We start from the raw sequence: 71,754 nt of genomic DNA, 5'->3' as shown, positions 1-71,754 counted from the left end.
ATCTCTTTAGACAAAATTTCACGTGTAAACGCCGGACACAAGGCCACTGAATCCAGAAGAAATGGTAAGAATTAAGGGTCATCTCCTAAAGCTCTTTGTAGTTTAATTTTTAATAAACATTTCTGTATCTAGATCCTAGTGATAAATATTCCCGCAACCAGTCACAAGGTCATGATCTTCCAAGTTATGAAAAAATAATTCCTTTTGACAGCTTAAGTGATGGTATTTTCTACTTAGAATATCGATGTGAAAGCACTTCACTAATAATATATTTATATTACATTCTTGTTTTAGTTTCAGAGAAATGTAATCTTCACCAAACTTCTCGTATCACTCCAAAATATTGTGAGCAGAGTACTTCCAAGATCTTTCAACGTGGACATTCATCAAGGAAGTTTGATCGCAGAGGCTCTCCAAGAACTTCCGATCGTGGAGACTCTCCAAGGACTTCAAATCGCGGAGGCTCTCCAAGGACTTCAAATCGTGGAGGCTCTCCAAGGACTTCAAATCGCGGAGGCTCTCCAAGGACTTCAAATCGCGGAGGCTCTCCAAGGACTTCAAATCGCGGAGGCTCTCCAAGGACTTCCGATCGCGGAGGCTCTCCAAGGACTTCCGATCGCGGAGGCTCTCCAAGGACTTCCGATCGCGGAGGCTCTCCAAGGACTTCAAATCGCGGAGGCTCTCCAAGGACTTCAAATCGCGGAGGCTCTCCAAGGACTTCAAATCGCGGAGGCTCTCCAAGGACTTCAAATCGCGGAGGCTCTCCAAGGACTTCAAATCGCGGAGGCTCTCCAGGGACTTCAAATCGCGGAGGCTCTCCAGGGACTTCAAATCGCGGAGGCTCTCCAGGGACTTCAAATCGCGGAGGCTCTCCAGGGACTTCAAATCGCGGAGGCTCTCCAGGGACTTCAAATCGCGGAGGCTCTCCAGGGACTTCAAATCGCGGAGGCTCTCCAGGGACTTCAAATCGCGGAGGCTCTCCAGGGACTTCCGATCGCGGAGGCTCTCCAGGGACTTCAAATCGCGGAGGCTCTCCAAGGACTTCCGATCGCGGAGGCTCTCCAAGGACTTCCGATCGCGGAGGCTCTCCAAGGACTTCCGATCGCGGAGGCTCTCCAGGGACTTCAAATCGCGGAGGCTCTCCAAGGACTTCCGATCGCGGAGCCTCTCCAAGGACTTCCGATCGCGGAGGCTCTCCAAGGACTTCCGATCGCGGAGGCTCTCCAAGGACTTCCGATCGCGGAGGCTCTCCAAGGACTTCCGATCGCGGAGGCTCTCCAAGGACTTCCGATCGCGGAGGCTCTCCAGGGACTTCAAATCGCGGAGGCTCTCCGAGGACTTCAAATCGCGGAGGCTCTCCGAGGACTTCAAATCGCGGAGGCTCTCCGAGGACTTCAAATCGCGGAGGCTCTCCGAGGACTTCCGATCGCGGAGGCTCTCCGAGGACTTCCGATCGCGGAGGCTCTCCAAGGACTTCCGAATATCCAAGGACTTCAAATCTCGGAAATTTTGCAAGGATTTCCGATCACGGAGGCTCTGCAAGGACTTCCGACCGCGGAAATTTTGCAAGGATTTCTGATCGTGGAAATTTTCAAAGGACTTCCGATCGCGGAAATTTTGCAAGGATTTCTGATCGTGGAAATTTTCATAGGACTTCCGATCGTGGAAATTTTCATAGGACTTCCGATCGCGGAAATTTTGCAAGGATTTCTGATCGTGGAAATTTTGCAAGGATTTCTGATAATGGAGGCTCATCAAGAACTTCTGATAGTCAATACCCACACTCTCCAAGGATTTCTGATCGCAGTTTACTAGAACGCGGACATGGCTGTTCAGAAAAGTCTGAACATAGACGATATCAAGAAAGAGCTCTACAAGAACAATTCCCTGAAGTATCTGGACGGAAACAGAACCCAGAAGTATCTCGACGTAGAGCGTCTACGAAAAAATCTGAACGTAGGTCCCCAGAAATATCTAGCTGTAGACAGTCCCCAGGAATGTCTCGACAAGGACAATCCCCTAAAACTTATGAACATAGATACTCGCTGAAGGTGGTTCAACCATCAAAAAACAGTAACTCAAAATATAGAGGTAATTTTTTGTGATTGCTGTGGACTGGAGGGAAATTTATGTCTGGTAAAAGTATTGGTAAAAATTGTTATACTTGAATTTTACTGAACTATTTGACTAAGAAAAATGTACAACTATAATTAGATCTAGAGAAATTGTACTTAGAATATTTTACTAATACTTTTTGAAAAGTAATATTATAATATTTCCCACCAGATATCATAACTTTTATGAAATTTCTTTGGCAGGTGAACTTAACGGCTCGAAGGATAATGGTTCAAATGGAATGCTTAATACTTTTAACGAATGTAAGTATTGTATTTTAAAGTACACCCTTATTCACCAAATATTGGCTTTGGTGTTCGTAACACATTTTCTGATTTTAAATCACTTCTATAGCATGGTGCCGTAACGTTAACAGAAATCAGGAAATCAGTAAAGCAAATCAAAGGCATATGCTTTAGATTTTGGAAAGCATTCTAAAGAGCGTGCACAGTAGCAACCAGTCAGTTACCGTATCTGTGGAAGAAACTAATGAGATTCAAGAGATGTTTGGGTTTCCTTTAACGACTGAAGGAGAATTGAATTTATTGGAAGACGCCCTAAGCTCAGTTGAGAATGTTACTAAATTAGTAGGTTGATCTTTTATATATTGTTTTTTAACTATCTTTTAAGTTATTGATTTAGCATGCAGTATACGTTAACACCAATTAATTTTTAATTGTTTTGTATTGAAGAGAGGATACCTAAAACAATTCGGTGGTGTTACTCTTTACGACTGTGTAAAACGAATTTTTGGTCACGTTTTCATCGATGGTTTTGCAAAGGAATACAGCTGGGCGGGAAGAAAAGGAAAACGCGTTTTGATGAATTTACGTCTAATCAAAATAATAATTGGTGAGACAATTTAACCTAATTTCCTTTGGCTAATATTCAGAGAATTAATTATCTGTTTCTTTTACAGAAACGATTCGAAGTTTGAAAAATTTCAGAGAATCAACCCTATCTGAAATAGAAAAGAATGTCAAGTCTTGGTTTGCGCACGCTGCGGACAGAGTGAAATCGAAAGCTGAAACAGCTTCCAAAAGAAATACACCGCGATAGTTGAAAATTCATGTGTTCACTCAATTTAATGAAATCACTTTTTAAATTGCGGTAGACGTTATTCAACTGTTTTATGCTGAATAAAATTAATTCTTAACTTGTGAATTCTCGTGAATTAAATTTTTGCATGAACAAATTAAGCTTTCCAGCAAAGCTTCTTAGAGTATGACGTCATAGTTACGTAAATTTCAAATACCCTTATAATATCTTGAGGATTTTTAATGATATTCCCAGAATATTCCAAAAAACTATATAATTATTCTTACTTCAAACTGATGTTAATAGTACCTACCTGAAATATCCACGAATACGAATGGATATTCCTAGAATATACCCAGTGTCTAATTGGGACTTAATTTAAGCCCATGCAACATACGTGGAATATCCATTCAATATTGCGATTGATCGATCTGGAATGTCTTGAGGACATGGAAAATGAAGACATTTGGTTACCCTTGGAATGTTCCATATTAATCATATTGGGGTTTTGGCATATTATCTGAATATCATAAATCTCCAAGATCTAGATTCTGGGAATGTTCTGGGAATCATTTGTGTTTGCTGGGACGTTATTACGCCTCGTAACAAACGTCTCCGATGTTTTTTATAGGCTATAAGTAGTTAAAAAAACAATGCGTAAACTAACCGTAGACAAAGCTACAGTTACCGCGCTGATTTCTGGTGGCGTCTTACTCCACGGCTGTGCGCCGAAGGAGGTGCGCGTGAAAGCCATGTTGGCATTGGCTGGCCGTTATAGTTACCTTCCCCCGTCTATCTTTGACTCTCCTTTTTATAAGTGCTCACTGATTATACCCACCTTTAGATCTAGGCGTGTATAACCCTTTTTACTTCAAGGTCGGTCCGCTTATGCTTATGCAGGGTGTTTCTCAAAAGTATATCGTAAATTAAATAATCAAAAATGTGGATTAAGAGATATCCGATGTCCATCTTGTTTAGGAAATTTTTTTTCGTAGGTCACAAGCTAGGGCTTGAAAAGCCTTACAGCTCTGATAGCGCAGATAATATGGGATAGCTTACATTATAAATACATTACTAAATATAACATTTTTGGAGTTATAAATTTTTACTATGGCTTTTTCCCAAGCCATGAACCACTTTTCAAACCTATTTTCTTGGAACTGATTTCATCTTTTAAGGCTCTGTCAATTATATACATATATGCTGGACGTAGTCCGTTCTCTCTTTGCGTGGACCGCGGCTTAGGCGGCCCGACAAAGAGGAACCCTTTTGTTGTAATGCTGGTACCCCCTTTTACCTTAAAAGCTAGTACCCTAAAATACACGCCTGGCGCCAGATAAGCCGCAATGCAATGGGTCGGCCATATATCAAACTTGACAGTTTTTATGACCTAATTGCTTCGGTATGTGTGGGGACCCGGTAGGGTCAATACAAAAAAAATGCTCCTGGTTTTTAGAACTTGAAGTCCAAGATGAGCACTGGTGAAAAGAAGACCTCTCTCGACCTCTGACCGAAACGCTCGCGCGCTCGTGATATGGTAGTGGCGTTTAAATAAAAAAATAAAAGTGCGCATAGTGCGGTCACTCCCGCGGTAGCAATACGCCGTCGTTAAAGAATCTGGACCCAAGACTTAAATAAATATAATGGGTCTTGTAATTATGTTATTTTCATTTTATTTCATGACGAGCCTATAATTGCTTTTAGAGTTCTTAAATTCTTAATACATTTTGTTTAACATATGTGCATTACTTACACCTACACCCAATGACGACGACTCTCCCTCTGAACCATTATTAATTCCCCTAGACTCTTTGCTTTTAATTTTAAATGAACCACTGCCCCACGGTAGTTTTATCTACATTAATAAATCAGAGTGGAAAACCGTCTCATAAACATTGTTTTGATTTTTTTCTAAGGTGTAATTTGAATAAATTTAACGAATCAAGGGGAGGCAATTTCAGCAGGGAAGGAGTTCCACAGGGGATGATGCGCCTAAAAAAATAGTGCTTTACTTTTCATGTATTTTAGGTGCAATGTCTGGGAACCCATATCTCTGTAGCTAAGCGTTATAGACCCCATGTTCACTGTTAACACTTCAACTCATTTTGACCCAAGGAACACACCCTTTCATTTATGACATATTTATGGGAAACACCCTGTATATTAAAAACGTTAAAAATGAACTCATGTAGTGTTGACTCGTTAATCCTTGTTAGGTTATGTTTTTAATCATTATGTACTCTATATATTTAGTCACAATGTAATTTTTAGGAAAACAATACCTTTTTAGGGAATTGGCCATTCTTATAATAATTGTTAAATAGAGATCTCATTCGCTCACAGTTATATACCAATCCATTAATTGGTTACAGCAAAGCGGGCGAGCTTTCCACGTTAGGTGTTTGGCCTCACGCCAAGAAGCACCGCTAGGCTGAGGCGTAGCTCACTACACGAAGGAGGCGAGCATTACCTCTAGCGGCGATTCATGGCGTGAGGCGAAACACCTAGCGTGGAGGGCTCGCCCCTGGCCTTGTGTGTTGCCATCCCCTATGGCAATAATGGATTGGTCTATTCAATTCAATTCATTATAATTTTCAGATGTCGTTCAGATGCCCTCTCAGTAGCTGTGCCTCATTCGAAACAAATAGTTTTGGATCGTACTTTAAACATTGCTCTTATCACAAGCATCTCCCATCAGTTACATCGAAAGTATTCATTTGAGGAAATAATTTTACGAAACTAAAATGAATTATGTAGATCCGGTTCAGATATTAATAGGGTACGATAAAGGTGAAAAATGCTCCTATCACTATGTTTCAATAAGTGAAACTTTAACTGCTCTTATATCAAATGAAGAGGTTTTCAAGCTTTTAAAATTTCCCAAACCTTCATATACTCAGGGCAAAAATCCAATTTTAGAAGATGTTGTAGACGGAAAGGTTTTTAAAAACTTCTTTTAAAATGAAGGTAAAACTCTACACTTACTAATATTCCAAGATGCCTTCGAAACTGTCAATCCACTGGGCTCTGCCAAGACATTGCACAAAATAGTGGGAGTTTACTATACGTTAGTAAATATACCGCCTGAATTTCGATCTACTGTAGATCATATGCAACTAGTTCTTTTGTGTAAAGAGTCAAATTTCAAGGTTTTTGGATTTAATCGTTGCTTTAGGAGATTCGTCATGGATCTCAAGATATTAGAGAGAGACGGTTGTTCTATCAGGGGGAAATCTATAAAGTTAGTGTTACTAGTCTACTAGGAGATAATTTAGGTAACCACGAAATTGGAGGTTTTCAAAGGAATTTCTCGAAGGGGTATATTTGCCGTTACTGTCATATAAAAGCGGAGGATATTCCAAAATTAAACTATTTCCTCGGAGAACAGTTGATTCCTACAAAACGGACCTTAAAAATTTAAAAACAAACAAAGAACTAGCTTCTAGTCGAGGAATTCAATTTGACTCCGTTTTTAATGAACTTGAAAACTTCCACGTGTGTAATCCAGGTCTTGCACCATGCTTAGCCCATGACCTCTTCGAAGGTGTCGTGGCGTATGATTTGTATTTGTTTTTGTCCTACTTCATTGGAAACAAAAAATGGTTTTCTTGGAACTTTTACAATTGGCAAATTTTGAAATTTTCTTATTTGGGGAAGGATGTGGGAAACAAACCATGTGTTAAAAAGGCAATACAAAGAAATTGATAGGAGACGCTTCACAGATTTGGTGCCTTTTAAGGCTTTTATCATTAATTTTGAAAGATAAAATTCTGAATTACTCAGATCCTGTTTGGGAGTTATATTTGAAACTTAAAAATATTGTTGAAATTATAACGGCTCCTAAAATTTCCAAAATAGAAGTAATTGCACTAAAGCATATGCTTCTAGAATATAAACATGACTTACTAGAGCAGTTTCCTCAATATACATTAAAGGCTAAGCATCATTTTGTGATAAACCATTATCCGTCCCTAATTTTGCATTTTGGACCACTAATTCGACTATGGACCCTTCGCTTTGAAAGCAAACATTCTGTTTACAAAAAATATGCCCACAACACTAAAAACATTTTGAACATCACCAAAACTTTGTCAGAAAAGCATCAACTTCAACAGGCATATTTTCTGTCAGGTTCACCATTTCCCCCAATTGTCCAGCTTACATCCGGTTTCCAAGAATTACAATCCTATTCTTTTGGTGACGAATTTCGCAGTGAAATTGAAAAGTGGAAATTTAATTCCAAAAATACTGTGTTAACGGATAAGTTGTGTTTTAAAGGCACACTATATGAGAAAGGGAATTTTACGGTTTGTGAATCCAAAGAAGACATAATAGTTTTTGGAGAAATTGTCACCATGATTGTTCACAATAATACAGCTGTATTGGGGCAACTCTCCTAATACTCATCGGTATACGTGCAACACTTGCATGTTAATGAGTTAAGAGAAATGAGAAAAAATATAATAATATCAATTGAGGGCCTTTCTGACTATTATCCGTTATCCTGCTATGAAATCCATGGGCAAAAGACAATTTCTCTGAAACAATCCGTTTTTCACCCACTGCATTAGAAAAACCCCTTTTTTTCAAGACAAATATATATATTTATACTATGACTGAACTGAACTAAAAAATTTAAGTGTCTTTTATCATCGGAAACTAATTTAATCCACACATTTAAAACACGGCATAAAGTGAAAGAATAATACACGTACGAAAAACGCTAAGATTTTTTCCCCCCGTGAGATCAAGTCGCGCCAATTTTAGCTCCGCGCTAAGCCTTGTTTTCGAAAATTAATTTGACGATTATATATATATATATAAACAGTTATATTTCTAATGGATTTTACACTTTAAAGAAATTTTAAACTTTTAAATTTTAAATTAGTTAATAGTGATTATAATAATAGTAATAATAATAAAAAATAAAAAAAATCTAAATGCAGCAAAACATGAACGATAGCAGCCGCTCAAGCGGACGACAATCCGGTACCCCTAATGGATTCACCGGTGTAAAATACTGTCTACCAGACTGCAAGTACGACCGAAAAAAAGAAGAGAGATCAAGTAGGACACCTACGGTAACTTGTGACCATTGTTCCTTAACTTTCCATCTGCCATGTGTCGAAATAAAAGCGGCCGAGGCCAAAAGATTTTTCCTTTGTAAAAGATGTAGAAATAGAGTAAACAACCCTTGCCAATGCAAAGGCTTAGCAAATAAAATTGAAGACTTAGAACAAACTCTTAATACAATTTCGGAAGAACTAAACACCCTTCGTAAGGAAACAAAGGATGATATATCCAACATTATAAAAGAACTTACATTAGTACCGAACTCAGAATCTTTGGCAAATAAATTTGCCTCTTTCCATGACAGCAACAATGCCATGCACACCATTATGGAAGAAAGCATAACGAAAGTAAAACATGACTTAATTGATGAATTAAACAAACTGGAGACAGATCAGCTAGCTATAAAGGAAAACATCGTCATGATTGAAGGATCGCTAAATCGCCAACCGAAGATAATGGATATTGATGTTTTAGAGGCTATTGTCGAACCCCTTACCTTACAGAACTCAAACTACCAAGCTAAAATGCAAAGACCGAACAAGAACGAAGCCGAAGTTTCGGCTAAATTGCTCAACTGCGTTAATAACATATCTGCAAACAGACTTAACAAAGCTAAAAACATCTTGAAGCCAAAAATCCTTCAGGACCGAATCCGTTCCCAAAAGGCGTCGAATCCGTTCCCAAAAGTCGTCAAACCTGTAGCCCAAGCGAAACATCCTTTTAAATCAATTGCGACATCAGGCAGAGGATCAATGCCCCTGGAAAAGCTTACCAACTGCAGGATCAAAACAACCCCAAGCACGAATGATTTTTTCATAGGTGGCTGTAAGAAAACCACTAATGAAACAGACCTGAGCCTATTTCTGACCATGCAGGGCCTAACTATTGTTGGACTAAGACCATCTTATAAATCGCAATCTGAGTCGTCGACTTATCAGTGCTATGTTTTACGAACAACTACCTCTCCCGTAGAAGTCCTAAAACCTAACATTTGGCCCCAAGGCATCTCATGTCATCTACTAGGAACGTCTGACAGGAAACCAAAAACTTGGGGTACGAACACTTCCATGGAAGGACTTGCCCTTTCAATTCGGCCAACTATGAAATACTACATTTCAAACTGTGAAAATTCAGTTTCACTGGATGACATAAAAAATCATTTAGAAGATATTGGAATAACTGTTCCTGTAACAGTAAGTCTTCTGTCGAAACAAGCGAACTGGACGAATAGCTATATTATTGAAACTGAAACTTCGCAAGATAGTATCATATTAGCCCCCGAGAATTGGCCGAGCCCTATAAGAGTCAGGCGTTACGTGGAAAGGGCTCCAAACACTTGCACCAAATGACTTCCCAAACCAAGTTTACTAAGTTTACCTTCAAGTTCTAATACTCATAATTTTATGGGAAAAACCCGTATTAAGGGGCTATACATTGGTCACGTTAATATAAGGAGTCTTAAAATCCATATTACTGATATAGTTAATATATTGTTTAAACATAATATTGATATTTTGACGATCACCGAAACATGGTTATCTGCTCTCATACCAGACCTTCCTCTAGCCATTAACGGATATACTTTAATTAGAAAGGATAGAATTAACAAACGAGGTGGTGGGATTTGTGTCTATTATAAAGATCATTTAACTATAAATATAAAATCTCTTGGATACACACAGCCCAAGAGTTCATCTCTTGAATTTTTATGGTGCTCTCTATACGAAAAAATACAAAACCTACTAATATAGTATGTTGTTATTGTCCGCCAAATCTTGAATATAAAACCACATTCGAAGACTTAGGTACAGTGATCGCACTCATACATGAAGACACCACTCAAGAACTTCTTATTTTGGGCGATTTTAATACTGACTTAACTCAAACGCAGACTCCAAAAACCAAATCACTGAAGGCAACATTAAACACATATAGTCAACTGATCACCGAACCTACACGAATAACTTTAACTAGTGCAACTCTCATCGACCACTTCTATACTTCTCACCCTCAGAACATTAAATATAGTACTGTGATTCCCAATGGTGCATCAGACCATGATTTAATTATGTGCATTCGCAAAAAATCGTGTCCACGACCGCAAAAAATTATAACCAAAATTAGAAATATGAGGCATGTTCGGGTGAATGATTTTATAGTATCCCTTACGACAGACTTAGAGAAGCTAAATATTATTGAAATTAATCAGGCCGTCACTCAGTTAAATGATATATTGATGTACAATTTAGATAGTTTTATGCCACTAAAGCAATGCCGTAAATTTATTAACCAACCACCATGGCTCACTAACGAAATAAAAAATATAATGCACGAACGTGACATTGCAAAAAAGAAATCCCATTTAAACCCTTCAAAACTATTAACGTATCGGAACCTAAGAAATACTGTTAATTTAATGGTTAAAAAATCTAAAAATAGTTTCTTTAAAGATAAGGTTGCCAAATCACCTGATTCAAAAAGCATTTGGAAAAGTTTGAAACCATATATAAAAAGTAAAAATAACACTGTCACATCCCTGTTAGTTAATGACAATATAGTTACAGAAAACAACGATATTGCGAGATTATTTAACGACCATTTTACCAAAAATCAGGCCATTCAAAAAGTTGACCCGTACTGTTTTACTCCTTTCAATCATGAAATATCAGAATTCTGTTTTCAGGAAGTTTCAGAAGATATGATTTTCAATATATTAAAGAAACTCCCAAATAGTAGAGCCATAGGTACAGACGGCATCTCAGTCTGCCTGTTAAAGGGTATAGCAATTCTTATCGCCCCAATTCTAACCAAAATTGTTAATCTATCATTTTCAACTGGAACCTATCCAGAAAAATGGAAAGAAGCTAAGGTGGTACCACTTTATAAATCAGGTGATCATATGGATTTAAATAATTATAGAGGTATCTCTATTCTTCAAACCATGTCAAAAGTTATAGAAAAATGTGCACACCACCAAATTATGAAATTTGCCCTCGATAATAGTCTGTTTAACAACATGCAATCAGGTTTCGTGCCTGGACATTCTACATTAACTGGGACAATAAATTTACATGAACGAATAATTGACGGACTAGAACATGGTAGATACGTAGGCATAGTTTTCATCGATCTTTCTAAAGCTTTTGATTGTGTTGACCACCAAATCCTCCTAAAAACACTTAAAAGTTGCAAACTCAATAGTTCCTCGATTAAATGGTTTAAATCTTACCTCGAGCATCGTAGACAACAAGTGTATCTCAATGGATGTTATTCTAACTTCGAACATATTAGAGCAGGGGTGCCCCAGGGCAGCATATTAGGCCCCTTGTTATTTAATTTATATACCAAAGACAACCACCTAGCGGTGAAAGAATCTGTTTTACTCGAATATGCCGATGATGAGGCTATAATTAATTCTGATGGCGATGTAAAATGCCTAATCTCCAAACTGGAAACAGACATAAATGCGTTGAAAAGGGCACTGCTGACAATTGGCCTTAGAATTAATGTTCAAAAAACAGTCTTCATGATATTTTCTCCATCGCAAAATAAGAAACTGGACGTTGAGAACATTAAATTCTTAGGAGCCACTGATATACAAAGAGTCTCTGTGGTCAAGTACTTGGGCATATATATAGATGAAAACTTAAACTGGGTTAATCACATCGATTACACGTGCAAAAAATTAAAAAAAAGAATTTGGATGCTATACCCCTTATTTTGTGCCCTTGATAAAAAATCCCTTAGCATTCTATATAACGCTTTGCTCCAACCAATCTTTGACTACTTAGACATATTATATGGCACTGCCTCTAAAACTAACTTAAAGCGACTTCAAGTATTACAAAACAGTTGCGCGAAGCGTATTTTACGAAAAGACAAAAGATTCTCGGCTACGGAAGCAAGGTCTGAACTTGGGTGGTTGGATTTGTCCAAAAGACAGGAGTTACATATTTTGAAATTTATGTTTAATATCATTAACGGTGAAGCACCAAATTATATAACTGATATATTTCATAATGCCCTCAATGGCCCTAAAAAACATATAACCAGAGGTAGTGAACATAATCTTTATGTTGAAAATTCCCAAAATAAATTTACACAGAAAAGTATTAAAAGTAGAGGCGTGAAGTTATGGAACTCTTTGCCAGAAGTAATTAAAAAAACAGACACAAGGGCAACTTTTATAAATGGAATGTTAGCCTTCTTGAAAAATGATGCATAATGATTTGAAATTTATATTATTTATTTATATTATTTATTTATATTATATTGGATTATAATTTAAAGGGTTAGAATCAAGTTTTCCCGACTAAAATAAACGGAAAGTGATTACATATAGAAAAATAGGCGTAGAATTATGTGGTATTCATTTTAAGTCCAATTAATGTTTTTAATTAATAAAAATTCCGTTTGTGGTTAAAAAATTAAAATTGTATGATGGACACATGGCAGGCTTGTTTCCTACGTTGTGACATCACAAAGTAGGGCGATGCCATTGGTTGTCGAGAAATAGGGTGATTTTTGAGTATACGGGGGGTTTTACAGTGTTTTTTCTACTGTCGTCTGCTAAGCTGCCGGAAAGGCGAATTTAGGGAACTTTTCAACCTAATTATGTCTAGTAACTCATCTTCGGAATCGGAATTAGAGAATTCTAGTGGTGATAATAGTTCAGATTTATCAGACAGTGTTGAATCAGAACAATCTTATATTATTAATGAATCAAATGAAAACGACGCGTCTTCAGATAGTGAGCATGAGGAGTTTGGCTTACAACCCTATCAATTTGAACCTTTGGCCCATGAACCAGAAGCCCAACTTGTAATGGAAGTTGACGATCCCCGTTTGCACAATACTGATTGGTAATAATATATTTTGAATTTCATTCCCTCATATTCCATTTTTTCGAACCAATGTTTACAAGTTTATTTTACAGGTGCAACTGTGGGTTTTGTTTTATAATGCCAACGGTGGAAGAAAGTTTTTGCTGTCGTGACGAACCCCCAAACCAACGTCTTATTGAAAAAATGGAAGGTTTCAATTGTGTCATTGAAACCGAAACTTTCAACGATTTAATGAACCGTAACATTCTGGACATTTTATTCGATGAGTTCAGTGAGAATAATTTTGTGCCAGCTGAGGATGAAAGAAATGCGTATGATTGATTTTATTATTTATTTATTTTATTATTTACTATCTTTCGAAATAATAAAAAGTTAGGTACACATGCACAAAATTAAAATGGTTTCTCTAATTTTTCAGCACCTATCGATATATAATTTATCGATTATACACTCGATGGATTTATCGAATTTTAGGAAGAAGAGTCCGGCGGCCAATTCCAAGCTGTGCTGTAAATAGAATACGAAGGGAATTTCCATCAGAAAACTATCAAGGTTTTACTGAACCTGGCCCAAGATAGTTCCATAATTTAATGACCAAACTTTTAATGTTCCTCACTGAAGAAAAGTCGCTCTCGTCTGACTCATAAATATTATAAGGTCATTGTGATTTAACACAGCCTGATAAATCTGTACTAGTGTCACCACTAGAATTCTCTATTTCCCATTCTGTACTTATAAAGACAAATAATTCATGGTCACTTGTAAATATATTTTTATTTTACTTATTATTAAACATTTAAATTTTTATAAAATGACTCTTCAAAATTTGTCATTTAATGTAATTCTTCCAATAAAAATTAGGGTGTAATTAATGTGAAAAACGACGCTTGGTTTTAAAAGCCTCAACGGCTTTTTCTTTATCTGGGTGTTCAAATTGTGATGACAGTGGTCTTGGTATCGCAGGTGTACTAATTAAGCTCTCACTCAGGCCTTCTTCATAAGATTTGTTACATTTTGTTAGCAATTTCTTGAATAACTTATCTGCATAATCTAAAGAAATAATATCATGATCGCTTGTTTTACTAAACAACATCTATGTAAAAACTCCTTATTTTTTTTTCGCATTCATTTATGTTATTACCAAAAGTCGATGCTTGCATTATTGGTCTAACGGAATATTCCCCTTTTTTGGCCTTTGGGAAATATATATTCCACCTTAAATTACCATCTTTTGTCGTCGCTTGAATTTTATCAGAGTTTTCGTTGTAGTGGAGAGCAGCTATTAACATTCTTTGGAAATTGACAAGCACAAAATTATTTTGGATGCAATTTAAAACTTGGGGGTACACTAAGTTAGGTTACCTCGCTTCCATTCCCAAATAAGAATAATGGGTGTTTTTTGGTGCAAAGTGGATTAGGACAGAATTGTAAGCTTCAACGCTTGATGTCTGGGTTTCCGGAGATATTTGTGAAATATCTTTTTCAAACAGACAAATTATTTTTTTGAATTTCTCAAAAATAGGCTGTCCTGTTAAATTAGATATAAATGTTTAATAACATATCAGAAATAACTCTTAAAACTAGATAGTACCTGGAATAAGCCATTCTCTTTTTTCCCATCCAAAGAGAGATCTCCGTGAGTGCATTTTGAAAATGGCTTACCATGGCCACTGTGAATATTCGCAACGTGTCGCAAAACTGACATGAACTTAGCTTTAATCAACTTAGCATTTCCCTTGCTAGAGGTTGCGCTCCAGTACATGTGATTCTGCACACTTTTATTCCATTCATCCAAAACAGCGTATTCTTTCGTAGCAGCAGCGTGGATTTTTTTTTTCAGAGCTAAGATTTGATTAAATTTTAGATAAATGGGAAAGTCACCGTGACCAGAATAAGGCTAATCTTTTTCTCAAATGGATAAGGAAAACTAATACGCGCTTACATTTGACCATGTGCCAACAGTCGAAGAGATGTTTAATTTTCGGATGGAATTTTTTAAGATAGCTTCTGATTTGCACATGGCGATCAGTGACAATTGAAGCGATTTTTAAACCAGAATTAATAAGGAACGTTATACCTCGTTTCAACCCTTCAAGCTCCATCGCCACACTATTTTTAACTTCATTGCTCTACATTAAAAAAAATAATTATATATTAAAAAAAACTCTGGATCTGTAATTTCTTACTTGTACGAGAACTAGATGAATAATTTTCTTAATTTGGCTTTCAAAAAATACGTAAGTTCCGTATTTTGCGCTGAAACCTGGGGAATCAGACCTAGCGTCCCCTCCAAGCTTCATCTTTTTCTTTTTTAAAGAATTTAAAATAGTTTTTTGCTCCTCTTGCCAAACCTGATCAAATTGAAGCTAATCAATTAATACTGTTGCATTATAACGAAAATATTTTTATACTTCTCGAATAGACTGAATCAAAAAGCTTTTTTGAACTCGAAAATATGTCGCTTTGCTGATGCTTTGTATACGAGCAAATGTTAGCATTCGCAGCGCCTGCGTAGGATTAAGACCAGAAAACAGGATCGAAGCAGCAATAATAATATTTCCTAGAGGTTTTTGACCTAGCATAGGTTGGCTTTTCCACATATTTGTATGTCCTCTTTGGCATGTAGCTTCTACGGTTACCATCGAGCCATAGGTCGTTGTTTTTACATCACATGGAAGAAGGCATTGGAAGCAGAAATGAAACAACTGAAGCAAGGCACTCTCAAATACTAAAAACTTTCTTTCCGTCATCGCGATTTCGGGGTTCAAGTCGAAATTTCTAACACTGAAAGTAATCAGTTAGACCAATTCTAATGAGTCAAACATTAAAACAAACACGCACTCAGTAATATCCTCCTGAGGTAGCTCGGATGGAGTATAACTAACATCTAAGGGATTAGGGGCTTGCCCTTCATCTTCTTCTTCATCCAAGAAACGCTTAATTTCTTGACTACCGCTAATTTCCTCAGATGTATCAGGGCTTTGCGCATCTGTTTGGCATGCAACTTCTATTCCCATTTGGTCTGTTTGGCAGCCTTTAAGTAAACATAGGTTTTCTTACAATCTTATAATATGATTAAATTAAAAATTTCACAAGGCATACTAGCATTTCTTAATGACGATTTTTTACTTTGAACTTGCACGCAGGCGTCCTTAACAAAACCCATAAGTTTGGGCGGTAAACATTGAACATATTGATCTCTAGTACTTTTAACACTGTCCTGTAAAATAGTATAAAATTCTCACCCTAGTCTAAAAACAATTCAAGAGCCAAAACAACTTTCTTGAAAAAAACAAACTTACCTCAGTTCGACGTTTTTTTGGTGGATTATTCGCCGTAGCTGATATGGAAGAGGATGAACTTGGGTTTGGTAATGTTGTAAAGATTGTCGGAACCGCGTTTTTTTTTAATTTTGTTCTTAATATTAATGAAGAGCTACTCGAAGATTGCAGTTGAGCTGCAACTTCAGGGTTTTGCTCAAAACAATCACTTTCAAAATGAAGTGAGCAAATTAGAGAAGAAGATTTGTAGTCAAAGTTAGGGAGATTAATATTATTAATCCATTTTTCGCGAAGTTTTTCATTTGATGGGAAATTATGAAAAGAGCGCGGTTTCTTATAATCATCCCCGCAACAGTGAGGAACTACACATTTTTTCCAAACATTTTTGGAAGACTTTGGCAAAGGCCTAGTGTCCATATTTACTTTAAAGGTCAATGTCTTAATCAAATGTTTAAAAAAATCTCGCTTGTAATGCTTTGAGACGTTTGGATAGAATATAACTTACATTAAAGATCACAAATCCTTTAAATTGAGTCTTAACACGATAATGTAAAACTAAACACGAGTTACACGACCAATAGCAATAATCAACCTCGGGAAACTGCAGAAATGATAAGTCATGTTGCCCAAAAAAACTACAGAATGAAATCTACTGTTAGAAGAATTCCTCCTACACTTCATGGGTAGAGGCGGTTGGGGGGGTCGCTGAACAATTTCAATTTGGCGGGAAACGGCGTTTTATGATTTTGCCAGTAGTAGGCGCCCACGTCGAAAGTTTAAAAGTTTAAAATTAATTTTAAAATTAGTAACGATATTATAAAATATAATATATATATATTTGGAATCCTCGCTTCAAACTCTACCGGTTTTAATAATTTTTTTTAGGATTGGTTACCATAAATTAACATGAAAATATCCCTTTAATTTGTCGGGACTCTCTTGTAAACCAGATCTATCTGAATGTGAATATCCCTATTAAAGCTTATTATTATTATTATTATTATTATTAAAATTTCTTGACTTGTTAGATGGATGTAATCGAAATCAAAAATAGCGAATTAAATGAGCTTGATGAGTTCACCAAAGAAGCTCTACCCAACTTGACGTTTGATGAAGTGAGAGAAATTTCAGCACTAGTGAAAACCATAGGAGGACATAATGTGTTTGACTTGCAATTTCTAACTGAAAATGATTTGAAATCCTCAACTTTGATGCCGCTTCAAATCCGACGACTTATTGCACATGCGAAAACAGCAGTGGAAAATAATAACGCAAAGAAAGGTAACGCTTAAACTTGAATTTCGATTCAACTGGCAACCGTTTTAAGAAACAAGATTTTGCAAGATTATCACTTTGAAATGGGCTACACGTGCAAAACTGTAGAGGTAGCCTGGCTTTGTACCTGCTACATTTAAGATTTGTTTGACCATCCAGAGATGTAATCTTAATACTATTTTGAAGGGTTAGTTTTGCAAAACCTTAAGCATAAAAAAGGACTTCATCATACTGTGCATTACGTGATACCATTTGCTTAAGTTAAGTAAAAAGCCCGTTGCGATTAATACAACGGGCGCTAGCGTAATGATTCTTCAATTCTTTCCTATTGGACTTGGGTCGACCCTGATATTAAGAGTCCTAACTAAATGAAAACCAAACCCAACGTCTCAACCTATATAACTTTATCTAAACCAAAGCCTATATAATCCCATCTAAACCAAAAATACCCTATATAACCCTATCTAAACCAAAACCTACCCTATATAACCCTATCTAAACCAAAACCTACTCTATATAACCCTATCTAAACCTAAACTTAGCCTTGTCACTGATTGAAAATACAATTTACGTTAAGCCTTTCTTGAATCTTTTTAATTAACACCCGCGCATTAATTAAATATAGTGTGGAGGAATGCCACGCGCTCTTCAAAATTGTTTGTTAACCCTTCTTTTAATTTTAAAATTTCGTGCGCTATTATAACATGAAATAAGGTCATGTGAAAAAAGTGAATACGGCGGGCGGGCCGTCGTGAGGAAGAACAGGGTTTTATATATTAGCTTGTTTGAATATCGATACAGATGCTGAACCAGCTAATCCAGCTGATGCCGGATGTGATGAAAACTTGTGTAGTAGTAGTTTGGACCCAAATCCAGAAAGTACTTCATTGTGCAACCAGCGAAAGTCTCTCGAACCGGTTAATTTACTATTGTTTTTATATAATTTCTTTGACTTAAAGGGATACTCAACATTCTAACAATTATTCTATTAAAACAATAAGAGTCTAGACCTCTACCTAAAATCTTTGAATCGGAATATACAAGCAGTTTGAGAACAATATCCTAACGTTTAATTTTAATTCTTTTAGCTTTTATTCATGATTTTTAATGAACTACTGTAGGTTTGCTTATAAACTTTCCTATCAACCCCTAAGTGTTAAAAATATGTGGTCACTAAAATATGATTGGTGGTTTTGAAGTATCCCTTTCAAAGGTCAAGCCAAAGATTAAAGTGGTATTAGAACTGGATATATTTAACTTCTAGTATGGAGGTATTACAGCATCATGGTCTGATACATTCAAGGTCACCATGGGCCTTTTTTCGAGACAAGTGCAAAATTTCTTAGAAAAAGGTACCAGATTGAACGAAACTATAAGACATTCGGTGGTCCGTCAACTTGTTGAAGCTGCTTTGAAAAAATGTTTAAGACCGTCAAGGAAGGATATGAGGAATTTGGCAGCCAGTTTTGTGAAAAGTTTTCCAGGAAGAATTTTGGATGAAGTCGACGGCGAAATAATTAAAGATAAAAATGGGCATGATGGCTATGGAAGTTTAGTGATCCAGTTATATCACAGATTAGAAAACTTATCCAGGGCTAATGAGAAAATCATGCCTTGCGTTAGAGATGTGGATCCCGCTAAAAAGGGCCGTTTGAGTTTGGATCACAGTGACGAATATAAATTCAAACCTGATATCATAGAAGCTGACAAAGTGTCTTGTGAGAAGCTAAGGATTGAGCTTTTGAAAATGTCTATGGAGGACGATAAATCAGTTGATACTTTTATTAATCTAATTAAGAATACTTTGATTAATCTAATTAAGAAAACTTACGCTTTGCAAAGAATGCGCATTAACAGCGGTATGAGTTTGGATGAATTACAAGTGAAATAGCCTTATCTTTTCGAATTGCGAGGCGCTATGGCGCATATGCAAGAGCTAGTAGGAAAAGACATATTGGAAAACTTCCGCTATTTTTTCGAGAGACGAAATAATAATTTCTGCAACTATTTTGCTAAAAGCAAAAAATCTATGTGTGTGGATATTTTGTCCAAACTAAAGGAGAGCAAGGAAAAGAGCATTGATATAGTGGCAGGGGCGGTAATTCGACTTATCATGGCGCATTTCAACGAAGACGAGACCAAGATATTTCTGACACTTGAGGTAAGATATAAGGCAAAACATGTGACGCCGAAATTTAATTCCTGAATTTTACAGGCTGGAACCGAAAAAAGGGAAATCGAGAAAAAAACTTCCGACTCATCCAGCTCTTATCATTTTTGGTAAAATATTTTTGAATTAACTCTCTAATATCCTTCACCTATTGGTTAAACCATAATAATTAAAGGTTCTATAATTAATGGGCCCGTCATTTTCAATTTAGGTCCGACTATAGGTACTGGCCATGCTTCACAATTCATGGTGAGCGTAGACATGCAGATTGTAAATGATCATTTGGAGGGGAACGAATTTATTTCAGCTTTAGGATATTTTCTTGCTGTTTTTTACATTTTGAACCTGCAATATCCACCATCATGTATCGCAACTATTTTGTTTTTCCAAAGGTATAGACCAAAAGTTCTTATTATTACCATGCACTATACTGAAAACGCAATATGTTTTAGGTATTTGGCTAAAATAAGCACGACCAATACGAAGATAAAAACTCAAATAAATTCCAAACTAACTGGTTTGATGAGCAAAGTTGCCAACGTTGATTGGATGGAATGAGAACTAGTGTTTTCACTTGACGGAAATTTTTATACCTCTTTTACCAATCTTGAGTAAAAAATGTGTACCTATTTTCTATGTAATAAAATTTTTTGCTTTGATATGAATATTTATTACTATTATTATAATATATGGTCCCTAACAATTATTAAAATTTGAAAATAAATTTCCCTCAAGATTTATAAATTTAAGTTTAAGGTGATTTCATTCAAGTGTGTTTGACATAAATTACTTCTCGATTACATTTAGCCAACTATAGGCGTGAATTTCAGTTCTAGCAGATGAGTGGATTTATGTTGAAATATGTAAAATTTTAATTTTACCCTTTTAATTTCATTAACCTTTACGGGCCTTAGTTTAATTCAAAGCCATGGTGCTTATAAATAATAAATTTCGATTTTGATATTTAAGTTGCTTACATAGTAATTATGAAATAGGCACAGCATTATGTAGTATTTTGCACATCCTCTCTATTACATTTGTCAGAACAATTGCTGCAAATTACGCAATAAGCAGAGGTGCATATTTCACAGAAGCATATTGAAAAGCATACGTTACGACCTGTAAAATATTCCGAGGTAGTTCACGAATATTTTACATGAAACATTTTTAATTTGACTCAATAGTTTCCGTTAATATAGCAGAATTATAATTGGTTAGTTTTGCAGGAAATCTCACATTTGCAAACAATCGACCGTAAATTACATGCTAAGTCGTGATGCATATGTCACAGAAGCATATTGTGAGGTAGAGGGGACGACCTGTAAATTCTACAGGGATAGCTCATGGATATATTACAAGAAACATTGCAAAATTGACTCGCTAGTTCCTGTAAATATAGCAGAAGTAGATTTGGTTACTTTAACTTGAAATTACATATTTTGCACACAATTTACTGTAAATTACACGGTAAGCAGTGATGCATATTTCACAGAAGCATATTGTAAGGCAGAGGGGCCGACCAGTAAATTGTACTGGGATAGCTCATGTACAAATTACAAGAAACAAAGTAAAATTTACTGACTAGTTCCTGTAAATATAGCAGAAGTAGATTTGGTTACTTTAACTTGAAATTCCATATTTTAAACACAATTTACTGTAAATTACACGGTAAGCAGTGATGCATATTTCACAGAAGCATATTGTAAGGCAGAGGGGCCGACCTGTAAATTGTACTGGGAGAGCTCATGTACAAATAACAAGAAACAAAGTAAAATTTACTGACTAGTTACTGTAAATATAACAGAAGTAGATTTGGTTACTTTAACTTGATTTTTCATATTTTGCACACAATTTACTATAAATTACACGGTAAGCAGTGATGCTTATTTCACAGAAGCATATTGTGAGGCAGAGGGGACGACCTGTAAATTCTACCGGGAGAGCTCATGGACATATTACAAAAAACTATGTAAAAATTACTCAGTACTTCCTGTAACTATAACGAAAGTAGAACTGGTTAATGTTACTTGAAAACTTGTATTTTGTACATGCTCCCTTCTATATTTACAGGATGTATACCCGTGTTATTAATATGCAATTCTTGTTTTTACAACATAAATACTACTGTTAATTTATTAGGTTTAAAACCCGTTTTTTTATCAGAACGTGGAATGTAGTTTGCAATTACGGAGGTTCATGTTAATTTTTCATAAGGTTCATGGAATCACCAGTTTCCATGAACTTCCTGTAATTTCAACCATTGTTTTTTCTCTCAGTGTACTATTACAATCCAATACAAGCCAAAACGATCATGCCTTTACGTTTCATTAGCGCAAGGCATTTATTCAAAATTGATTAAAATAAAGGTTCATTTTGGAGTGGTAATAGATAAGATGTTTAAAAAAGAATGCTAGTGGTTAGTTTTGAACGCGTAAAACACTCCTTGTTCAAAATTGAATGATTTTGGTTAAATTTGAATTCGTCAATAATGGTTTGTTAGAAATTTACGGTCTCCATCATTTTTGAATGCCGAAAGCTCGCTCATTTTTCTCAGTCAAAACTAAACGATTTAGGAGATTTTTCTAAATTTCGGAAATGTTGGAATGTAGAAAAGGACCCATTGGTTTTCCTGCTTTAAAACGTCTCAAGAAAGGCTGTAGCTCTGTTGTGACCATTTTGAAAAAGGCCCGTTGTGCTTCAAACAATTTGTTTTTCAAGCAATCTTTAACAGTACCCACACTGGTCGTATTTGGCAGTTTTGAAGTTGTTACAAATATTTTTATTGGTGGGAAAAGTTTTTTTGCCATTTCTACGCAAGCGAGAAGACTTTCAGCAAAATCTAATTGGGAATATAGTAATGTCGGTTGCTACAGTAAAATCAGCGCGTTTAGCTGGGCTATATTTAAAAGGATAATATATTCCTCTAAGAACGTTATTGATTTTCCAATTCACCTCTTTATGACGTACCTTATAGGCTCCGTGTACAACGTGTAATCCACAAGAACCAATTTCAATTAGTTTGGGACTGTCAGGAACTTCATTCTTTTGCTCTTTCAGAAGGTTTATAAATTTCCAGTTTACGTTGGATCCATCCATGCTTATTTGTAATATTCTTTCTAATGGCACAACATTTCCCAAAGCTTGTTGAAAGTGGGCGAAAATTTGTTTTGCTGTTTATGTCCCATGAAAACGGATTTCAAAAAGTGGCGAAGGGATTGAAAAAACCATTAGCAGACGGTGTACTGATTTTTGATGAAGTCAATGTAGCACCGAAAGTCACCTGGAACAGCAAAAGCCACAAATTAATTGGTTTAGCCATGTCACCTCATCAACTGGGGACGTTAGATGCTATTTTCGAGCGAACGAGTAGTGAGGAAACAATTCCCAAGGCTGGCTACATGTTGCAGTTCTAGTGGCGTGATCTAACATCAGATTTTGATATCATCGGCCCGTATTTTGCGTCAGAAGGTTCTACCAATAGCCAATTTATTTCAGCCTGCCTCTTTTATGTTCTGAGGGCGTTTCACAATGTTGGATTTAAAGTTTCTGTCATATTGTGCGACGGTGCAAGCAGCTCCAACTTAAGCCTCATGAAACTAACACAAAATTATTCTGGAGCATATGGCGTCAAAATAAACCCCGTGTCTGAGAATATAGATGTTGAAATAAAGCCTTGGTTCAAGAACCCATTTTGCCTGAATTACAACATGTTTTGGGTGATGTGTCCGTCACATGAGGTGAGTTTTGTTTTTCAACATGTTACACCGAATATGCTACATGAATTGTCTGAAATTTCCATTTTATTTCCAGCTTAAAAATTTGATTTACGCCCTTTTTGCGTCTAAGGAAAATGGTAGTCGGTGTTTCAAAAACAATAGTGTAACATTTGGTTGGAAATCTATTATCAAAATGAAGAGAAGACATTCCCCGTTATATTCCCAAGTTGCTTGAATCGTATATTACTAGAGACGCATGGAAGAAATTGAATGTTAAACCGGCAAAAATCATGCACTTAGAGTTTTAAAACTGTAATGAAGTTTAAATATGTAATAATAAGACATTTGTACTTAAAACAGCAAGATGATGTGTTAGCTGAATTAAATGCACATGCAAATCCTGACCATGAGGAACTACCAGGCGATGCCTTAGAAACTATGGAAACGCACAATTACTTAAAGGCTTGCAACTTGTTGTTCGAAAATGGCATGTTGTCGAAATCAAAAGTGACCCTATCATGAAAAACATTGATGATGGCTATTTCAAGATGTGGCTAGTAGATCTCAGAGTGAGTAAACATCTAATTGTTTTTACACTTCAATTAAAGTAAAATGTCACTCATTTCTAGGAAGAGATGCAAAGTTCAATTGCATGTACCCTGGTAAGGAATTTCTGTCGTGGCAAGTATGTTGAAAAACTTGAAATATCTGAATCTGATTGTTTCAATAACTAAATTTGTTGCCGTTAATTAATTTAAGACATGGTGTCTTTTGAGAGTGATAGTGTTTGGATTCAAAGGTCATGTAAACTACTACACAAAGGAATATCCAGGATATTATCTCATGCCAATTAGGCTGAATGGCAGCGCTGTAGAAAGCCTTTTTTCACAGTATAAATTCAACGCAAATGGAAAAATTACAAGTATCAGTTTCGCTTATGCAAGAAAAGCCTTATTACCTTAGGAAGACGTACATGGGCATCATCATTCGGGAAAAGGGTATAGAGATGCGGCGCTGTATGTGAAGCAAAACTTTGCTAAAGACTTGTAAATTTCACTTAATGATTCATACTCCTGATAATTTTACTGAAAAAGAGATTATTAAACTATATGGACAAAATGTTCACTATTTAAAAATTAAACCTACCATGTGGTCTTAAATTTTAATTTTTGAAACATAACAATTTATTGACAGATCAGGTACAATAACTAAATTTGTTATTTCGAATATCACAAACATATTTGGTATTTGGCCACTGTGCATTAAGGAACATTTACGTTGGGAGTAAAATAATAAATTTGAGAAAAATATTTGAATGGTTTCCATTTCACTTTAAGGAATATTAATACTGAAACTAGGTTATTTTTAATGTGTACTTCCTTTGCATTACATTTTCAATTATATTGTTACTGATTGACTAATATTTGGGTTGAGGTATTTGGTTTAGGCGTACAATGTGCGAATTTAAACTTTAACAACTATATTTCATAATCGCGTAAGTGCCTTGGCATGACTCGCCTTCTTTTGTTGGACTTAATTTCAGTTTCTGGGTTATAAGTTGAGATACTATAAACCACTGATTTCACTTTCTTATCTACGGTTGCAGCTGTAGTTTCCTGTTTGGGTGAAACTGTCTTGTTGTCCATTTCGTCACAGTTCTTTTTATCACAGCTCATTCTTTTGTGATCAAAACGATGATGTTTATTATTTGGTTTTTTCAAAATCTTGAAATTGATTGCTTTCTCATCCTTATTGAGATGCTTTAATTTTTTGGATTTTCCTTTGTTTTTCACGACTTCTGGGCTTTCTCTTTTCTTGTTTTTGTTTTTAGCGTTATCATTTCGTTTCAGTCTTTCCGTAGTTTCTTTTGAGTTTTTGTTTTTGAAATTTTCCGCATCGGGTTTTTGGCACAGTTTTCATTTCTCCTTTGCATTTGGTTGACTCAACTCCCAAAATCCCACGTCAAAATCTAAAAATTTCAAACTCTCGCGTCAAAATATAAAAATCCCAAAATCCCACGTCAAAATCTAAAAATCCAAAAATCCCAACCTTAAAATCTGAAAATCCCAAAACCTTCACCCAAAATCCCGAAATCTTCACCTAAAATCCCGAAATCTCACATTAAAATCTAGAAATCCCGAAAGCTTAACGTAAAATCCCGAAATCTCACCCTAAAAAATCTGAAAATCTCCTTTAAAATCTAGAAATCCCGAAATCTTAACGTAAAATCCCGAAATCTCACCCTAAAAAAATCTGAAAATCTCCTTTAAAATCTGTAAATCTTGTTCCAAATCCATAAAGTTCCTTCAAAATCTGAAAATCTCCATGAAAATCCCGAAATCTTAAAATCTTGGACTAAATTTCAAGATTGTCAGAATCTCAAAATCTTGTAATCCCGTACACTAAAATGCTGACCCTATCGATAAGGATAATGACGAAAAGTTTCTAGAACGCAAACTACCACGAAAGAACGCATTCTTCAATGTTCTTACCAATACTCATATTAGGGCGTCGGACTATGAACTAGCTGGATAAGTTTGGGAAACTTTCAATATCAAAAATATGGGCGAGTGTTTATAAATCCTTATTGTTTTTTTTCATCCAAGTATTAATAGCTTTTATATTAGGCGAATACCACGATCTATATGTAACAGCCGACATACTACAACTCGCAGATGTATTAGAATCATTTCGAGACATATGTATGAGTTATTATAAATTGGATAGTGCATACGCATAATCCGGTCCAGGTTTTGCGTGGGAAAGCGCGCTGAACATGACAAAAGTTGAGTTAGACTTACTATTAGACCCCGATATGCATCTCACGATAGAACGCGCAATTCGTGGAGGTGTTTCGGTTATTAGCCACCGCTAATAACAATTACATTCCTGAAACGTATAACAAGGAGAAACCGGATTCATTCATCACATATCTAGGTAATATTTTCATAATTTAAATGGGTTGGTTTTTTATTACCTCTCCGAGTGACGTATGTCACGTGAGAGGTATTACACCGGCCGTGTCTGTCTGTGTGTCTGTCTGTGTGTCTGTGTGTCTGTCTGTCTGTCAGACCCCACGTGACCGCGTTCGCAGTTTACAAATCGGAGCAAACAAATACCCGATTTCCGGAACGCGTTCGCGGTTCACGGAAATTTGGTCATTCATCTACCAACACCAGTCTTTACTAACTGGCTTCTAAGGACCACAATCTGCTAGTCTTTGTCCTTCCCACATGGACACTAGTCTGTACGTGCTTTCTTCCAAGCACCACCAACTTCTGTTCTTCGTCAATTTCACCTTGACTCCAGCTTCTATAAACCACCATCTTCTGTTCTTCGTCAATTCCACATTGACACCAGCTTCTATACACTACCATCTTCTGTTCTTCGTCAATTCCACATTGACATCAGCTTCCATGCACCACCATCTTCTGTTCTTCGTCAATTCCACATTGACATCAGCTTCCATGCACCACCATCTTCTGTTCTTCGTCAATTCCACATTGACACCAGCTTCTATGCACCACCATCTTCTGTTCTTCGTCAATTCCACATTGACACCAGCTTCAATGCACCACCATCTTCAGGTCTTTTGTCCATTCCACATGGACGCCAGTCAGTACATTCTGGCTTCTTTCCCTCCGTCATTGTTTGGTTTCAAGATATACGCGGCGATCGGCTAGGGTTACGAGAAACGTCTAGCCTCCCAATGGCAGGGCTTCCACCATCGGTTCACGCAAATGCGTTTTTATCTATTATTTGGTTTTAAGATATACGCGGCGATCGGCTAGGGTTACGAGAAACGTCTAGCCTCCCAATGGCAGGGCTTCCACCAAAGGTTCACGCGAATGCGTTTTTATCTATTATTATAATGGAATCGAAATGTATATATACCCCAAAATTTGAAAAAAGCGGGCAAGAGGGGTACCCTTCACTTTAAACGTCAATATTAGCAAAGTTTCGAAAGATAATAGGAACAACTTTATTTTAAACGATTTAACTATTTTTAAAGTTATTTACTGGCGATTAAAATAATTAAAAATAATTATATTTATTTAAATATTAAAGATAAACCCAAGTACCGAAGTCGTTAAATCATTGCCTCCTATATCTATCAAGGCCCGTGCATTGCGTTATATTTCGTACATTGTCTCTTATATCTTTTTAGGCCCGTGCATTGCGTTATATTTCCTACATTGCCTCCTGTATCTATCAAGGCCCACGCATTGTGATATATTTCCTTCATTGCCTCCAATATCTATCTAGGCCCGTGCATTGCGATATATTTTTGAGAACAACAACCAAAATGGGAAGCTCCTCTCAGAACCATAATAATTTGTTTTCTCTGTTATATGAAATGAAAATATGGATAATATTTTCGGCAATTCGATTTGAATGGCTCTTTCTGATGTATCATTCTCTCAGCACTGTTCATAATGGACAGGAACGTAGAGATTCGAGACACTTGGAATTACGATAGTGTTTCAAATCCTCTGTAATGAGGGCTTAACGACTTGGAGTGACTGGAAAGATAGATACACATCCTATTTTTTAGTTGTACCATGCGTACCACAATGTTTCCAGGCGTTTATTGAAGGATGCTTGGGTACTTGGTACAGACTGTTACGTCTACCAAGTTTCCTAGCATCCAAGAATAAATAGGATTCATAGAAGCCAGTGTTATGGGCATGTCATGGGTCAAGTCGTTAAATATATCGACGCAGTTAAATAGCTGATGGCATTATTTTATCCACTTTCTCATTGCGTTTCGAGTGGAAGTTCAACTTTGGCACGGACGACAGATGGCGCTCTTAACCTTCTGCTTCTACCCCCAAAAATCGCTGTTGTCTGCTCGTTTTCCCCTTCCGCGCTTTTTCGTTATAAACTTATGATTTAACGAACTGTTAAGATAAAATTTCATATTTCCTTAAACAGATAAGCTTCTACTCCTTTCATCTTACTCCCAGTTAGATTTAACCTTGTTAAAACATAATCAGATGAATTTGAGTTATAATGTCGTAAAATCCTGTGCATACAGTTACCTAGGAGTGATAGAGACATTTTTACCGATGTCTAGAGATGTTAAGCTTAAGCGAAATTGTTTTACGTTTGAATAAAAATACCGCTTCCAGTAGTGGGTTTATAGTACTCCTTGTTTGTGTAAGATTAGTGTAGCTGTAGAGCGTTGTTGCTGTTTAGTTTATACGCCCCCTAGGCCTATTTGTGAAAGACCTTTTTTACGCACTTTTATCATTCTTTATTTGAAAAAAGTGTTGGCAATGTATATTTTTTAAATATGACGGAATTGCTGTTGGTATGATAGCGCCCTATTAGCGAAAAAAACCTTTTTTTAAACAGTTGATTCATTCTTTGATAGAATTTCGAAGGAAGCAGTTAAGTTTTAAATTTGCTATATTAATTTTGTTCGGCAAATAATATAATTAAGCCTTACGTATTACTGAAGGAGATTGATTTTGCCAACCTGTGTGAGTATTTAACTGTTTAATAATTATTTTGGTTAAGTGGGAGCCTAGCTTATGTGTGATTGGGTTGTGGCTTCCATGATTTGGGCACATTTGCTTTTTGTGTGGCGAGGTATGATTCAGCTTTGATATGGACAAATGTTACAAATCATACTGGTAGACTAAGAATGCGGTTGAGGTATAGCGAGAGAGTAGAGTTTCCACAGCAATTGAGAGATATTGAAAAGGCTTGAACAATAGACTATTTTAAAATTCAATTCCTGCACTTGCAAAGAATTAAAAAAAGCGATAGATGCATATATTTAGGTTGTTTAAGGGGTAGTGATAGTCATCTCCACTCGGAGAGGTAATATTTTGGCTTTCCCAACTTGTTTATATTAAGATTGCAACAACTTATATGTTACAGTGAGTGATGAAAGGACGCAATGCCGATGAAAACGTTTCTGTGGAATAACACTGTTACTATTAACGAAATCCTCCAACACCCCGAAAACGATAGGACGGGGATTATTCTCGAGGTCGACTTAGTTTATCCACCAGAACTTCATCACAGTCACAATGACTTACCATTAGCCCCCGTTAAGCGATCAATTGTAAATTCTGAGTTGTCGGAATACTCCAAGTAAAGTGCACCGCGTTATTCCAACAGGGAACGTGGCTTTCGGATTACATAAACTTTAACACAGTAAAACGGAAACTAGATGTGAATGAATTTGAACGTGACTTCTTTTAATTAATGAATAACGCTGTATACGGTAAGAAAATATATTTATTATAATTAATTATTTATTTATTCATTTAATTAATAATGCTTCTCTCTCTCTCTCTCTCTCTCGCTTAAGGTAAAACCATGGAAAATCTCCGCAAACGAATCGAATTTCACCTCGTACAAACTCCAGAGAAGGCGGTGAAAAAAGCAAATTCACCAGCTTTTGAGAAATGCACGATATTCTAGAATGATTTGGTTGGAATTCATATGATGAAGAAAAGTTTAACTTTGGACCGCCCCATTTAATTATTAGACCTTTCAAAGGTTATAAATTCCAGTATGGGGTTATAAGACATCAGTATGGTGACAAGGCTCGTCTTTTGTTCACAGATACCGGTAAGAAAACCAAACCCAACCTCACCTTACTAATGGAATGTATTCTCATCAGATTTTTTTTCTCTCATTACAGACAGCCTTACATATTAGATCCAGACCAAGGACCTTTACGCCGATTTCGCCCATCAAAGCGACAAGTACGATTTCTCAGGATATCCGTCCAATCATCCACTGTACAGCGTTACCAACAAAAAAGTATTGGGTAAGTTCAAAGATGAACTGGATGGAGTGCCAGTCAAAGAATTCTGTGGACTGCAAGCCAAAATGTATTCAATCCTGTCGTTGAATGGTGAAAAAAGACTGCAAAGGGTATTTCTCGACGTGTGGTCAAGAAAAACCGGGACTGTCTCCTCAATAAGCGAATCACCACAGGAACGATGAAAAGAATAGTCAGTAGACGTCGTGCACTTTCCACTATTCAACAAAACAAGATTTTCCTAAATTCGTTTGACGACAAGCGTTTTATTTTGGGAGATGGAATTTCTACTCTGGCTTATGGACATGCTGGCATATTAAACAAGAAGGAAGATTAATTCTCGCGAACCGCGCGCGAATACATTAACTTTAATTTCCTCGAGCCGCGAAGCGCGCCTCTTGAGCCCCGCATCTATGTATATTCATTAAATGTAATTTTCAATAATATTATATATAAATAAAAAACACAACTTATTATGAAAACTGTATTAAAAATTTCATTCGCATAAACTCAATAATCATACAATCATTTAAATTCTTATCTTTAGAAAATTTACAAATAATATCATATAGTTTAATACCTCTAAATCTATTTAAAGCAAAATATGCACAAAATCCCCTACAGGTTTTACTGTTATTACTCTGCAATTGTATTCTAGAGGGCCGGTAGGCCCTTCTAGATAAGAACCCACACCCTCCCGTAATGTTAAATGAAAATTCACAGAATTAGCCTATTTTCCCATAGGAATAACATGGGGTTTTTGGTGCTCCAGCACATCGAATCATTTAAAACCTAAAGCGAAGTTACGTTTCGGAATACCTTTAAATTAACACGTAACTATTCAAGGTGTGCCTTTTTCAAGTTTCATCAAAATTTATTAAAAATGCAAGTACCTCAAAATATTACTCTACAGCTGACGACGCTAATTGCTCTACAGTAGACGACGCTAAATTGCCATTTCACCGCCTTGAAACTTTAACTCTATATTTTTCAATAACTATAACTATAAATTTTTTAAAAACTTCACTGGTGGGTCTAATTTTTGTTCAATTGTGTGTCTCGGTTTAAATTCTTTACTTAAGATACCTTTTTTTAGCCATATCGTAGTATACGATAGGCTCTTAGTTTGGCCCGAGCAGTAGTAGTAATAGTAGTACTTGTGGCCGGAGTTTTCGCTTTCGTTATCGTCAGATTTTAGCTTAAAAGGAACTTTATATTACCACAACCCACCCATTGGGGTAACTGGGCTCGGTTAGAGATTTAATTTTAATTAAAATTTTTTCAGGTCAGACCCGGGAATTGAACCCGGGTCGCTGGCGCAATAAGCAGACATTCTACCAACTGAGCCATAGAGACTTGATAGAAACTCCGAGTTTTTTAATATTTATTTTTATCTCTAAAATGTCGGGGTGATGTGGGGTGGGGTACCTCTTAATCTGTGGGGTCGAATACTTTTGAATTTTTATCTGTGGGGTCGGATACTTATGAATTTGTATGTTTGGGGTTTTTATATTTATTTTCTTTTTTATTTATGTGCTAATTAAATAGATAACGATTTTCCCCGTTACCTACCGCGCTCCTCATGTGTCCTCATGTGTTTCGTTCTCGTTCGGTAGCTATCGTCATCTATGTTATGTTTGACTGGAACGTTTTTGGCGGTTAATTCAAATGTGGGTTTAGATAGAGCTAACATAGTGCTAAATGAGCGTTATGCGTTTGATCATTTTAGCATTGCTAAAGGTAATTCGAGGGGATAATCACTAAAATGCGTAATCACTATAACTAAACTTTCTCTTTCAAAAGTTTCTGGGCATAAGTCCTTGTTAGAAATTTATAATATGCGATAAGTGTGAATCGGCATAAGTCTATGTTGTAAACTCATCGAGGGGATTATCACTAAAAACTATCTGTTCTTCGATTCGACGGAATATTAGAATTACAGCATAAGTAAATTTATACGGTTATAATTTTATCACTGTTTAGAGTAGGGAATCGAGGGGCTATTAACTCTGATTTTATGCACGGTACATCATTTAAGCATTGAAAAAGATAGCGCTATTCACTCATTAGGGTAAGGTATAGAGGGGTTATCCACTCATTAGGGTAGGGTATAGAGGGGCTATTCACTCGTACGATATGGCTACTATTACGAGCCCTTGGGCCGTCTTGTTTATTTATATTTTAGATAATAGTTTCGACCAAGGTTTAAGTTGCCTTTCTTAGGCAGATTAGTGAGTCCATGGATTAACTAACGCAATCCCTTAGTTAATCCATGGTGAGTATAATGCAATGGGTGATTGTAAAAGCTTGAAGGATAGATGGATCAGTGTGGGAAATAAGGATTTTTTTAAAACTGGACCAGTGGCCTAGGTATTTTAATTAAAATAACTGGCCACCCTGCGTGGGCAATATGGCGGTAGCACTGGGCAAATACCAGTTTAAAAACCAAATGGGAGGGGGAGTCAGTGTTCCTCGGAATACTTTGAATTTAACAAGTTACTATTCAAGGTGTGCCTTTTTCAGGTTTCATCAAAGTTAAGTATGTTAATTTAATTAAAAATTAATTACCTCAAAAGATAACTCTACAGCAGACAACTAAATGCTCACAACTCAACAGTAGACGATGCTAAATTGCCATTTCACCGCCTTGAAACTTTAACTTGATATTTTTCAATAACTATAACACTATATTTATTAAAAACTTCACTGGCAGGTCTAATTTTCGTTTTATTATGTGTCTCGGTTGAAATTCTTTACTTAAGATACCTTTTTAATTTATAATTTAGATGTTTGTTTCGACTAAGGCTAAAGTTGCCTAACTTAGGCAGACTAATGAGTGAGTCCATGGATTAACTAACGCTATCCGTTAGTTAATCCATGGTGAGTCAATGCAATGGGTGATTGTAAAAGCTTTGAAGGACAGATTTAAGGGTAACCAGAGTCCAGACATTAATTGAAATATTTTAATTATCCACTTCTTTAGTTTAGCAGACGCCTACCAATGGTGAGTTAATTGTGTTCTAGCCTTTGAACGGAGTAGTCGCAAGTTTATACCTCTCCGCGGAAGAGAACCGTGTTAGTGATATTTTTATTTATTATTATTATTTTTTTACACTCTTAAAAATGGTGAAAAAATCGCGAAACCCGTCGCGAAGATTCCCGAAAAGTGTCGTCTTTGTGATAAAATAATTGCAGCAAAACAAAACTCGATACCGTGCAAGACTTGTCAATTTAAAACGCATATTAAGTGCCTAAAATTGACGGTAGAAGAAGCGAAAAATATCTGCCGCCGTATTCTGCAGGCTTAGCCTTCCGCGCCCACTTGGATTCTCCTCGCTCATTGGTCCGGAGCGAAATTGGATTCTCTCTTCTGAGTGGCGGAAACACTTTCTTCACTATTTTGGATTCTGTGCCGTGATTGGATGTACCTACAATCTAGGAAAGATTGCGGTTCAGTTCAGTTTTGTTTTAGTTGACACTGAACCGTGGGTGTGAACAGTGTAAATTATCGTTAAAGCTCGGTGCAATTTAGGTATATAGCGCCATCTAACTTACTAACCGCACAAGCCTGTTCTATTTCGTCTGCTACATTTATTTGAAATAAGAAGTTAGTACACGTGTCTTTTGAAAGTAATTAAAGGGTTATTTGTGTTCGTCAAATGTGTTTGCCTTAAGGTGGGTAAGACTCTATGAAACAATTAATAACTATGTATATGTTTAATTTCCTGAACCTTTAACTGAATTAAATGAATGATAATACATTTAAGTGACAATAATGTATAGAATAAAAATAAATAATGAAAAAAAAAATTTAAAGCTAAATTCATTGCGAAGAGAATGTCTCAAATCATTGAGCTTGATATATGAAAAGAGATACAGTGGCAAAACGTGCGCCGCTTTTTAGGGTAGATATGACGTAAAATAATAATACTGTGGAAAAAGGTGACAATAAACAAGCTAATTGGCAAACACTAACATTTTGAGGTAAAAACACACAACATTTAGTATTATTTTGGAAAAGGGGAGTGGGAATTTATTCAGTTGATAAACCTTCATAATAACAAAAACGGGCTCACATTTAGCCGCTCGTAACGAAATGAACACCTACTAAGCCTAAAACAGAAATATCAGCGATTTGGTGATGTTTAATTAAATACGCACTTCTAATGATCTTAAAGTTTTCTATTCACCCCATGTATGTTCTTAACCCATTTTACTGAGCTCTACAAGTAAGCGACTCGTTTACCATAATGCGAATATCTTCAGCAATTATTTGTGGCTGTAGGCTGGCCTGTGAACGTATTGCAGTCTTAATCTTAAAGGAATAGCGACGTGATTTAAAAATTATCTCAAATCTAAAGAAAACCTTACTTTTTTGAGAGTTTAAACTCTTCTGATTCCAAAAATATGCTTGATTAATATTTAAATATGAAGGAAAACACAGAAAAAACACTTTGAAAACTTGAAATTTGGGGGGCAAAAGCAAATTTGCGAAGAAGATTTTTGGCGGGTTTTCTCCTTGCTACGTCACTCACGGCATCTCGCGGAAAAGCCAAACGCGCGCGCCCGAGACTCCCGAGTCTACTAATGCCGCGCGAATCTGAATAAAATAGGCTTAACACTTAGGCTGAGACACTTATAGGCGCCACGTGAGCGACATCTAGAGTGAAAGTTTCTCCTTACTACGTCATCAAGCGAAACAAAATTTTAACTAGGCCTTTTCCAAACACTAAACTTTGATTGCAATTTTACAAATTTCTACGAAACCAAATACAAAAGTAAACATATCATAATAAAGTAGATTTTTCAAGGATTTTTTTTAGCATATTAAGTTTGTGGGTGACGAAAATTATGTCACTAACACTTTAACAGGTAAAAGTAGTAGTACAATTCATTTGAAATATAACCATATATTATAGTGGACTATCTGCTTTCAATATGTGTTTTTAATCGCTAATGAATTGTTTGGGTTTGCTGATTTGGTCTTTGTTTGCAATACGTTTTATTGTTATCTTGCAACAATGTTTCGCCCCTTAGGTCGCTTCTCTTCCTGTAATCTGTTAACTATACTATTGTTTGCAGGAACATGTGTTAGTCCTCTAAAACAAAGCTGTAGTAATATATACTTTTACTACATTTCCACTGAGATTTTCTGCTAGAAATGTATACTTGAGTATGTTGTATTCTAACCCTTTATTCATGATTTACACTGAAATTTCAAGAAATATCAAGTTCTTCGAAGAAGGTGCCATTTTCCCAAGATGAAATTGAAACTTTGGTGACCCAGCTCGAGGCCGTTCCTTCACTCGTCTTGAATGAGTATGGCTGTACCCCCGAGCAACGCAGATAGATGTGGAGTCGAATCACTGAACGCGTCAATGCTGTCAAACAACAGCAGCACACGGACGCGGAGGTGAAGAAGAAGTGGTCCAACCTAAAAGGAGTTGTACGTAAGAAGGCGGCAACCATTGCTCAGGAGAGACGTAAAACTGGTGGTGGTACCAATGCATCAGAACCGCTTACCCCAATTGAGGCGAGGATTTCCGCATTGATTCCGAAAGTTTCAATGCAAGGGATCTCTCGAGCCTATGATTTTGGTCGTAACTGGATTGCACAGTCTGATGCAGGTCCATCGTCAGCTCCTCAATATGACCCGTACGTGCTTTTTCTCAGAACATTGTTTATATTATCAAGAGAGAAACAGTTAAAACATTGTTTACACAGGTCTTCTTGCATTGCACCATCAACTCCGGACCCATTGGCGCAAAGGTTTGTGCAACTAAACTTACGATTTGCTTGTAATGTTGTTAACCATATTAAAATGGCGGGATTCCTATTCAATTAGTAATGAGGATTTGGATGCCATTTTGCAACCTTTTCTGGACGACCCCACAAATTTACCATCCTTTTCGACCATCTTTGGTACAATGAACATTATCTTTCTATTCCTTTAATGAAGAGGAATGGTTATTAATAGTAGGCATGTATGTTCTTAGATGCTAACGTTACTGATCCCGAGGATAGCTGCTCCGGTAGTGGCCCTCCAAAATCGGGTATTGCTGCACCAGAGGCAGAAGCAAGCTGCTCCACCAGTGAAGCACCAGAAACTTGTAAGTTTGATTGTAGCCTGTGCTGTACATTGGTGTTATTATCCCCGAACACAATGAAAGCAGTTACAGACATTGGAAATGTTCCTACTCTTTTCTGAAACATATCCAATACCAATGGCTTCTTTTGTTGAAACACTGGTTGTATTGGCTATTATGCACTCCGACCTATTAATAAAATAGGTGCGAGAAAGACAAACCCCAGTTACTTAGAATTGCTTACACGTGACAAGACAGATCGCTATTACCCTATGACTTCATGGTTGGTTTGTTTATAAACTGACTGTACGTATCTTATAGCTGAAACGCGAGCCAGAAAAAGGCCTCTCACGCACAAGGAGGAGATGGCAGCTTCAGCCAAAGCGTGCGCCGAGGCGGCCAAAGGTCAGAGGTTGGCAGCGGAACGTTTAACCGAAGAGACCAAACGTCAGAGGGTTGCGATCGAAGCGTCCAATGACACCCAGCGCCAAATCCTTCATGTACTTGAAGGTATAAACGAAAATTTAGCCTTTAGGCGTGAAACCGATCGGATGAATGCTCAGGCTAGGCTCATAGAAGCCGAAAACATTAGAACATTGCTAAGCCGATATCCAAATCCATCCAACCCTAATAACGAGTCGTAGTTATTTCCTAAGTTTAATTTTTTATAATTTGCATGTTAAAGCCACATGCGTACCTTATTATTTTCCTGTATATAGTTTTTCCATTGCCTTTTTTTGCTTCATGTACATTATTTATTGCCTTATTTAATTTATTTTGTTACTGCATGGTAAGTTCCCGTGCACTTTGGCCTTTAAATTGTTTCATTTCTTTATTTCTTGCATGCTAAATTCCCCGTGCACTTTGGCCTTTAAATTGTTTAATATGTTTATTGAATGAATTTGCTTTATTTCTTGCATGCAAAAAACCCCGTGCACTTTGGCCTTTAAATTGTTTCATTTCTTTATTGAATGAATTTGCTTTATTTATTGCATTCTAAATTCCCCGTGCACTTTGGCCTTTAAATTGTTTCATTTCTTTATTTCTTGCATGCTAAATTCCCCGTGCACTTTGGCCTTTAAATTGTTTAATATGTTTATTGAATGAATTTGCTTTATTAATTGCATTCTAAATTCCCCGTGCACTTTGGCCTTTAAATTGTTTAATATGTTTATTGAATGAATTTGCTTTATTTATTGCATTCTAAATTCCCCGTGCACTTTGGCCTTTAAATTGTTTCATTTCTTTATTTCTTGCATGCTAAATTCCCCGTGCACTTTGGCCTTTAAATTGTTTAATATGTTTATTGCATGAATTTGCTTTATTTATTGCATTCTAAATTCCCCGTGCACTTTGGCCTTTAAATTGTTTAATATGTTTATTGAATGAATTTGCTTTCTTTATGTATTGCATGCTGAATTAGGCATGTTGCAACGGTTTCGACGTAAACTCTGTTTGCAATGTGAATTTACTTTCTTGCCCTAGTGTAAATAGCTTGAGTATTATTGGTACGATATATCCAGCTAAGATGCTACTGATTGGCTTCTTCAGAATATACATTATTGAATATCATTATTGGTTGCATAATTATTGTCCTGGCTTTTCACAGCGTTTGCCCTATTTGCGACAAATTCATTATTTAATTAAACCTTCATTTATTACTTGCTCTATTTGGTATGAATTTATTACGTATTCTTATTTTATTTCAAGTCGTGCATAACATGCGTGGCATTTAACGTTTCTTAATATTTAATTTATTGAGCTTCTGTCCTTTGCGCTATTTAAGGTCATTGTTCACACTTAATATGCATGGTAATATACTGTTTATTTGCTTTAAATTTTTGGGTTGTTGACAAAGCTTGCTTTTTATTTGTTGGCGTGCGTTCTATATTTTCATTGCATTTAATGCTGATTGTTATTTACTTTATGGCATACACTATTTGCAGTACCTTTACGAGTAAGAAAAAGGCGACAGATAATATATTGCGTGCACTCTTTACACGCTCACCACCGTTTACACATCTCTAACTGTTAATTTATTGATAGCTCTTATTCTCCAATACATGGAGCAAGTTATTAATTATGTCTTATCTAAGCGTTTACTTTAAATGTGTGCTGCCTCCACTGCAGTGTAATCGGTACAAACTCATCAATCCTTTCCTAAGAATCTTTGTCGACCCGTATAGTTATGTGAGACTACATGGGTTAAATGTACCCATTGTGGAATGAAGGTGTAACACGTTGCAGGTGAACTGCAACGCAACGGGCACTTAAAAGACAGCAAGGGGAGTTTCACGTGCGTGCGATATTACTTCTTATGTAGGTCCAAATTGAGAATAAAACAGATTTGTGCATGTTACAGGACCAGACAGACAAGACTGTAAACCATGGAAACTGTGCCTGGGCAGATTCTTTTTTCATGGAGATCGACTCAAATCTTGTCATGGGTTGAAGGATGCAATGGTTCATCTAGTAGTTGGTTCCCATCGTCAGTGGTCTTCGAATGACGTAGTTGTATAGGTGTGGTGTCTGGTTGACCTTGCAGCCGCGGTACCCAATAGGCATGAGTGAAATGTAGTGTCGAATTAGATAAGACGCATTCTAGATGAGCGCAAGTTGTGGGCTGTGCTAAGGTCCTAACTCGACCGACTGTTATACGTGCTGATTGTTGAAGACGAAAGTCTAATTACCTTGTTTTTCTATGGCTCAGCCTCTTTTCAGCAGTCTTGTCATAAGCGGAGGTGCTATGCCATGATACAAGACAAAGAGTGCTAGTTGTGTGCTGTGATAAGGTCCTAACTCGAACGACTGTTATACGTGCTGATTGTTGACGACTAAGGTCTAATGACCTTGTTTTTCTATGGCTCAGCCTCTTTTCAGCAGTCTTGTCATAAGCGGAGGTGCTATGCCATGATACAAGACAAAGAGTGCTAGTTGTGTGCTGTGATAAGGTCCTAAATCGAACGACTGTTATACGTGCTGATTGTTGACGACTAAGGTCTAATGACCTGGTTTTTCTATGGCTCAGTCTCTTTTCATCACAGACTTGTCTGGTTCGTCACTCCTACACAAAAATCAGAAAGTTACACTTTTTTACATCCCAATATTATGTACATGTGTCACATGTGCATGGTAATCGGTTACAATATGTCGTTATGTCGATGATCATCAAGTGAACCCCAATATATCTGTTCGTGAATTTGAAGTTTTAAGAAAACAAACTAACGTAACAACTAAATACTTTATTAACAATTAAAAAAAGACCGATTGGATATGTTTGGTTTACAACTGAGGCGATATAATAACAACTGCGCTAATTTTTAGTGCACCTTCCTTATATAGTCAATTTAAAAAATATGTAGTTATCTCTGTATTAAATTTATACATTAAAAAACCATAAAAAAGATTATTGTTCACAACATTCCGCTCGCCTTGATTTATCAATTTTAAGTTAATCTAATGGTAATTTACATAGTTTTACAATGGGTCGTTTAACTTCATCTTTTTCGCTAGTCTTCAATGTTACTACGCGTACGTTCCCATCAGGTCCTGGATGAAGCTTTAATATTCGTCCAAGTTTCCATTTTGTGGGTGGAAGATCGTTGTCTTTAAGTACAACCAGATCGCCAATTTCTAGGTTCTCCCGCACAGTTGTCCATTTAGGTCTTTGTTGCAGCCTTGCAAGGTATTCGTTTCTCCATCGCTTCCAAAAGTGTTGCAGTACTTGCTGGCCAATTTGCCATCGAGACAGCCTATTGGTCTTAATTGAAGTAAGATCTGGCTCAGGAATAGCGGTGAGTGGACCACCAATTAAAAAATGTCCCGGCGTCAATGCTGCTAGGTCATCGGGGTTTGTGCTGAGGCTAGTTAGAGGTCTGGAATTTAGGCATGCTTCAATCTGGCATAGAAGTGTCTGCATCTCTTCGTAGTTCAGGTTAGTACTACCGACGACTCTCCTTAAATGATATTTTACAGACTTGACGCCTGCTTCCCATAAGCCTCCGAAATGAGGAGCGGCAGGTGGATTGAACCGCCAGGTTATCCCTTCGTCCGCCATCCATCTCATGACTGGTTCTTCGCTTGTAGTTTTGATGATGGACTTCATAAATTCCTTCATTTCTCGATCCGCACCGACAAAGTTTGTACCGCAATCGCTAAAGATCTCCTTGCTCTTACCCCGTCTAGCGCTGAAGCGTTTCAAGGCTGCCAGGAAGGCTTGTGACGTCAGATCGCTCACCAACTCAAGATGTATGGCTCTAGTTGTAAAGCAGGCAAATACGGCAACATATGACTTGTACATTTTTTGGCCTCGACCCTTGAGTACCCGTAGTAGGAACGGTCCCGCATAGTCAACACCACATTTAAGTAACGCTCTGGCAGGATTTACTCTCGTAGCGGGAAGATCACCCATCATCTGTGCTGACGTTTTAGCTTGCAGTCGGACACATCGCATGCATCTACGTAAATGATATCTAATTGCGTCTCGAATCCCGAAAATCCAAAATCGTCGTTGAAGGGTTGTCATCAGTAATTGTGCACCACCGTGTAGACTACGCATATGCTCGTCGTTGATCAAGAGATCAGTTAGTTTACTTCGTCGAGGTAGAATGATCGGGTGCTTTTGATCAATTGGCAATGTTGCATGGCGAAGACGTCCTCCAACTCGGAGAAGACCATTGGATGCAATATATGGGTTCAACGAGAGCAGTTTACTTTTACTAGGTAGCGGTTTATTTGCCTTTAATAACATGATGTCAGCTTCAAAATGCTCGTACTGGGTGACACGAATCCAATGGTGAAATGCGATTTCTAGTTCTTCGCTTGACAGAGGGCCGATTCGCCTGGATTCCCTTGGACTACGTGTATTGGTGATGAACCGAAGAATATATGCTGTCACGTGCTTCAACGTTGGCATTGAAGAGAATTTCATTAATATTGAATTGTCCAACTTCAAGTGATTTACAACCACCTTAACAGGTTTTTCTTCAATCTTGCATTCTATTGGTTCCGTGGTAAGTGAGTGCGTATCAACCTCGAGATTCAACAGCCATTCAGGTCCTTGCCACCAGAGTTCATATTCTTTCAGCTCTCGTACTAGTATTCCTCGTGAAGCGCTGTCTGCCGGGTTGAATTCGCCTGGTACATGGTGCCATTTCGCAGTTGGAATTAACTGTTGGATCTCGGAAACTCGATTTGCGACAAATGTTGTCCAGCGTTGGGGTTGTGACATGAGCCAAGCTAGGACCACCTTCGAATCGGTCCATCCATGAATTTCTTTAATTTCTAACTTTAGAGACTCTATAACAAGAATTAGTAGTTTGGCCAGTAGGACTGCACCACAAAGTTCGAGTCTCGGGATTGTAATGGTTTTTAATGGGGCTACTCGAGTTTTTGCTGCCACCAGTCGAACCTTAACTTTTCCATCTGCATTAATCGTTCGAAGATAAACGGCTGCTGCGAAGGCCTTTTCAGATGCATCCGAAAATCCATGTAGGCTGACTTGTTGCCGATCGCTTTGCGATATATAGCGTGGTACTTTGATGGTTTCAATTTCCGGAAGCTCTTCCTTAAATGCATGCCTTTTCTGAATTAGCTCGAGGGATAATTCTTCATCCCAGCCCTTTTTTTCCCGCCACATGTCTTGGATTAGCATCTTGTTTCTAATGGTAACAGGTGCCAGCAATCCCAGTGGGTCGAAGATCCTAGCAACATCCGATAGTATTGTTCGTTTAGTTACGACAACTCGCTCTGGTGGGAACGACACGATGAACCGGAATTGGTCAAGCGCTGGATGCCAATATAGTCCTAGAGTCTTAATCGTCTCATCGCTCTCGATTGCTAACGGTCCTTGTATCTCCTTCAGCTCCACTGGTAGTGTTTCAAGTAGCGCTTGACTGTTAGATGCCCATTTTCGTAGCTCAAATCCTCCGCTTTTACACATATCAAGTAGTTGCGCTTGTAACTCCAGTGCCTCTTTAATTGATTCAGCTCCGGACATCAAGTCATCCATATAGAAGTCTTCGACGAGTACCTTGGCAGCCAATGGAAATCGTTTTGCTTCATCAGTAGCCAGTTGCTCAAGAACCTTAGTCGCTTGGTATGGTGCTGATGCTGTTCCATACGTAACAGTTAGAAGTTGGTATTCTTCAATTGGAATTTCCTTGCTTTCTCTCCAGAAAATTCTTTGATAATCAGCATCGTCCGGGTGAATCCGTATCTGCCGATACATCTTGGCCAGATCGGCTGTTATCGCTATGCATGGTAGTCGAAATCTGATTAGTAAGTTTACCAAATCCTCTTGAAGTCTCGGCCCCACTAAGAGTGCATCATTGAGCGATCTTCCGTTGGACGTTTTTGCTGACGCATCAAATACCACTCTTAGTTTAGTAGTTGTGCTCGCTTCCTTCAGTACACCATGATGTGGTAAGTAGTATTTGGCTTTTGTCTTGTCTGCGGCGGATTGAATTAGTTCCATGTGTCCTAGCGTTAGGTATTCTTGCATGAACTGACGATACTGATTGTATAGTTGTGGGTTTGATTGTAGTCGATGCTCTGTTTGCAGAAAGCGACGCATTGCTATGTTTCTTGAATCCCCAAGTTCAGTCGTATTCCGAAATGGTAATCGTACGATGTATCTTCCGTACTCGTCTCGACTATGAGTGTTCTTAAAATGTTCTTCACATTGTGCTTCGTCTGTTGTCATGAGTTTTCGTCGTGGAAATTCTTCTAGTTCCCATAATTTCTGAATTTGTTCGAGGATTTGACATTGGTTAACCGATATTTCGCTTCCCTTCTCTTCCTTGCCAATTGGTCCAGCTACTGCCCAGCCAAATACTGTGTTGAAGGCGCTCGGTTGACCTCGTGGACCCTTGAACTGACCATCCTGTATGATCTCGACAAACACGTCGGCCCCAAGAAGAATGTCGATATCCCCAGTTTTATAAAACGTAGGGTCTGCTAACTTCAGATTGTTGAGATAAGACCAGTTCTTATAGTGAATGTTGTTGCTTGGGAGCCTCCCGGTAACTCTTCTTAAGACGAAAACTTCAACCTTTAGTTGAACTGGATTTCCGAATCTCGTGTTGATAGATAGTGTCATCGAGCTGTGCGATGAACCAGCTCCACTCAATCCAATTCCGGAGACGGTTATGTTCACTTGTTTTCTTGGCAATCTGAGACCTTGGGCGCATCGTTCCGTTATAAAACTTGCTTCCGAGCCAGAATCCAGTAATGCTCGAATTAGATGAAGGTTGCCATCATAGTCCATGACTTGAACTACTGCGGTTGCTAGTAGTACTCCAACTGTTGTTGTTGTTGTAGATGTCATTGCTTTCCTGGTTTCGGGTTTTGATACTAAATCCTTGTCAATCTTGGATTGCTGGTTGTCATCGTGAAGTAGAGTATTGTGTTTAGCTGGACACTTCCTACACCTGCCCGCCTTGCAGTTGCTTGACCGATGATCAGCCTTCAGGCAATTAAAACACACAGAGTGTTTATGAACCATGTTCCAACGTTCCTTGATCGATGCTGCCAGAAATGTTGTACATTTGAATACCAAGTGCTGTTCGCCGCATATGTAACATTTTTCCCGGTGAGTGTCTACATGGTGAACCTTTCTGACTGGCGTAATCGAAGTGGATCTGGCTTTGATGCTGCTCGTACTTGCTTCCGCTACACTTAGTGCTCTTGCTCTTTGGTCAATGAAGGTAACCAACTCTTCATATTTTGGCCTCTCCACTCCATTCAAGGATAATTCCCAATGTCGTCGACTCTCCTGGTCCAACTTCTCCTTGACGATGTGTAGTAGAATGGCGTCCCAATATTGGACAGGTTCCTTTAAAACTTTCAATGATCTTACGCATTCAGCAGTTGTATCTATGATTCGACGAAGGCCGCTACTTGATTCACTGGTAACGCTTGGTTGGTCAAATAGGCGTTGAATATGAGCGTCAATTATTTCTCGTGTGTTGTTGTATCGTTTTGTCAAAATATCCCATGCTTCAGGATAGTTATCATCGGTTACCGGGATAGAGTGGATCAATAGTAATGCTTCATCTCGGAGCGAAGACTTGAGATATTGAAACTTTTGTCCTGATGATAAGGTTGCATTGTTGTGTACCGTCGCTGTGAAGAGGTCATGAAACGACAGCCATTCCGTATGGCTTCCTCCAAAGACGGGCAATTCCATTTTAGGCAATTTGATGTCGGCGGTCTGTCTGACCGGATTACTTTTAGTTCTTCGATTGAGCATCGATTTGAAGGCAATGGTTGCTGCTTCTAGTCGTTCGATGACTTCATTGAACTCGGCGTCATGCTCGTCCATCTCCTTGTCTGTACAAAGATTACTGATAACTTGATGTATATCTTCGAGATCGCTTGAATGTTTTGCAAGTTTCGAAAGATATAGCTCAATAGCCGCAACCTCGATGTCTTCTTCCTCGTTGGTTGTTAGTATACCCTCGTATCTTGTTGCTTGTCCCTTGATCCATCTGCGTTTCTTCAAGCTCATTTCCAGTGTCATGATGGTTAATGATGTTGCGTTGCACTAGTCGTTATGACGGTATATAAATATATTGGCGGAACGTTTTCTTGGTTTAGTCGTAACTTAAACCACGTTAAAGACGATCCGGCTCGACGGACCAAATAATGTTCGTGAATTTGAAGTTTTAAGAAAACAAACTAACGTAACAACTAAATACTTTATTAACAATTAAAAAAAGACCGATTGGATATGTTTGGTTTACAACTGAGGCGATATAATAACAACTGCGCTAATTTTTAGTGCACCTTCCTTATATAGTCAATTTAAAAAATATGTAGTTATCTCTGTATTAAATTTATACATTAAAAAACCATAAAAAAGATTATTGTTCACAACAATATCATTACTTTGTATGTTTCACATTTATCAGTATCTTTATAATCTAGGCTATAGGTTCTACCCTGTTATTTATCGTCCTTTGGGACACGTCTGAGCAGGGAAATTCACCACGGGAGTCAAAGGGGTTTCGTTAAATGTAACGTGCTTTTGGATAGGATTAGGACATACATTTTCGAGTGTTAAGCTCACAACAAAAGAGGTTGAAAAGTTTTATTCCACTAAAAGTGTACCTGGAACCATTAATGGTCTTCTGCAGTAGGGTTTTTAAGGCCATCTTCAATCAACAGACAATTAGCTTTTCTAAGCATCTAGTATTGATTTATGCATGTTTTATTACTAAGATGTGTATTCAGTTCGAGCTAGTTATATTGTTGTAAGACCAAGTAAACGCTGGATTACAGTTATTGTCAAATTTCCCCCTCCCCCCTGCGACCTCCGTGTGGGCTCCAGGGGATGGTGTCAGAGGCCTTGTCGTGGCGAGGGGGCCCGAGCCTTGGCGCCTTATGCCAGGCCGCGAACTGTCTGACACCAACGCGTGACTAATAGCTGGCATACTACAGCTCAGGCGCCGTGGCCGACGTAGGCCAACGTATAGTTTGGAGTAAAACATATGAATGTCCCAAGTGTTTTAGTAAGTCCCGGCAACGAATAGTTCCAGGTATCTTTTGTATATTCCAATTATTCAATATATCTAGTACAGACGTTTCGTAATCCTATCCTGTCACAAAAATCATATACCCGAATGGGGACATCCTGAGACTTTCGATAACCCCTCAATTACTGATTTAGATGGGTTGTTACACTTCAAAGGCAATGTCTCGCTATGGTACGTAACATGTCTGGCAGAATTGACACGCTGTTGGTTTAACACGATACTAATGAAAAATAAAACAAAGCCCTTACATTCCAGATCAATCAAGGCTTGTCTTGTTCTCCTGCCTGCTTGTAGCAGCTCGTTATCATCATCAGCATCATCATCATCGTCGTCATCATCAACAGGGTTTCTTGCAACGTTTGGATTTGGTACAACTGCAATGGAATAGTTTTCTTTAAATCTCATGTTCCATACAATAATTAAAAATGTGTCTATTGAAGGGATCTTCCTGCAGGATGACCATTGCGAAGCCTTGGAATTATTATCAGACAATAGGGCACGTATAATTAAGTAATAGGAAATAAAAAAAACTAAGTGTTTGAAACCTAGGTGTATGAAGGCCATTGGTAGTGAATTTATTGGAAAATTGATGACTAAAACAAACACTGTCACTCAGTTGAGCATATGGCAACTAAAATAAACGCGATAATTAAACGTCATTTACCGTTTTCTGCAGGCATTGCTTCACCCAACAAGAAGTTGTGAAGGAGACAGCAAGCACTGATGATGTCGTTGACTTTCTCAGGCTTGTAGTACAACACAACTCCAGACGAATCCAAACATCAAAATCGCATTTTCAAAATGCCATTCACCCTTTCTATAACATTGCGACCTAGGTGACAAAAAGGTTTACATCAATGTGTGTGCTCTATATAGCTCCTGCTTTAAACAAAAAGACTTAACAACAAATTGGTGCAATATTGAAGCCTTATATTATAGCCCTATATTATTGATGTAACACTATGTGGATTAATAAACATAAGTTACCTGACATGTGAACGGTCCCCTCGGGGCACCAGGCGAAACCCCGTTGTAATTAGCCTTCCACCCGGGTTGAGGACTACCGGGTGGTGACCTTTTACTTGCCTCATTACTCGTGGGATCTCTATGGATTCTCTAAAAACTAAAACTAATAACAAACCTGGGCATGGAGCCGGTTCTACCGGTACCCAGCCTTCTCTCAGGGAAGGAGGCAACTCCCAACCTGCTTCTGGGCGTGATGCTGCCTCTGGCAGCAACCACCCGCAATCGGCGGAAGGCCAAAAGTCACCTCCTGCTCCTCAATCGGGTTCTACCAGGTTGAGTGAGGTTAATAGGAGGCGCAAGGCCAACCGCCGAAGAAAACAATCCCAAAAAGATGGCCAGAACTCTACACTGGGTGCAGGAGATACGGGCCGAGATGGGACTCCTGTACCTTCGGGTGCTGGGAGTAACGTCTTGGGTACGGACTCTACGCCTGGTGCAAGAGAAGCTACCATCCTTTCTGGAAAGAGAGCTAGGGCTGAGGACCCTGATCCCTCGCCTAGCTTACAAGCTGCGGCGTCAAAGAAGACCAAGTCTTACTGCGACGTCGCTAGTATTGTCAAGATGGCCATTGTTAAAGATGGCTATCCGACCAATGCGGTCACGGAGGAGGACGTTGTTCCCATCCAGGCCGCTATACTCGATGCACTGGACGCTGAGCTTTCTTCGGGAAGCTCGCTGCCGCGTCCTCTTAATTTCCACATCATGGCTGGGGCCATGATCTATTCATGTGGGGATTCTGCGACCGGCGATTGGCTCGTGAAGGTGCTACACCATAATGAGCGTGCCATAGGGGGAACACGGCTTTCAGTAATGAAGGCCAGTGAACTCCCGAAGCCGTTCAAGGTGTCCTTCCGGACCAAGGACCGTCGCACCACTGATCCGGCGGCTCTTCTCCGGCGATTGAAGGCCTACAACGGTCGGTTTCTGACCGACTGTTGGCGGTGCCTGAAGTCGTTCGATGAGAAGAGCACCAGACGCTGGATCTTCTTAATTGATGGCTCCTCCATGGAGGCCATCAAGGAGGCCGGCTTCGAGGGTCTGACTGGCGTGGATGTCGGGACTTTTAAAGTCCTGAATGCGCCTAAGGACCCTCTCCAGAATGCCCTTGAGGCTTCGGAAGAAGAAGGCAACACTGCAGCCAGCGTGAGTGGGGAGCTGGCAGCAAATATTGCTGGCATTAATTTAGAGCCATCCCTTCCAGATAGCTCAGACGTAGACCTCGGGACAGAGTCCGACTTTTTGAAGGACTCTGATACCGAGAGGACCTACGCTCCTGTCACTAGGATGGAGTTAGGGGCCGAGGGTGCTGCTGGTGGAGGCGTGCGAGATACCGGTCTTGGATCGGGACTCCGCGCTACCGCCAAGCAGTAGCCGGGGCCGCCTCTATTCCTTTGATATGAGCATCAAGGTGATCCAGATCAACCTGCATCACTGCAAAGCAGCCTCGGCAGTTTTATGCCGGAGGTTTGCCTTAGAGGGCCTGGATGTGGCCCTCATTCAGGAACCTTGGATTCATAATGGCAAAATCCTTGGTTTAAAGAATGCAGGTAATATCTCTTATGACTTTACCTCACCCAACCCCAGGGCGTGTGTTCTGACCAGGAAGGGTCTTGATATTCTTCCGCTTCCGAACTACCTCACTAGGGATACTGCTGTGATTAAGGTAATGCCCTCCTCTTTTGGAGAGGCAACTGGCCTTACCATGGCGTCCGCTTACTTTCCCCATGATGCCACGGGTTCCCCTCCACCACAGGAGGTTGTCGCTCTTGTCGACCGCTGTGAGAGGCAGGGGGACAGGCTCATTTTGGGCTGTGATGCCAATGCCCACCATGTCACGTGGGGCAGCAGTGACTGCAACAGACGTGGTGATGAACTGCTTGAATATCTGGTCGGTACGAACCTGCATATTCTCAACAGGCACAATGAGCCAACCTTTGTTACTTCTAACAGAAAGGAGGTCATTGATGTCACCCTGGCCACAGACAATATCAGTCTGTCGGTTTTTAACTGGCATGTGTCTAATGAACCGTCTCTTTCGGACCATAGGCACATCTGCTTCTCGGTTGCAGTCAAGTCAACTTCGGTTAAGACGGAACTGCGCAACCCCCGTCGGACCGACTGGTCCGGCTACAGGGAGGAACTTCGCCTCCTTCTCAGAGGTAATGCTCCAAAGCTTTCCTCGGTGCTGGAATTTGATTCGGCAGTTGATCTCATGCAACAAGCCATTATCGATTCCTACCACCACAACTGTCCAGCGAAGCTTGCCAGCCGGCCAAGGCTCGTTCCTTGGTGGAATACGGAACTTGGCAAGCTTCGCAAGCTCACTTGGAAACTCTTTAATAGGGCTAAGAGGACTGGGGACTGGACTATTTATAGACAGACCCTCAATAAGTATAATAAAGCCATCCGGGAGGCCAAGAGGAACTCCTGGAGGGACTTTTGCTACTGCCAAAATCATGAAGATCCTGGCTCATGATAACACTCACCAGCTCAGCACCATCAAGGTGGCAGATGGTGAGTTTACCAAGTCAGGGACTGATACCCTTAAGCATATGCTTAAGGTACACTTCCCGGACTCCAAGGCCTATGACCTCACAGGCGCCGACGCTCCCCCCGTGCACTTTCGGAGAGCGCACAGGGCGGACTGGGGCATCGCCAATACTCTAGACTTCAGTGGGCTGTAAACTCGTTTCAGCCCTACAAGTCCCCTGGCCCAGATGGCGTCTTTCCCGCCCTCCTCCAGGAAGGCATAGACGCCATTGGCCCTCATCTGTGCAGGATATTTAGAGCCTGCATTGCTCTGGCGCATATTCCAGATGTCTGGAAGCGCTCGAAGGTTATCTTTATTCCCAAACCTGGGAAGTCGAGCTATCTTGAGGCTAAGGCATTTAGACTTATCTGTCTTACCTCTTTCTTCCTAAAGACTTTAGAGAAATTGGTGGACAGGTATCTGCGGGATGGTGTTCTTTCCCACACTCCCCTGTCCACTTTTCAGTTTGCCTATCAGAAAGGCAAGTCCACAGAGACGGCGCTTCATGGCATTTTGAACTGCCTTGACAGGGCCTTCGAGTTCAAGGAGATGTCTTTGGCTATCTTCCTTGATATTGAGGGTGCCTTTGATAGGGTCTCTAGTGATGTCATCCTTCGCGCTGCGGAGCGGTTTGGTATTGACGACACTTTGTGTTGTTGGATAAAATCCATGCTCACGTATCGCAGGGTGACGGCGTCTCTTCTCGGGGAAACCTTGGAGATCTCCACCGACCGTGGCTGTCCTCAGGGAGGGGTTCTTTCCCCTCTTCTTTGGTGCCTGGTGGTGGATGAGCTGCTGGGTCGACTCGGGGAGAGGGGATGTCACTGTTTTGGCTATGCGGATGACATCGCAGTGATTGTTACAGGGAGGTTCCCTACAACTATCGCTGCACTGATGAAGTCTGTCTTGCATGATGTTGAGGATTGGTGTGGGGGTGTTAACCTAACCGTCAATCCCAACAAGACTGTCCTTATACCGTTTACTCGGAAAAGGACTAATGACCTATTCAACGATATTTCCTTCTTTGGACAGGTTTTAAAGAAGTCCTCCGAGGTCAAATACCTTGGCGTGACTTTCGATGCCAAGCTTACTTGGAAGACCCACCTTGATCTGAGTATCAAGAAGGCCAAAATTTTATTTTGGCGTTTAAGAAGTTCAGTCAGCAAGTCCTGGGGCTTAAGCCCTAGCGCTGTAAACTGGATCTATACCAGGATCATCAGGCCAGTGGTCTCCTATGGAGCTCTTGTCTGGTGGCCCAGGGTTCGCCTTAAAACAGCCCAAGATGAACTACGCAAGCTTCAAAGGCTGGCGTGCATCGGTATCACGGGGTCCATGAGGACAGCCCCCACAGCTTCTCTGGAAATCCTTCTCAATATGCTTCCTCTTCACCTTTTTATTGAGGAGGAAGCTATTATGGGAGCCTGTAGGCTCAACAACCTCGGCTGGTGGAAGCCCAAGCATTGGGACTTCAGTCACACCAAGCTTTTCAGTGAGTACAGCAGTACTGAGCCATCACACGTGATGGTCTCAGATAAGTCTGTTATATCATACCACTTCGACAAGCCCTTCAGCGTGCACTTTCCCAGTCGCGCTGATTGGGAGACAACCCCAGTCCCCGGGACTGGGGGGGAGTCCGTCTGGTTCACGGACGGCTCCAAGACGGACTCTGGAGTTGGAGCCGGGGTCTACTGCTTGACCAAGAAGTTTGGTTTTTACGAGAGCCTTGGCAACTATGCCAGCGTTTTCCAGGCGGAAATCATGGCCATTTGTTTATGCGCGGATTTCTGCAACAAGAAAAACTATTGCGGACGGACGATTCAGATCTATTCGGATAGTCAGGCCGCCCTCAAGGCGCTAAATCAGTGCCTTGTCGATTCCAGACTGGTGCTCAGCTGTCTGGATCTGCTGGGTTCTTTGGCTGCCCGCAACAAGGTTCAATTGCTGTGGGTGCCAGGGCACTGCGGATACCTGGGCAATGAGAGGGCTGATATGTATGCCAAAAGGGGGGCTGAGGCGAAGTTCTTCGGACCAGAGCCTGCGGTTCCCATCCCCCATGGCATCATTCGCCATAGGATTCACTGCCGGATGTCTGCACTTCAACTGCAGCTCTGGCTTGACATGGATGGACAGAGACAGGCCAAGGAGTTTGTCCCGGGTCCTTCTATCACTAGAGCAAAGGAACTGCTTGCCCTCACTAAAAACAAAATTAGGCTGGTCACCAGTCTCCTCACTGGACACTGCCGGCTGAATAGACACCTGCACTTATTGGGCATCGTTGATGACCCACTCTGTAGGTTCTGCCGGGAGGTAGAGGAAACCTCCTCCCATATCCTCTGTAGCTGCGACTACCTCGCGGCCTTGAGGTTCGAGCATTTCGACATGCATACTATGGAACCTCACCAGTTCTCTACTGTCTCGGCCAACCGGATTCTCCGATTCATCGAGGCGACAGGACTCTTCGTAGTCTAACAAGCTCGGGGCGCACAATATACCCTTCAACAATAACAATAACAATACACTTCAAAGGCAATGTCTCGCTATGGTACGTAACATGTCTGGCAGAATTGACACGCTGTTGGTTTAACACGATACTAATGAAAAATAAATCAAAGCCCTTACATTCCAGATCAATCAAGGCTTGTCTTGTTCTCCTGCCTGCTTGTAGCAGCTCGTTATCATCATCAGCATCATCATCATCGTCGTCATCATCAACAGGGTTTCTTGCAACGTTTGGATTTGGTACAACTGCAATGGAATAGTTTTCTTTAAATCTCATGTTCCATACAATAATTAAAAATGTGTCTATTGAAGGGATCTTCCTGCAGGATGACCATTGCGAAGCCTTGGAATTATTATCAGACAATAGGGCACGTATAATTAAGTAATAGGAAATAAAAAAACTAAGTGTTTGAAACCTAGGTGTATGAAGGCCATTGGTAGTGAATTTATTGGAAAATTGATGACTAAAACAAACACTGTCACTCAGTTGAGCATATGGCAACTAAAATAAACGCGATAATTAAACGTCATTTACCGTTTTCTGCAGGCATTGCTTCACCCAACAAGAAGTTGTGAAGGAGACAGCAAGCACTGATGATGTCGTTGACTTTCTCAGGCTTGTAGTACAACACAACTCCAGACGAATCCAAACATCAAAATCGCATTTTCAAAATGCCATTCACCCTTTCTATAACATTGCGACCTAGGTGACAAAAATGTTTACATCAATGTGTGTGCTCTATATAGCTCCTGCTTTAAACAAAAAGACTTAACAACAAATTGGTGCAATATTGAAGCCTTATATTATAGCCCTATATTATTGATGTAACACTATGTGGATTAATAAACATAAGTTACCTGACATGTGACGTTGGTTGTACCGTTGCTCATTCGGCGTTCTAGGTTGAAGAAGGGGAGTCATTAAAAATGGCTGAAGAGGATAGCCACTGTCTCCAAGAAGATATCCTTCAGGCATTTCATGATTCTTAAATCGCTCCAGCACGCCACAGAATCGCCAAATGAAAGCATCATGAGTGCTACCACCCCATTGAGCCACAACATCCGTGATACGGGTTTCGTTGTCACATATCTATAGCATGATAAAGGACTGTTAGTTGTCAGTTTGTCTATAGTTAGATAGAATTAGAATATCACTTACCAATTGCAAATTAATGGAATAATTTCCATGCCTATCAAGATAGCCATTGGGTTCCTCAGCTGGTTTTTTAATTAGGATGTGGGTGCAGTCAATAGCACCAAGAACATCAGGGAAAACGCACCTGGCTCTGAATGACGCCTGCAACAGTCGTATTAAATTTTAGAATTCTATTACACAATCTATCGTCTCAAACTAAATACCAACCTTGATCGCTTCCACTTCGGCATTTCCAGTGGGAAAGCGTATATAATGCGTCATCGTGGCATTGATTGCATCAGTAACTCGACCAATAGATCTACTCACTGATGGTTGGCTCATTCCATGTTCGTAATTGCTTGCAAGGCTGTGTTGGAAAGAGCCAGAGCCATAGAAAAGCAAGGTAACTAAGACCTCGTCTTGAACACTAAGCATGTATAAGCCTTGGGGGCGTTCTTTCAGTAGTTCCGGCGTTAAAATTTTGACAAGTGCCTCTACTTTAACCTTTGTCATTCGATACTGGCGCAAAAATTCAGCATCCGGCAAAACAAATCCATCTCCTCTAATCCTTCGATAAATTACACGTTCCTCTTCTTCTAAGGCAGCATCAGCCATCAAAACACCACCGATCGCGGCCATTGTAGGAAAGAGAATAAATGCTGTCGTCTGCTTTCGGTGCGTTCAGCAATGAAATGTAACCGAAATCCCAAACTGGTTAACCGGGTTTTAAGGTTGAACGAAAGCTCTTTCCACGTAGAATTGTTTAAAATTCCCGCCCAGCATCTGCCTGTTTTTTCGACCTAGCACGTCACAGAATCCAAAATAGTGACGAAAGCGTTTCCGCCACTCAGAAGAGAGAATCCAATTTCGCTCCGGACCAATGAGCGAGGAGAATCCAAGGGGGCGGGGAAGGCTAAGCCTGCAGAATACGGCGGCAGATTGATAAAGGCTCTCGAGCCGAAAGCTCTCTGTATTTTATCGGAATTATTTACACCCGAATAAAATAGTTTTTGTTTATATCCATGTGATTCTCTTTATGTTTTAAATTAGTCTTATTGTTAAAAATACCATGGACATCGAAAGTTTTAATATTTACGCCAGATATTTTGCAATTTTTAAAATTTTTATTTTTATTTTTAAAATTTCTGCCAAATATGCAGATTTCTTCCGTTTCACTAACGTGTTCTTGTCCACTACACGGTCTTCTGGTGATTGCGCTTGTTCAAGGCCAACTGAATTCATTTTACTGCCCTTCGCCCCTTAAACAATCGCTTTCTTCGAGTACGTATTGCTTATGGCTCAAACATCAATTTAATCAATACCAGGAAATGTAACGTACAAACATAGAATTGGGCTGTAGTACTCAGAATGTCTATATGATAAAACGTCAGCACTAATTTATAGAAAGCTCTTGTTTGAAAACCTGTTCCAATAAATTTATTATAATTTAAAGAACAGTTAACTAAAAGGGAACTAAACGTTGTTGTACCTTGTAACCTTATTAACCTCTTGGTTTTACAACCTCTCCTTAAAGAACAATTTACAATATTAGTTAAAGTAGTCTAAACCAGCCGCCGTATTCTGCAGGCTTAGCCTTCCCCGCCCCCTTGGATTCTCCTCGCTCATTGGTCCGGAGCGAAATTGGATTCTCTCTTCTGAGTGGCGGAAACGCTTTCGTCACTATTTTGGATTCTGTGACGTGCTAGGTCGAAAAAACAGGCAGATGCTGGGCGGGAATTTTAAACAATTCTACGTGGAAAGAGCTTTCGTTCAACCTTAAAACCCGGTTAACCAGTTTGGGATTTCGGTTACATTTCATTGCTGAACGCACCGAAAGCAGACGACAGCATTTATTCTCTTTCCTACAATGGCCGCGATCGGTGGTGTTTTGATGGCTGATGCTGCCTTAGAAGAAGAGGAACGTGTAATTTATCGAAGGATTAGAGGAGATGGATTTGTTTTGCCGGATGCTGAATTTTTGCGCCAGTATCGAATGACAAAGGTTAAAGTAGAGGCACTTGTCAAAATTTTAACGCCGGAACTACTGAAAGAACGCCCCCAAGGCTTATACATGCTTAGTGTTCAAGACGAGGTCTTAGTTACCTTGCTTTTCTATGGCTCTGGCTCTTTCCAACACAGCCTTGCAAGCAATTACGAACATGGAATGAGCCAACCATCAGTGAGTAGATCTATTGGTCGAGTTACTGATGCAATCAATGCCACGATGACGCATTATATACGCTTTCCCACTGGAAATGCCGAAGTGGAAGCGATCAAGGTTGGTATTTAGTTTGAGACGATAGATTGTGTAATAGAATTCTAAAATTTAATACGACTGTTGCAGGCGTCATTCAGAGCCAGGTGCGTTTTCCCTGATGTTCTTGGTGCTATTGACTGCACCCACATCCTAATTAAAAAACCAGCTGAGGAACCCAATGGCTATCTTGATAGGCATGGAAATTATTCCATTAATTTGCAATTGGTAAATGATATTCTAATTCTATCTAACTATAGACAAACTGACAACTAACAGTCCTTTATCATGCTATAGATATGTGACAACGAAACCCGTATCACGGATGTTGTGGCTCAATGGGGTGGTAGCACTCATGATGCTTTCATTTGGCGATTCTGTGGCGTGCTGGAGCGATTTAAGAATCATGAAATGCCTGAAGGATATCTTCTTGGAGACAGTGGCTATCCTCTTCAGCCATTTTTAATGACTCCCCTTCTTCAACCTAGAACGCCGAATGAGCAACGGTACAACCAACGTCACATGTCAGGTAACTTATGTTTATTAATCCACATAGTGTTACATCAATAATATAGGGCTATAATATAAGGCTTCAATATTGCACCAATTTGTTGTTAAGTCTTTTTGTTTAAAGCAGGAGCTATATAGAGCACACACATTGATGTAAACATTTTTGTCACCTAGGTCGCAATGTTATAGAAAGGGTGAATGGCATTTTGAAAATGCGATTTTGATGTTTGGATTCGTCTGGAGTTGTGTTGTACTACAAGCCTGAGAAAGTCAACGACATCATCAGTGCTTGCTGTCTCCTTCACAACTTCTTGTTGGGTGAAGCAATGCCTGCAGAAAACGGTAAATGACGTTTAATTATCGCGTTTATTTTAGTTGCCATATGCTCAACTGAGTGACAGTGTTTGTTTTAGTCATCAATTTTCCAATAAATTCACTACCAATGGCCTTCATACACCTAGGTTTCAAACACTTAGTTTTTTTATTTCCTATTACTTAATTATACGTGCCCTATTGTCTGATAATAATTCCAAGGCTTCGCAATGGTCATCCTGCAGGAAGATCCCTTCAATAGACACATTTTTAATTATTGTATGGAACATGAGATTTAAAGAAAACTATTCCATTGCAGTTGTACCAAATCCAAACGTTGCAAGAAACCCTGTTGATGATGACGACGATGATGATGATGCTGATGATGATAACGAGCTGCTACAAGCAGGCAGGAGAACAAGACAAGCCTTGATTGATCTGGAATGCAAGGGCTTTGATTTATTTTTCATTAGTATCGTGTTAAACCAACAGCGTGTCAATTCTGCCAGACATGTTACGTACCATAGCGAGACATTGCCTTTGAAGTGTATTGTTATTGTTATTGTTGAAGGGTATATTGTGCGCCCCGAGCTTGTTAGACTACGAAGAGTCCTGTCGCCTCGATGAATCGGAGAATCCGGTTGGCCGAGACAGTAGAGAACTGGTGAGGTTCCATAGTATGCATGTCGAAATGCTCGAACCTCAAGGCCGCGAGGTAGTCGCAGCTACAGAGGATATGGGAGGAGGTTTCCTCTACCTCCCGGCAGAACCTACAGAGTGGGTCATCAACGATGCCCAATAAGTGCAGGTGTCTATTCAGCCGGCAGTGTCCAGTGAGGAGACTGGTGACCAGCCTAATTTTGTTTTTAGTGAGGGCAAGCAGTTCCTTTGCTCTAGTGATAGAAGGACCCGGGACAAACTCCTTGGCCTGTCTCTGTCCATCCATGTCAAGCCAGAGCTGCAGTTGAAGTGCAGACATCCGGCAGTGAATCCTATGGCGAATGATGCCATGGGGGATGGGAACCGCAGGCTCTGGTCCGAAGAACTTCGCCTCAGCCCCCCTTTTGGCATACATATCAGCCCTCTCATTGCCCAGGTATCCGCAGTGCCCTGGCACCCACAGCAATTGAACCTTGTTGCGGGCAGCCAAAGAACCCAGCAGATCCAGACAGCTGAGCACCAGTCTGGAATCGACAAGGCACTGATTTAGCGCCTTGAGGGCGGCCTGACTATCCGAATAGATCTGAATCGTCCGTCCGCAATAGTTTTTCTTGTTGCAGAAATCCGCGCATAAACAAATGGCCATGATTTCCGCCTGGAAAACGCTGGCATAGTTGCCAAGGCTCTCGTAAAAACCAAACTTCTTGGTCAAGCAGTAGACCCCGGCTCCAACTCCAGAGTCCGTCTTGGAGCCGTCCGTGAACCAGACGGACTCCCCCCCAGTCCCGGGGACTGGGGTTGTCTCCCAATCAGCGCGACTGGGAAAGTGCACGCTGAAGGGCTTGTCGAAGTGGTATGATATAACAGACTTATCTGAGACCATCACGTGTGATGGCTCAGTACTGCTGTACTCACTGAAAAGCTTGGTGTGACTGAAGTCCCAATGCTTGGGCTTCCACCAGCCGAGGTTGTTGAGCCTACAGGCTCCCATAATAGCTTCCTCCTCAATAAAAAGGTGAAGAGGAAGCATATTGAGAAGGATTTCCAGAGAAGCTGTGGGGGCTGTCCTCATGGACCCCGTGATACCGATGCACGCCAGCCTTTGAAGCTTGCGTAGTTCATCTTGGGCTGTTTTAAGGCGAACCCTGGGCCACCAGACAAGAGCTCCATAGGAGACCACTGGCCTGATGATCCTGGTATAGATCCAGTTTACAGCGCTAGGGCTTAAGCCCCAGGACTTGCTGACTGAACTTCTTAAACGCCAAAATAAAATTTTGGCCTTCTTGATACTCAGATCAAGGTGGGTCTTCCAAGTAAGCTTGGCATCGAAAGTCACGCCAAGGTATTTGACCTCGGAGGACTTCTTTAAAACCTGTCCAAAGAAGGAAATATCGTTGAATAGGTCATTAGTCCTTTTCCGAGTAAACGGTATAAGGACAGTCTTGTTGGGATTGACGGTTAGGTTAACACCCCCACACCAATCCTCAACATCATGCAAGACAGACTTCATCAGTGCAGCGATAGTTGTAGGGAACCTCCCTGTAACAATCACTGCGATGTCATCCGCATAGCCAAAACAGTGACATCCCCTCTCCCCGAGTCGACCCAGCAGCTCATCCACCACCAGGCACCAAAGAAGAGGGGAAAGAACCCCTCCCTGAGGACAGCCACGGTCGGTGGAGATCTCCAAGGTTTCCCCGAGAAGAGACGCCGTCACCCTGCGATACGTGAGCATGGATTTTATCCAACAACACAAAGTGTCGTCAATACCAAACCGCTCCGCAGCGCGAAGGATGACATCACTAGAGACCCTATCAAAGGCACCCTCAATATCAAGGAAGATAGCCAAAGACATCTCCTTGAACTCGAAGGCCCTGTCAAGGCAGTTCAAAATGCCATGAAGCGCCGTCTCTGTGGACTTGCCTTTCTGATAGGCAAACTGAAAAGTGGACAGGGGAGTGTGGGAAAGAACACCATCCCGCAGATACCTGTCCACCAATTTCTCTAAAGTCTTTAGGAAGAAAGAGGTAAGACAGATAAGTCTAAATGCCTTAGCCTCAAGATAGCTCGACTTCCCAGGTTTGGGAATAAAGATAACCTTCGAGCGCTTCCAGACATCTGGAATATGCGCCAGAGCAATGCAGGCTCTAAATATCCTGCACAGATGAGGGCCAATGGCGTCTATGCCTTCCTGGAGGAGGGCGGGAAAGACGCCATCTGGGCCAGGGGACTTGTAGGGCTGAAACGAGTTTACAGCCCACTGAAGTCTAGAGTATTGGCGATGCCCCAGTCCGCCCTGTGCGCTCTCCGAAAGTGCACGGGGGGAGCGTCGGCGCCTGTGAGGTCATAGGCCTTGGAGTCCGGGAAGTGTACCTTAAGCATATGCTTAAGGGTATCAGTCCCTGACTTGGTAAACTCACCATCTGCCACCTTGATGGTGCTGAGCTGGTGAGTGTTATCATGAGCCAGGATCTTCATGATTTTGGCAGTAGCGGGGGCATCAGAGATGCTACCGCAAAAGTCCCTCCAGGAGTTCCTCTTGGCCTCCCGGATGGCTTTATTATACTTATTGAGGGTCTGTCTATAAATAGTCCAGTCCCCAGTCCTCTTAGCCCTATTAAAGAGTTTCCAAGTGAGCTTGCGAAGCTTGCCAAGTTCCGTATTCCACCAAGGAACGAGCCTTGGCCGGCTGGCAAGCTTCGCTGGACAGTTGTGGTGGTAGGAATCGATAATGGCTTGTTGCATGAGATCAACTGCCGAATCAAATTCCAGCACCGAGGAAAGCTTTGGAGCATTACCTCTGAGAAGGAGGCGAAGTTCCTCCCTGTAGCCGGACCAGTCGGTCCGACGGCGGTTGCGCAGTTCCGTCTTAACCGAAGTTGACTTGACTGCAACCGAGAAGCAGATGTGCCTATGGTCCGAAAGAGACGGTTCATTAGACACATGCCAGTTAAAAACCGACAGACTGATATTGTCTGTGGCCAGGGTGACATTAATGACCTCCTTTCTGTTAGAAGTAACAAAGGTTGGCTCATTGTGCCTGTTGAGAATATGCAGGTTCGTACCGACCAGATATTCAAGCAGTTCATCACCACGTCTGTTGCAGTCACTGCTGCCCCACGTGACATGGTGGGCATTGGCATCACAGCCCAAAATGAGCCTGTCCCCCTGCCTCTCACAGCGGTCGACAAGAGCGACAACCTCCTGTGGTGGAGGGAAACCCGTGGCATCATGGGGAAAGTAAGCGGACGCCATGGTAAGGCCAGTTGCCTCTCCAAAAGAGGAGGGCATTACCTTAATCACAGCAGTATCCCTAGTGAGGTAGTTCGGAAGCGGAAGAATATCAAGACCCTTCCTGGTCAGAACACACGCCCTGGGGTTGGGTGAGGTAAAGTCATAAGAGATATTACCTGCATTCTTTAAACCAAGGATTTTGCCATTATGAATCCAAGGTTCCTGAATGAGGGCCACATCCAGGCCCTCTAAGGCAAACCTCCGGCATAAAACTGCCGAGGCTGCTTTGCAGTGATGCAGGTTGATCTGGATCACCTTGATGCTCATATCAAAGGAATAGAGGCGGCCCCGGCTACTGCTTGGCGGTAGTGCGGAGTCCCGATCCAAGACCGGTATCTCGCACGCCTCCACCAGCAGCACCCTCGGCCCCTAACTCCATCCTAGTGACAGGAGCGTAGGTCCTCTCGGTATCAGAGTCCTTCAAAAAGTCGGACTCTGTCTAGCGACGTCGCAGTAAGACTTGGTCTTCTTTGACGCCGCAGCTTGTAAGCTAGGCGAGGGATCAGGGTCCTCAGCCCTAGCTCTCTTTCCAGAAAGGATGGTAGCTTCTCTTGCACCAGGCGTAGAGTCCGTACCCAAGACGTTACTCCCAGCACCCGAAGGTACAGGAGTCCCATCTCGGCCCGTATCTCCTGCACCCAGTGTAGAGTTCTGGCCATCTTTTTGGGATTGTTTTCTTCGGCGGTTGGCCTTGCGCCTCCTATTAACCTCACTCAACCTGGTAGAACCCGATTGAGGAGCAGGAGGTGACTTTTGGCCTTCCGCCGATTGCGGGTGGTTGCTGCCAGAGGCAGCATCACGCCCAGAAGCAGGTTGGGAGTTGCCTCCTTCCCTGAGAGAAGGCTGGGTACCGGTAGAACCGGCTCCATGCCCAGGTTTGTTATTAGTTTTAGTTTTTAGAGAATCCATAGAGATCCCACGAGTAATGAGGCAAGTAAAAGGTCACCACCCGGTAGTCCTCAACCCGGGTGGAAGGCTAATTACAACGGGGTTTCGCCTGGTGCCCCGAGGGGACCGTTCACATGTCAGGTAACTTATGTTTATTAATCCACATAGTGTTACATCAATAATATAGGGCTATAATATAAGGCTTCAATATTGCACCAATTTGTTGTTAAGTCTTTTTGTTTAAAGCAGGAGCTATATAGAGCACACACATTGATGTAAACATTTTTGTCACCTAGGTCGCAATGTTATAGAAAGGGTGAATGGCATTTTGAAAATGCGATTTTGATGTTTGGATTCGTCTGGAGTTGTGTTGTACTACAAGCCTGAGAAAGTCAACGACATCATCAGTGCTTGCTGTCTCCTTCACAACTTCTTGTTGGGTGAAGCAATGCCTGCAGAAAACGGTAAATGACGTTTAATTATCGCGTTTATTTTAGTTGCCATATGCTCAACTGAGTGACAGTGTTTGTTTTAGTCATCAATTTTCCAATAAATTCACTACCAATGGCCTTCATACACCTAGGTTTCAAACACTTAGTTTTTTATTTCCTATTACTTAATTATACGTGCCCTATTGTCTGATAATAATTCCAAGGCTTCGCAATGGTCATCCTGCAGGAAGATCCCTTCAATAGACACATTTTTAATTATTGTATGGAACATGAGATTTAAAGAAAACTATTCCATTGCAGTTGTACCAAATCCAAACGTTGCAAGAAACCCTGTTGATGATGACGACGATGATGATGATGCTGATGATGATAACGAGCTGCTACAAGCAGGCAGGAGAACAAGACAAGCCTTGATTGATCTGGAATGTAAGGGCTTTGATTTATTTTTCATTAGTATCGTGTTAAACCAACAGCGTGTCAATTCTGCCAGACATGTTACGTACCATAGCGAGACATTGCCTTTGAAGTGTAACAACCCATCTAAATCAGTAATTGAGGGATTATCGAAAGTCTCAGGATGTCCCCATTCGGGTATATGATTTTTGTGACAGGATAGGATTACGAAACGTCTGTACTAGATATATTGAATAATTGGAATATACAAAAGATACCTGGAACTATTCGTTGCCGGGACTTACTAAAACACTTGGGACATTCATATGTTTTACTCCAAACTATACGTTGGCCTACGTCGGCCACGGCCCCTGAGCTGTAGTATGCCAGCTATTAGTCACGCGTTGGTGTCAGACAGTTCGCGGCCTGGCATAAGGCGCCAAGGCTCGGGCCCCCTCGCCACGACAAGGCCTCTGACACCATCCCCTGGAGCCCACACGGAGGTCGCAGGGGGGAGAGGGAAATTTGACAATAACTGTAATCCAGCGTTTACTTGGTCTTACAACAATATAACTAGCTCGAACTGAATACACATCTTAGTAATAAAACATGCATAAATCAATACTAGATGCTTAGAAAAGCTAATTGTCTGTTGATTGAAGATGGCCTTAAAAACCCTACTGCAGAAGACCATTAATGGTTCCAGGTACACTTTTAGTGGAATAAAACTTTTCAACCTCTTTTGTTGTGAGCTTAATACTCGAAAATGTATGTCCTAATCCTATCCAAAAGCACGTTACATTTAACGAAACCCCTTTGACTCCCGTGGTGAATTTCCCTGCTCAGACGTGTCCCAAAGGACGATAAATAACAGGGTAGAACCTATAGCCTAGATTATAAAGATACTGATAAATGTGAAACATACAAAGTAATGATATATTGGGGTTCACTTGATGATCATCGACATAACGACATATTGTAACCGATTACCATGCACATGTGACACATGTACATAATATTGGGATGTAAAAAAGTGTAACTTTCTGATTTTTGTGTAGGAGTGACGAACCAGACAAGTCTGTGATGAAAAGAGACTGAGCCATAGAAAAACCAGGTCATTAGACCTTAGTCGTCAACAATCAGCACGTATAACAGTCGTTCGAGTTAGGACCTTATCACAGCACACAACTAGCACTCTTTGTCTTGTATCATGGCATAGCACCTCCGCTTATGACAAGACTGCTGAAAAGAGGCTGAGCCATAGAAAAACAAGGTCATTAGACCTTAGTCGTCAACAATCAGCACGTATAACAGTCGTTCGAGTTAGGACCTTATCACAGCACACAACTAGCACTCTTTGTCTTGTATCATGGCATAGCACCTCCGCTTATGACAAGACTGCTGAAAAGAGGCTGAGCCATAGAAAAACAAGGTAATTAGACTTTCGTCTTCAACAATCAGCACGTATAACAGTCGGTCGAGTTAGGACCTTAGCACAGCCCACAACTTGCGCTCATCTAGAATGCGTCTTATCTAATTCGACACTACATTTCACTCATGCCTATTGGGTACCGCGGCTGCAAGGTCAACCAGACACCACACCTATACAACTACGTCATTCGAAGACCACTGACGATGGGAACCAACTACTAGATGAACCATTGCATCCTTCAACCCATGACAAGATTTGAGTCGATCTCCATGAAAAAAGAATCTGCCCAGGCACAGTTTCCATGGTTTACAGTCTTGTCTGTCTGGTCCTGTAACATGCACAAATCTGTTTTATTCTCAATTTGGACCTACATAAGAAGTAATATCGCACGCACGTGAAACTCCCCTTGCTGTCTTTTAAGTGCCCGTTGCGTTGCAGTTCACCTGCAACGTGTTACACCTTCATTCCACAATGGGTACATTTAACCCATGTAGTCTCACATAACTATACGGGTCGACAAAGATTCTTAGGAAAGGATTGATGAGTTTGTACCGATTACACTGCAGTGGAGGCAGCACACATTTAAAGTAAACGCTTAGATAAGACATAATTAATAACTTGCTCCATGTATTGGAGAATAAGAGCTATCAATAAATTAACAGTTAGAGATGTGTAAACGGTGGTGAGCGTGTAAAGAGTGCACGCAATATATTATCTGTCGCCTTTTTCTTACTCGTAAAGGTACTGCAAATAGTGTATGCCATAAAGTAAATAACAATCAGCATTAAATGCAATGAAAATATAGAACGCACGCCAACAAATAAAAAGCAAGCTTTGTCAACAACCCAAAAATTTAAAGCAAATAAACAGTACAGGGTGTTTCTGAAAAGTCCATCACAAATTAAGGGGCGTGTTTATGGGACCAAACTGAGCGGAAAGTACCAAAGAACATGGGGTGTACAACATTTTGTTACGGAGATATGGCCTTCCAAACATTCGCCCCTAAAACAAGGAAATATCCAAAAATGAGGAGTAACACTTAAGGCCGACTAACCAGCTTGTTTAAAATTACTAGACAATTTCAATAGCCTTTAATCGAACAATTGATTTCTACCTTTACTAATCAGAAGCGTATAAATGAGTAGAAGTATGCCTACGGTGGTAATGTAAAATTAATCCCAAGTGACATGATGTTTCAAGATCTTCCCAGCACCAAGTAAAATGGTTCTGATTGAAGGGACTTTTATTAGCACAGCGTAAACAACGTTATTTTCAGGAATTAGTCCAAATGTCCACGGGCGGCATTACAAAAACGAGGCAGTCTTTCGAATGATACTTGGACATGTTGGAAGATCCCTGGCTTGTTCCTGTTATCTCAAACCGTAAAAAGCTACGCAAATCTTCATCATCACGGACAACACTCTTGTACGTTAGGTATGACCTTGAGAAAACCTAAAAGGACATCTCGAATGTATTTGAAAAACCCATCTCCAATTAAGGGGCGTGTTGTTTGTTTCCAACAGAGTAAACTCGCCCAGAGAACAATTACAATGCAGAGCCACGTTTCGGCGTTAATGGCCCACAAAGGTGGTCCCAAAAACAAGAACAAACTTTAATTTGTTTCGTTCAGTAAGTGTTTCATGTGTCATAGATAAAACGCCATGATTAATGCACAAAGAAAATGTTATTGACAAGTTTTCGGACCGCGATGCTGAAATGTGGTGGTGCACCATCGTGCATGAACCACATTCTGTTTATTAAACCTAAGGGTACGTCTTCGAGTAGTTCTGGTAAATCGTCCCGTAAGAACTACAAGTAAGCCACACCGTTTAACCTGGGCTCTAGGAAATATGGCCCAATTAAATTGTCACCCACAATACTACACCACACGTTTAAGCTGAATTGTACTTTGTGAATTCTAACGCAAGTTGCGTGTGGTTTTTTCTTAATCAGCAAACCAATTGGCGGCTGCTTGTTTTTTGATCGTCCTCGAAAATAGTGAGAACTTCGCCTATTCTTAAAAAACAGAGCACTATGTTTTTTAAGAAAGGAATAAAAGAGGTTTCACGTACATGTGTTTGTTTTATTAAACTCATAATTCAACGAAGTCTGTTACAATGCCTTTCTTCACAAATGCCGAATATGCGGATATGCACCTAATGTATGGACTAGCCGAGGGGAATGCCGCTGCAGCTGTACGCTTGTATCAGGAAAGATTTCCGCAGAGGCGACTACCAAATCGACTGACGTTCGAGGCTGTGGACAGACGTTTGAGGCAAGATGGACGAATCCAACCGGCTGGACCTCAACCTAGAGCGAGAGCCATCCCAGAGGCCGTAGAAGACGAAGTTCTCACCATTTTCGAGGACGAGCCTGAATCAAGTACCCGCCAAGTTGGTCGCCGATTAGGCGTAAACCACACGCTCGTGTGGAAAATCCTCAGAAGCCACCGGTTTCATCCTTTCCATGTTCAAAAAGTTCAAGGTTTGAATCCAGCGGACTACCCACGACGCACGGCGTTTTGTCAGTGGTTTCTGGCTAAAGTAAACGATATCGATTTTCCACGGGATTTGTTGGTTACTGACGAAGCTAACTTTTCACGGGATGGTATTATTAACTTACATAATAAACATCAATGGTCCCAGCTAAACCCCCACGCAACTTGCGTTAGAAGTCACCAAGTACAATTCAGTTTAAACGTGTGGTGTGGTATTGTGGGTGACAATTTAATTGGGCCATATTTCCTAGAGCCCAGGTTAAACGGTGTGGCTTACTTGCAGTTCTTACGGGACGATTTACCGGAACTACTCGAAGACGTACCCTTAGGTTTGGTAAACAGAATGTGGTTCATGCACGATGGTGCACCACCACATTTCAGCATCGCGGTCCGAAATTATCTTAACGCGACCTTCCCTTTGCGGTGGTTAGGTCGAGGTGGACCTGTGGAGTGGCCTGCTCGATCACCCGATCTGAACCCTTGTGATTTCTTTCTTTGGGGCCACCTGAAAGACTTAGTTTATCAGACTGAAGTGCCCGATGTTGAAGAGCTACGTCGACGAATAATTCACGGCTGTCAAACAATTCGCGAAACTCCAGGCATTTTTCAACGTGTAAGGGAATCATTTGTAAGACGTGCTAATGTGTGCCTTAACGCGGGTGGTGAACACTTTGAACAATTTTTGTAACTAGTTGCAATTAAATGTTAAAACTTGTCAATAAATTCATTTTCTTCGTGCATTAATCATGGCGTTTTATCTATGACACATGAAACACTTACTGAACGAAACAAATTAAAGTTTGTTCTTGTTTTTGGGACCACCTTTGTGGGCCATTAACGCCGAAACGTGGCTCTGCATTGTAATTGTTCTCTGGGCGAGTTTACTCTGTTGGAAACAAACAACACGCCCCTTAATTGGAGATGGGTTTTTCAAATACATTCGAGATGTCCTTTTAGGTTTTCTCAAGGTCATACCTAACGTACAAGAGTGTTGTCCGTGATGATGAAGATTTGCGTAGCTTTTTACGGTTTGAGATAACAGGAACAAGCCAGGGATCTTCCAACATGTCCAAGTATCATTCGAAAGACTGCCTCGTTTTTGTAATGCCGCCCGTGGACATTTGGACTAATTCCTGAAAATAACGTTGTTTACGCTGTGCTAATAAAAGTCCCTTCAATCAGAACCATTTTACTTGGTGCTGGGAAGATCTTGAAACATCATGTCACTTGGGATTAATTTTACATTACCACCGTAGGCATACTTCTACTCATTTATACGCTTCTGATTAGTAAAGGTAGAAATCAATTGTTCGATTAAAGGCTATTGAAATTGTCTAGTAATTTTAAACAAGCTGGTTAGTCGGTCTTAAGTGTTACTCCTCATTTTTGGATATTTCCTTGTTTTAGGGGCGAATGTTTGGAAGGCCATATCTCCGTAACAAAATGTTGTACACCCCATGTTCTTTGGTACTTTCCGCTCAGTTTGGTCCCATAAACACGCCCCTTAATTTGTGATGGACTTTTCAGAAACACCCTGTATATTACCATGCATATTAAGTGTGAACAATGACCTTAAATAGCGCAAAGGACAGAAGCTCAATAAATTAAATATTAAGAAACGTTAAATGCCACGCATGTTATGCACGACTTGAAATAAAATAAGAATACGTAATAAATTCATACCAAATAGAGCAAGTAATAAATGAAGGTTTAATTAAATAATGAATTTGTCGCAAATAGGGCAAACGCTGTGAAAAGCCAGGACAATAATTATGCAACCAATAATGATATTCAATAATGTATATTCTGAAGAAGCCAATCAGTAGCATCTTAGCTGGATATATCGTACCAATAATACTCAAGCTATTTACACTAGGGCAAGAAAGTAAATTCACATTGCAACAGAGTTTACGTCGAAACCGTTGCAACATGCCTAATTCAGCATGCAATACATAAAGAAAGCAAATTCATTCAATAAACATATTAAACAATTTAAAGGCCAAAGTGCACGGGGAATTTAGAATGCAATAAATAAAGCAAATTCATGCAATAAACATATTAAACAATTTAAAGGCCAAAGTGCACGGGGAATTTACCATGCAAGAAATAAAGAAATGAAACAATTTAAAGGCCAAAGTGCACGGGGAATTTAGAATGCAATAAATAAAGCAAATTCATTCAATAAACATATTAAACAATTTAAAGGCCAAAGTGCACGGGGAATTTAGAATGCAATTAATAAAGCAAATTCATTCAATAAACATATTAAACAATTTAAAGGCCAAAGTGCACGGGGAATTTAGCATGCAAGAAATAAAGAAATGAAACAATTTAAAGGCCAAAGTGCACGGGGAATTTAGAATGCAATAAATAAAGCAAATTCATTCAATAAACATATTAAACAATTTAAAGGCCAAAGTGCACGGGGTTTTTTGCATGCAAGAAATAAAGCAAATTCATTCAATAAACATATTAAACAATTTAAAGGCCAAAGTGCACGGGGAATTTAGCATGCAAGAAATAAAGAAATGAAACAATTTAAAGGCCAAAGTGCACGGGAACTTACCATGCAGTAACAAAATAAATTAAATAAGGCAATAAATAATGTACATGAAGCAAAAAAAGGCAATGGAAAAACTATATACAGGAAAATAATAAGGTACGCATGTGGCTTTAACATGCAAATTATAAAAAATTAAACTTAGGAAATAACTACGACTCGTTATTAGGGTTGGATGGATTTGGATATCGGCTTAGCAATGTTCTAATGTTTTCGGCTTCTATGAGCCTAGCCTGAGCATTCATCCGATCGGTTTCACGCCTAAAGGCTAAATTTTCGTTTATACCTTCAAGTACATGAAGGATTTGGCGCTGGGTGTCATTGGACGCTTCGATCGCAACCCTCTGACGTTTGGTCTCTTCGGTTAAACGTTCCGCTGCCAACCTCTGACCTTTGGCCGCCTCGGCGCACGCTTTGGCTGAAGCTGCCATCTCCTCCTTGTGCGTGAGAGGCCTTTTTCTGGCTCGCGTTTCAGCTATAAGATACGTACAGTCAGTTTATAAACAAACCAACCATGAAGTCATAGGGTAATAGCGATCTGTCTTGTCACGTGTAAGCAATTCTAAGTAACTGGGGTTTGTCTTTCTCGCACCTATTTTATTAATAGGTCGGAGTGCATAATAGCCAATACAACCAGTGTTTCAACAAAAGAAGCCATTGGTATTGGATATGTTTCAGAAAAGAGTAGGAACATTTCCAATGTCTGTAACTGCTTTCATTGTGTTCGGGGATAATAACACCAATGTACAGCACAGGCTACAATCAAACTTACAAGTTTCTGGTGCTTCACTGGTGGAGCAGCTTGCTTCTGCCTCTGGTGCAGCAATACCCGATTTTGGAGGGCCACTACCGGAGCAGCTATCCTCGGGATCAGTAACGTTAGCATCTAAGAACATACATGCCTACTATTAATAACCATTCCTCTTCATTAAAGGAATAGAAAGATAATGTTCATTGTACCAAAGATGGTCGAAAAGGATGGTAAATTTGTGGGGTCGTCCAGAAAAGGTTGCAAAATGGCATCCAAATCCTCATTACTAATTGAATAGGAATCCCGCCATTTTAATATGGTTAACAACATTACAAGCAAATCGTAAGTTTAGTTGCACAAACCTTTGCGCCAATGGGTCCGGAGTTGATGGTGCAATGCAAGAAGACCTGTGTAAACAATGTTTTAACTGTTTCTCTCTTGATAATATAAACAATGTTCTGAGAAAAAGCACGTACGGGTCATATTGAGGAGCTGACGATGGACCTGCATCAGACTGTGCAATCCAGTTACGACCAAAATCATAGGCTCGAGAGATCCCTTGCATTGAAACTTTCGGAATCAATGCGGAAATCCTCGCCTCAATTGGGGTAAGCGGTTCTGATGCATTGGTACCACCACCAGTTTTACGTCTCTCCTGAGCAATGGTTGCCGCCTTCTTACGTACAACTCCTTTTAGGTTGGACCACTTCTTCTTCACCTCCGCGTCCGTGTGCTGCTGTTGTTTGACAGCATTGACGCGTTCAGTGATTCGACTCCACATCTATCTGCGTTGCTCGGGGGTACAGCCATACTCATTCAAGACGAGTGAAGGAACGGCCTCGAGCTGGGTCACCAAAGTTTCAATTTCATCTTGGGAAAATGGCACCTTCTTCGAAGAACTTGACATTTCTTGAAATTTCAGTGTAAATCATGAATAAAGGGTTAGAATACAACATACTCAAGTATACATTTCTAGCAGAAAATCTCAGTGGAAATGTAGTAAAAGTATATATTACTACAGCTTTGTTTTAGAGGACTAACACATGTTCCTGCAAACAATAGTATAGTTAACAGATTACAGGAAGAGAAGCGACCTAAGGGGCGAAACATTGTTGCAAGATAACAATAAAACGTATTGCAAACAAAGACCAAATCAGCAAACCCAAACAATTCATTAGCGATTAAAAACACATATTGAAAGCAGATAGTCCACTATAATATATGGTTATATTTCAAATGAATTGTACTACTACTTTTACCTGTTAAAGTGTTAGTGACATAATTTTCGTCACCCACAAACTTAATATGCTAAAAAAAATCCTTGAAAAATCTACTTTATTATGATATGTTTACTTTTGTATTTGGTTTCGTAGAAATTTGTAAAATTGCAATCAAAGTTTAGTGTTTGGAAAAGGCCTAGTTAAAATTTTGTTTCGCTTGATGACGTAGTAAGGAGAAACTTTCACTCTAGATGTCGCTCACGTGGCGCCTATAAGTGTCTCAGCCTAAGTGTTAAGCCTATTTTATTCAGATTCGCGCGGCATTAGTAGACTCGGGAGTCTCGGGCGCGCGCGTTTGGCTTTTCCGCGAGATGCCGTGAGTGACGTAGCAAGGAGAAAACCCGCCAAAAATCTTCTTCGCAAATTTGCTTTTGCCCCCCAAATTTCATGTTTTCAAAGTGTTTTTTCTGTGTTTTCCTTCATATTTAAATATTAATCAAGCATATTTTTGGAATCAGAAGAGTTTAAACTCTCAAAAAAGTAAGGTTTTCTTTAGATTTGAGATAATTTTTAAATCACGTCGCTATTCCTTTAAGATTAAGACTGCAATACGTTCACAGGCCAGCCTACAGCCACAAATAATTGCTGAAGATATTCGCATTATGGTAAACGAGTCGCTTACTTGTAGAGCTCAGTAAAATGGGTTAAGAACATACATGGGGTGAATAGAAAACTTTAAGATCATTAGAAGTGCGTATTTAATTAAACATCACCAAATCGCTGATATTTCTGTTTTAGGCTTAGTATGTGTTCATTTCGTTACGAGCGGCTAAATGTGAGCCCGTTTTTGTTATTATGAAGGTTTATCAACTGAATAAATTCCCACTCCCCTTTTCCAAAATAATACTAAATGTTGTGTGTTTTTACCTCAAAATGTTAGTGTTTGCCAATTAGCTTGTTTATTGTCACCTTTTTCCACAGTATTATTATTTTACGTCATATCTACCCTAAAAAGCGGCGCACGTTTTGCCACTGTATCTCTTTTCATATATCAAGCTCAATGATTTGAGACATTCTCTTCGCAATGAATTTAGCTTTAATTTTTTTTTCATTATTTATTTTTATTCTATACATTATTGTCACTTAAATGTATTATCATTCATTTAATTCAGTTAAAGGTTCAGGAAATTAAACATATACATAGTTATTAATTGTTTCATAGAGTCTTACCCACCTTAAGGCAAACACATTTGACGAACACAAATAACCCTTTACTTACTTTCAAAAGACACGTGTACTAACTTCTTATTTCAAATAAATGTAGCAGACGAAATAGAACAGGCTTGTGCGGTTAGTAAGTTAGATGGCGCTATATACCTAAATTGCACCGAGCTTTAACGATAATTTACACTGTTCACACCCA

General features: G+C 39.8%; 5 protein-coding genes, 1 long non-coding RNA gene and 1 pseudogene across 6 annotated transcripts; 4 read left to right on the top strand and 3 right to left on the bottom strand.

Annotated features, from left to right (window-relative positions):
* The first annotated feature begins 5,387 nt into the window (after window positions 1-5,387).
* LOC149704632 (uncharacterized) lies at window positions 5,388-7,553 on the top strand. Its single transcript, XM_089865728.1, has 7 exons — window positions 5,388-5,413; window positions 5,478-5,546; window positions 5,752-5,810; window positions 5,911-6,054; window positions 6,121-6,394; window positions 6,447-6,697; window positions 6,937-7,553. Exons 1-7 carry the CDS (start codon window positions 5,388-5,390, stop codon window positions 7,551-7,553), a joined length of 1,440 nt encoding a protein of 479 aa, XP_089721854.1.
* Window positions 7,554-12,511: 4,958 nt separating this feature from the next.
* LOC149704631 (P2X purinoceptor 7-like) lies at window positions 12,512-13,648 on the top strand. Its single transcript, XM_089865699.1, has 3 exons — window positions 12,512-13,088; window positions 13,163-13,381; window positions 13,489-13,648. The coding sequence occupies exons 1-3, from the start codon at window positions 12,841-12,843 to the stop codon at window positions 13,646-13,648; spliced, it is 627 nt and encodes a 208-aa protein (XP_089721825.1). The 5' UTR covers window positions 12,512-12,840.
* Window positions 13,649-13,827: 179 nt separating this feature from the next.
* LOC149704630 (uncharacterized) lies at window positions 13,828-17,270 on the bottom strand. The gene is made up of 10 exons (XM_089865698.1): window positions 16,373-17,270; window positions 16,173-16,290; window positions 15,912-16,104; window positions 15,482-15,854; window positions 15,257-15,421; window positions 15,013-15,199; window positions 14,662-14,912; window positions 14,433-14,598; window positions 14,212-14,360; window positions 13,828-14,120 (listed from the first exon to the last, which is right to left on the bottom strand). The coding sequence occupies exons 1-8, from the start codon at window positions 16,766-16,768 to the stop codon at window positions 14,566-14,568; spliced, it is 1,716 nt and encodes a 571-aa protein (XP_089721824.1). The 5' UTR covers window positions 16,769-17,270; the 3' UTR covers window positions 13,828-14,120; window positions 14,212-14,360; window positions 14,433-14,565.
* Window positions 17,271-22,312: 5,042 nt separating this feature from the next.
* Window positions 22,313-23,115, bottom strand: LOC149704629 (uncharacterized; annotated as a pseudogene).
* A 16,718-nt stretch (window positions 23,116-39,833) lies between these two features.
* Window positions 39,834-44,903, bottom strand: LOC149704628 (uncharacterized). The gene has a single exon (XM_089865727.1). It carries the CDS (start codon window positions 44,901-44,903, stop codon window positions 39,834-39,836), a length of 5,070 nt encoding a protein of 1,689 aa, XP_089721853.1.
* A 16,505-nt stretch (window positions 44,904-61,408) lies between these two features.
* On the top strand, window positions 61,409-63,283 carry LOC149704627 (uncharacterized). Its single transcript, XR_016381622.1, has 3 exons — window positions 61,409-61,490; window positions 61,779-61,904; window positions 62,930-63,283. It is a non-coding gene; the product is annotated as an uncharacterized LOC149704627 (long non-coding RNA).
* A 900-nt stretch (window positions 63,284-64,183) lies between these two features.
* LOC149704626 (uncharacterized) lies at window positions 64,184-67,554 on the top strand. Its single transcript, XM_089865726.1, has 3 exons — window positions 64,184-64,737; window positions 64,827-65,910; window positions 67,541-67,554. Exons 2-3 carry the CDS (start codon window positions 65,421-65,423, stop codon window positions 67,552-67,554), a joined length of 504 nt encoding a protein of 167 aa, XP_089721852.1. The 5' UTR covers window positions 64,184-64,737; window positions 64,827-65,420.
* The last annotated feature ends 4,200 nt before the right edge of the window (window positions 67,555-71,754 follow it).

The sequence above is a fragment of the Phalangium opilio genome, unplaced genomic scaffold (genome assembly GCF_054372755.1).
Source record: "Phalangium opilio isolate 3A_F unplaced genomic scaffold, DU_Popi_V2 ptg000015l_1, whole genome shotgun sequence".
Taxonomy (NCBI): Eukaryota; Metazoa; Arthropoda; class Arachnida; order Opiliones; family Phalangiidae; genus Phalangium; species Phalangium opilio.
Note: the sequence above shows the minus strand (reverse complement) of the source record. Positions and strands in the feature narration are given on the sequence as shown.

Excerpts from the sequence above, each read along its gene's own strand:
- LOC149704626 (XM_089865726.1), top strand. The coding sequence starts at position 65,421 with ATGCCTTTCTTCACAAATGCCGAATATGCGGATATGCACCTAATGTAT.
- LOC149704631 (XM_089865699.1), top strand. The coding sequence starts at position 12,841 with ATGTCTAGTAACTCATCTTCGGAATCGGAATTAGAGAATTCTAGTGGT. Across the intron at positions 13,089-13,162 it reads CGTTTGCACAATACTGATTG|GTGCAACTGTGGGTTTTGTT; the intron begins GTAATAATATAT and ends TTTATTTTACAG. Across the intron at positions 13,382-13,488 it reads GCTGAGGATGAAAGAAATGC|CACCTATCGATATATAATTT; the intron begins GTATGATTGATT and ends CTAATTTTTCAG.
- LOC149704628 (XM_089865727.1), bottom strand. The coding sequence starts at position 44,903 with ATGACACTGGAAATGAGCTTGAAGAAACGCAGATGGATCAAGGGACAA.
- LOC149704630 (XM_089865698.1), bottom strand. The coding sequence starts at position 16,768 with ATGGACACTAGGCCTTTGCCAAAGTCTTCCAAAAATGTTTGGAAAAAA. Across the intron at positions 16,291-16,372 it reads CAAAAAAACGTCGAACTGAG|GACAGTGTTAAAAGTACTAG; the intron begins GTAAGTTTGTTT and ends ACTATTTTACAG. Across the intron at positions 15,422-15,481 it reads TGATTCAGTCTATTCGAGAA|GTTTGGCAAGAGGAGCAAAA; the intron begins GTATAAAAATAT and ends CAATTTGATCAG.
- LOC149704632 (XM_089865728.1), top strand. The coding sequence starts at position 5,388 with ATGTACTCTATATATTTAGTCACAAT. Across the intron at positions 5,547-5,751 it reads AAAGCGGGCGAGCTTTCCAC|ATGTCGTTCAGATGCCCTCT; the intron begins GTTAGGTGTTTG and ends TATAATTTTCAG. Across the intron at positions 5,811-5,910 it reads GAAACAAATAGTTTTGGATC|ATCCGGTTCAGATATTAATA; the intron begins GTACTTTAAACA and ends TGAATTATGTAG.